The 72,089-nt window shown below is 29.9% G+C and overlaps 1 protein-coding gene across 1 annotated transcript; it reads left to right on the plus strand.

Annotated features, from left to right (window-relative positions):
* Positions 1-7,418: 7,418 nt before the first annotated feature.
* LOC132921276 (T-cell leukemia homeobox protein 2-like) lies at positions 7,419-52,349 on the plus strand. The gene is made up of 3 exons (XM_060984206.1): positions 7,419-8,609; positions 39,580-39,817; positions 49,425-52,349. Exons 1-3 carry the CDS (start codon positions 7,967-7,969, stop codon positions 49,669-49,671), a joined length of 1,128 nt encoding a protein of 375 aa, XP_060840189.1. The 5' UTR covers positions 7,419-7,966; the 3' UTR covers positions 49,672-52,349.
* Positions 52,350-72,089: the final 19,740 nt, after the last annotated feature.

The following is a 72,089-nucleotide window of genomic DNA, read 5'->3' on the forward strand; positions in this document are numbered from 1 at the left end:
TATAATTTTCACCCGTGCGTCGACAAACCTAGCTGGTTTGATTTTCCTTAAAGCTTTTTGAAAGTTGAGTTCATACAACGTTTTGATTTCACTTATTGCGCCGACGGGGTCCGCGATCCGACGCAGTCGGATTGCCTACCTGGTAGGCATAGTAGTTGCATATAAATTTATTTTCACGAGTGATTACTGATTATTCAACGCTCAAAAGACGACATTCGACTATAACATTTTTTTCCTGCTTTCGACGCCAGGAGGTCAGACAATCCGCCGTAGGCGGATTCCGCGGCCGGTTATCGATTTACACCGGTAGAGGGCTGATAGCTAGACACTCAAAAGTCTACGTCTCAATCTCGACTTTCAAAAACTTTTCACATTCGAAAGAATACCGCCAAACAATCGACGACTTATCATCATCCCGATAGAAGACTCGCAGTATTACTAATCAGTGGTACCAACACCGCGGACTTATTACCGCCAAATCTTTCTTTTTTTTGAAAACTTTCCGCTTTCAAGCTCTTCCATCCGTCCTAGGGTATTCACTTACAGCGAGTTTCACTCAAAGCGAGGCACACTCACAGCGAGGCACACTCACAGCGAGGCACACTCACAGCGATGCACACTCACAGCGAGGCACACTCACACCGAGGCACACTCACACCGAGGCACACTCACACCGAGGCACACTCACACCGAGGCACACGGGCAGCTAGTTTTATAATAAAATGTGTTTATTTTCCTGCACAATTACCTCTATAAATGTATTTATAATATGTTTTGTTATTATTTTATAAAGTTTCCAAATGTCTGAGTTATATTATTATGATTTTTAAATTTGTTTATCATATTAGGAATAAGTTAAAAAATAAATTAAACAATTTATGGTTATAGTTCGGTAAACAGTTGTGTACAGGAAATTCTCAAGAAATCAAATATATTATTAGGTATATCATTTGAGTCTTATTAAATACATTAGTATGTATTTATGTCGTATGTTCTAGTTCTTAAAGAAATATGAAGTTAAAATAATACGACTTATAGTAATGATATAATAAGTATACTTTTATTAATATAGTAGCTTGCTCATCGTTTAAAATCGTTAACTTTGATTTTAACTTAATCATTAAATAATGAGAATGTTTAAGTTTGAAATTAAATAACATAGATATTTATTCCATTATAACTATATAATATGTAATGCGAAAAATTGAACAGTAGATAGTTATCAATTGTGGTTTAAGAATATAATATGTTCACTAAATTATTACGATGGTTAATAAATGGAATTTATAGTTGTGTTTTCAAGGATAAAATAGGTTTTATTACGTTCAATTATTATTTATTATTATATTATTACACGAAATCGGTAAATGTATGATATTTATCCACATAAAGTTTGAATTTTCTTATTTAATATTTTAAAATTACCATTTAATATAATTATAGTATTAAAATGCTTTCTATATTTTATCGATATTTCCAAATGACAAAAATAAAATACATAAATTATAAGACATATTTATTTTTATCAAATGATTTGCTTAAAGATTAACATTGGTAAAAGTATTTTACTGCACACCTATTATTGTTCCATAATAATGATTATACAATCAATATGATTTCTCTATAGGAGTATAAAGTTTCTAATAAAATTTGCCTAGTATTAATTTTTCGATAACATTATATAGTTAAAGCGTAGTATATACTAATTTGCTATAACGTACTTTTAACTTGTAATATATACATATATATATATCAATATTTTCCATGTAAAAGATTAATTTAATATCTATACTTTCATACATAAAGGTATCAATTTTTTCTAAATAACTCTAAAATCAAAATTGTAAGTCTCTTTTTTATAATATGCTCATCTAAAATTGGAATAATAGCCCATTATATAATGGGTATGCATAATCAGTAATACTTAGAATCGTTTTTCGAACGCAATTTTTTCTCAATGTAGCATTATTATATTGCTATAAAATATATAAAATAATAATAGTTTTACGACCCTGGCTTACACAAAGATGAGTACTCAACATATTATATTAGGTATGGACGTCATATCCTATGATGGTAGGTATTTCATTTTACGGTGATTATGATGTATATGCACTGTACCGTATCTTGTACTCGTATTTATTTTTTTGTTAACATTATATTATTTTTTAATAAATGATACAACAATATATTTACTAGAAATTTATTTTTTATGTTTATACATTAATACGTATAAGCTGGAATGACTGCAGATGTAATTTAATACCTCCAACTAATAATCCTACTCGCGTTTCTTTAAGCATATATATATTATATTTATATAACATATAAATACATAATATACGAATATGTTAGTAGGCTAACATTTTGCTGGGTATCACTGTGCTAATCGTCTCCGCTAATTTAAGCTTTAAATACTTATAACTCTTAAACTAATTGTCCAAATTTTGATGATTATGTATCGAAGTACTCCAAGAAATATTTTGCTTTAAAATATAAAATTACATTTCTATGCTGCAATTCAAAAAGTAAGTAATTTAAATATTTATAAAGTTTTTTTATTGAGAATTATATATATCTTTTTTTAAATGTTGTTTTATTTTGACTAGAAATTATTTAAGAAAAATATTTTCAAAAATGTTAATATATTTTTATATAATGAGTAGTTCATGTGAAAAAAATCATCTGGTTTTATATTTATATACTGTACCTATCTACTATTATTAATGCTTAAACTGCGCGTTAATATTATTATTCGTATATTAGTAAAATGCCTGACTTGTGTCTATATAAATAAAATTTACTTACTATACAATATATATATAATATATGGCGATAGTCAAGTGTGTTGTGGTTTGTGCAAGGTGCTTATTTCCTTCTAATATTAAATAATTATGTGTAGTAATTATTAGTGTATATTATACTGTCTGTACTACTGCAGCAATACTGATTATAATAAAAACGCAATTTAAATACAAATCTGCTGGCTCGTTAACATTCTGTAACCAACTGTAATGTCTTTGAAATATTATATCTATATTATATACCTATTACCTATGCATAGCTTCTATATTATTCACATAATACATAACACAAAATACAATACAATATAGGAGTTCTATACTGTGGAAGTATGAACCATATATTTGATCTATTTTATGATTACTTCTATGTATAATATAATTATACATTATTATCTATAATTTAATAAATTTCATAACAATTAATAACTAGTATAATTCAAAACTTCATGGTTTTATGTCTTTGAATATAATAATGCGTTTAAAAATAATGTAATATACAAATTAAAGATACACATAAATATGTGTGTGTATAATTTAAATATATAGATCGTTTATAAAAATATATTACTAATCAAATTAAAATTAAAAAACAATACAATTTTATGATTCATATATAGGTAGGTGTAATATGAAAGATTAACAATAAACATGTTGTTAGTTTAAAATAACAACTTTTGTTTTAATTTTTATAAGTAAAATTTTAAATAATTATTTTTTTTCACATAAAAAAAATACTGGTTTATATTCAATAATAAAATAATATAGATATAATAATAAAATAATATGATAATTCATAAATATAGTTAGTAAATAACTTATAAAGTTATAACTTTAATAATAATAGTTTTGATTGTATCGTGGTGTTTAAAAGAAAAAAAATAATCTATTTTTTTATAAATATATTTAATTTTTAACTACCATTATTTTAATAAATGATTATTTTTAACGAAATAATTAGTTACAATATATTTTAATTTGTCAATATTTACTTTGGTAAATTTTGGGGTTTCCGGTTTTTCGATATTTTGACTGTCAATATTTTAATCTTTCAGCGTTTTGACCGGCTTCTGAATTAAATGCCTACCTAATACCTACATATATATTTATGTATAAAATACTTAACTATACTTAACTATTTATTATTGATGTATTGCACTATAGTTTATATCGGTTACATATTCATAGTTTTTTTTTTTTTTTTTTAGATGAGGATAAATTATTTTATTTTTAAAATTGTATGATACTATATAATAGTATGCATACCTATCTATTATTTACTTGTATAAATAATATTAAACCAAACATTCGACTACAATTTAATTATATAAAATATATAATGTATGGTCAAGAATCACGATGATGGTCTATGTATGGAAAAAACAAAAAAGAAATACATTTGAAGGTGGGTATCAGATTTTTACCCAGAAAATTACTTTTCATTTCCCATTGCATATAGGTCTACACATTCATTCAGATATTACAATCACACGATACGGTAAAAACAGAAAAAAATATTCTATCCTCTATATAATATATGTATATATATATATATATATATATATAGAGAGAGAGAGGTATATATATCAGACTATACATGGCTGTTGTAATATTATAAAAATAAATTGCTTTTATACCAACGTTAAATTATTTTTTTTTATACGATATACCTGTATACAATACATATATATAACATGTATAGCGGTGTATACTTAAAATAAATGGAAATTTCGCAGTTAAACGTTATTATATTTAAGAACAATGTTAATTCGGATTAAACCTTTTCGATTTGTACTTAATATTTTTACGGCATGCGGTACCCATAAAACCATCGTTTTACCAACCATCTGACGTACAATATATTATACATGTACCTACCTATAACATATATAATTTTATATCATTGCCTATGGGGAGTAGATGGAGATTCAATTACAGAACAAATGCGCTGTTCATAAACGGTTAAGTTAGTATAATTATTGGTAGAGTTCTCTGTTTTTGATAAAATAACAGTTGGCTTTAACCTTGGGATATAATGTGTAATATTAAACTATTATATAGATATATGATATGACAAACGTTAAAAAACCATTATTCGTCTAAGAAGTTATAATGTAGGGCCGGATACGTAATTGGTTTTTCAAATGATATGTACGAGCTCGTATACGGCAACCCTCTTAGTCTTTATATTATTATAGACGGACTGGTAATAAACATTATATAGGCACTTCTTATATTATGTATCTAGTAATAATAAAAGTTTTTTATTAACTACGTTTATCATCTTTGGGTTTATTTACAACTCGTGCGCGTAACCCACCGCTATAACTTTATATGAAATCGTAGTCTTGAGCGTATAATATTTTGACTATTATAGCAGTATTATTATTATACGCATAAAATATATCTGCAAGTTCCTTCGGAGTACCTGTGTATTTTTTTATTTTTAATAGACATGCGAGAATGTGTAAAACTGCAATATTTCCATCGGCTCGAGTATAAATTGTTTTTATTAAACACGCAGAATATTATATAATAATATATGTATACAATATATCATATACTATATATTATGTGAGTATGTGTAATGTGCATATTATGTATTTCACATAATATTCTATATTGTTTGTATTTATATAAAATGTCAGTTATTTTACATAATATAAAATAATACACGCGCCGTTTGATAAATGTATTCAACAGATTTTTGTTGATAATTAAAATTGTGTTTTGTATGAGTAATAAATATTTTTGACATATTATTTTCACTTTAAAACTTGATTTATAAAAAAAAATGTGTAATAGATTAAAATTTGGACATTTATTTAGTTTACAATAAGAAATAATAAAATATAAATCATATTATTGTATAAACCAAATACCTATACCTACTTTGATAAAGATTCTTTAAAGGAAAATATATATTCATATTTGTCAAAATCTAATCAAATGGAATAACGTAACTTTCAATAACGAATATAAATTTGGTAAACTGAAAAATATAGATTATATGTAGAGATAATAAACTGCACTTATTAAGTGCTAAATACGTACAGGCATAAGACTTAATACGTATCTAATAGTAAGATATAATATAATATATTATATATGTAAATATATCTACATGTTCTATATAATCGTGTCAACCAATCAATATACCTTCTGAAAAAAAGTTATTTTATACGGTACTGTTGTAGTGTATATACGATGTCATATTGTTTATAAAAAAAAAATAGTTTCATATAAACTAATATTAAAAGTTAAAATGTAGTCTATATAACTAAAATACAAACAATTGTTTATAATGTATATATTGTTATATACCTGCAGGTGTTCAATAAATTTGGAAACTTAATATTATTGCATATTTTAATACCTACTATTTTAATAATGAAGCAATAATAATATATATCACTGATGTGCTGTATAATATTTATAATGTAAAACATTTAATAATATCATTAATTATTTCATAATCTATATTATTGTTTATCAGTACCTATACCAATTGGGTCTATAATAATATTATCGTTACTATAAACTTATTATTGATCACTGTATAATATTCTATAGTCTGATATTGATTGCGTTAATCTCAACCTTACAGCCCAGCCACATGTATTATATTTATTTGATTTTTCTTCTAAATCTTTGAAATAATTTATTTCTTGCACTCAAGCACATCGATCGACGATCCAATGTCCATCCAATTTTTTTCATATTACCTTTCGTTTTATCTGATGCGCAATTTTCACGCAGCTATATCTTACGCTTACGCCTTGCAGTGCATATACCTATATTATATATATATATATATGTTCAACGATACACAATATAGTCTAAGAATTTGTTTAATTATATCGGATAATAGAGTTCGAAAAAATTGAAAACACTCATCCATACGCTACCTCCTCGCTACCTATATACTTTTCATTTAAATATTAGCTACACATTATACTATATTTTAAACGCGCTATAGGTATATCTACAGCTGTAATGGGTTTTGGATACATCAAAAGCGGCAATGCGATCATAATAATTACAATACTTATAAATAAGCGTAAAAATCAGTGGTGCAGGTGATGCGGTGGAAGGGTAGGCTACAAGAGTATGCGGTACCGAGCATCATCGCATATTATATTGTTATGTACCGCCATCACTATATTATGCTGCTACGCGGCTGCACCCGTGGGTGGACAGCAGTACGCGCGGCTCGTATTAATTTTTTTCGGCCGTGCCGAAGTGGCGGCGGTGGCCGCGCGCTTAAGTGTACGGACACGGCCACTCGCCATAAATGTGAGCACACGTATTACAGTGTTACGAACGGGCGGTGAAGCGAGTCTATTCGTATAAGGCCGCGGGCAAGAGTGCGGAGGAATACGCGAGGGGATCGCGCCCGACGCGTTGTTAAATGGGTTTTAATATCGTCGTCGTCGACGTCGGCCGCCCCACCGCCACCGAGTCCCCTCCGTCGCTCGCTCCATCGACGACGGGTACTGATTTCCCGCGCGCGCGGCCCGTCCACCAATCGGAACGCGGCCGAGGCGGTTCCCGGCGGACGCCCATCTCGACGGGCGGCGGTGACGGTGGTCGGCGCTACCGCCGCCGTCGACGTCGTGCGCCGCCTGCCACTCGCAGTCCGTCGCGCACTCAGTGTCCAACCGCACCGCAACGCATCGTCGCACGCACACGCAAGCGCCCTCGACGAACTATTATTTTATAATATTATTACTACTATTATTATTATTATTATTATAATTGTTATCGGTGTACGTTCGTCCGGACGCGGAACGTATAACGTAAATAAGACGCGATAATATTGTTATCGTCGACTTCGGTGTGAAGATTTCCGTCATTACTTCTGCACCTCGACTGCGGATTCGATGAGACGAAACGTAACCGCTACAGTCGTCGCCGCGGTTCCCGAAATGTACCGATCGCGTTGTTAACACCACTTGCACATTGACAACGACCAGATCGCGTAAATCGTACTGGTGGCCAAGCACCGTAGTACCTCATCTATATATATATATAATATAATCGGATTCATACGATCGCGACTATAATATCGTGAAATATTCTTCGTCGTGATTTAGTGCTGAAGTTAATTTTCTCGCGCGGCTAACGGTAGTCTAAACGAAAATCGTCGTCGCGTCGTCAATAAAATGGTCGACGAGACCAAGTGCAGTTCGGTCGAGGACGGCACGACCACAGACGAGGATCGGGACGTCCGCGTCGATTCCGGCGGATCGGACGAGGAGCTGTGCATGGACGAAGAGGACGAGGACGACGTGTCGTCGCCAACCTCGGCGGCGCCCGGTGCCCTGACGTTCGGCATATCCCGTCTGTTAGCCGGCGGCGGCGGTGGACGCGGCGCGGACGATTTGGCGTCCAAGCGTTCGGCGTCCTGTACCGGTATGGCCGCGGCCGCCGTATCCGGTCCGGCGGAGGCGCTCGCTTCGCTGTACGCGGCCGGACATCACCACGCCGCTGTGTTCGGGCTTCACCACCACCTGCACCAACAACAGCACATGGCCGCTGCCGCGGCCGCTGCTCACCAAGCGGCTGCTGCAGCCGCCGCTGTGGCCAACAAGCCAGCCGACGACAAGACGTACCTACAGTATTCGGGAGCAGCGGGCGTTATCAAAGTACCAGCACACCGGCCGCACCCGTCTAACGGTAGCAGCGGCGGTGGCGCGCCTGGCCCAATGCAGTCCCCCTGGGCCGCGGCCGCAGCCATCGACCCGGTTTCGTTTATGCAGCGTAACGCTTTCCTGTTCGCCGCTGATAAGAACCGACTGGCAGCGGGTACGTAATTTTTCTTACATATTTCTCATGTCGTATATTTATTATATAGAAACATACTAAATATTAGGTACTATTATACCTAAAGATAATAATATAATATACTGCAGTATACCAATTACCCAAATATAGTTTAATTATAATATAACATATTAATATGAAAGTGTATAGTCACGGTAGTTAGAGTAAAGTTGTTAAGTAGCTATAATAGTTTCATCATCCTATAGTACCCTTAATTTAAAATGACTACTACTATATACTAGTTTATATTAAAGCGGCTAATTTTAAACTGATAAATCACAAAATTACAACTATATAGAGTTGCGTATTATCTGTGTGATTCGTGTTAATGTTTTCGGAACGGTAGATTGATGTTAGCCTAACACAACGAATCAATAAAATAACTGATTTAAAACCATACATTTAGGTATATTATATCGTTAATGCTACAAAATTAAAGCCTAATCCTAACATACCAGAGTTTTATTAATTATATAATAATATGTTCATAAATATTATATATAATATAGGTACTATATGTATTCATATAAAGACAATAAGGTTGATATATTATTATATTAATTATTTAAATATTCTTTCTATTTTAATTTTTAACTCGAGAACTAGTGATTTTTTTCGGCAGTATGTATAGGTATTAGGTATAGGTACATCGCAGCTAGATCAATTAATACTATGTTTATTACGACAACTTTTATATAAGTATACATAGGTATAATTACACCGCTTTCACGACGCATGTACCTATGTTTTATAATAGACTATAGGATACGCTTTATATATGTATTTCAATGTTCTTTTTTTAATTTTATATGATAAATCTACTTTCTCCGACTCGCTGTATACCTAATAATAATTAATAAACGAAAAAAATCAAACGATCTTGGAGCTTTGTATACATCTATATATATAATACATAACTGCGTATTAAAGTGTTTGTATAATACTATATTATATCAGTGTACATATTTATGTAGTAGTAGAATATGTTATGCATAAATGTTTAAACATTTTTTAAATAATCCTTGTTAAAAACATTATAATTGCAACACTACAAAACTCTTTTATAAGTACATATACACAATACACATGCATAATATATTATATTATAGGTATATATGGATACCTATATACACATTATATTGCACAGTACACATTTATGCGTGCATACGCGTGCTCTCATTACTCGTTCTCAACACGTTTCTGTGTTATACACGAGAGTATAACGAGCGTAGCAAAAACATCTCGTTTTGACTTAATTAATTTACATGCTGTTAATCATTTTTTATACTTTGCGTGCGCACGATCATATTGTGGTCTGAATCTAATTAGAGCCGGCCAGTCAGCATATTATTTTTCATAATTGTTTTGTATGGGCCGACAGAGTGGAGCGTATTTTTAATATGCCTATATGTAATAAAGATGTATTATATAATGTACATAGAATATAAAATTGTACGAATATTTGTATAGAAGCATTTAAAGTATTATGATAATGACTACTGGTCGAAGATCGATTAACTTTGTATTATAACATAATATTATATATACCTACTAGATATATGTATGATATGTATCTATAGTATCTACTATAAGTAAAAAAATCTTGTTTTTTTTTTTATTTAAATCAAATAGTAATGTAATATATATTAATTCTAAATTCTATATAAATATACTGCAGTTTTTATATTTATCATGCAACGTGTTATCAATTAATAGGTATAAGTGGTATAACATATAAAACAGTAAAACGCAAGGGCGCTCACCCTGGAGTAGGTATTCATATTTATGTACGTATATAGGTTTATAGTAGGTATATATATATATATATATAATTACGATTTCCTTAGCGCAATTTATCGCTATATATTTCAAAACGATAAAAAACACAAGTTTCTTCCCATTTTCCGTTCTTTGTACATAATCCAATCAGAGTAATGGCCGTGTACTTAGTTTTGAAGCCATGACTAATTGTTCTAGACGCGAGTTCTATAAAACGCAATTTTCTTTTAATGATCGCAGTAACGGTTTAGTTAAATATTAACAACTTATTAGAACTTCATCACTGTTGTTATATTAATTTCCTTTATTCACACATATTATTTAATTAGGTAGTGTTGATTATATGAAAAAAATAGTCCACTAGCTGCCTTCGTAAAACCTGAAAGTTATTATATTAATTATTAGCGAGTTTTAATAGTTTCAAGCTTTGACTTTTTTTTTTAAATTTTTAAGTGGAGAGGGTAATGATTAAACCTTTATCCGATTATAACGTATAAGTAATTTAATTTCAGGCATATTTCCAAAACGAAATATTGTTTTATGTTTAAAAACGCTTGGCTGTTTATTTGGTATACATCATTTACATATTTTATGTACTTTTTAAACTTTGTACCGATGTATATCGTACTATTCATGTATAATTAAATCATATTTGAATATACACGTATATTTTTATCTTAATTAAATTTATACTATTTTGAGTATTTATCCTATTACTGCAGCAGTCATTCTACATCTCTTGTCATTACACTAGCTGCAGGCGCCAGTTACAGCTGCGGTGCAGTAGCGATACCAGCTTAATGTAACACAATTTTTTGTTGCCGTAACTAGCCTAAATTTAACACATAGCGTGTTTACGTCTGACACCTGTATATACAATATAATACATATTATAGTAAAAAACACAATTTCATCACATATACTTAAATATACATATTAAACATAATACATTTAAAAGTATAATTTTGGATCAAGAGTATGAGTTGAATGTTAAATGATAATATATTACATATGTATGTATATATATATATATATATATATATATATATAATATTATGTTTTCGAATATCTAGCAACAGTATACTATAGGTAAAGTAATACTTATTGAAATTATATTATTATTTAACATTAGTGTTACTTTCGTTGGCATATTATGATGTATAATATATACGTATATATGTATGTATAAAACACGTTTTAAGCATTCAGCAGTGCCGCTAAGTCATTTACGCTAAAAACCTGCCACGTATAATTATTATCATATACGACTGTAGTAATACTATCTTCTATTTGTAAATAATAATATGTAGGTTTAAAACGTTCGTTTTTAGTTGTTTATATAATTCGCTATAAGTGGTTTAGTTAATTAACGTAAATTGTGAGTTTAGAATAGCTTCGTGAACCACGCAGTGCCAATATTTTCTTTGGTGACTATCACATTGACAACTAATAGGTTATTATTTATACTTTATTATATTGGATTCATGTATTTAATTTTAAAGGAAAATCTAGAAATATATTTTTTTTATTTTGACATATTTATTTATTATTTATATAATATATATTGAAAATCATTATTAAGTATTGATTTCTGTCCAAATATGAGAATGCGAGTTACTAATAAGTATTTATAGCATAATTTTGTATCTTGGTATGTACTTTATATATAAAAAAATCGTTTTATATAACAAATATATATAATTTTTTAAAACTGGCTCAAAAAACGCTTCGAGGATGATTGCGTGTTTCACTACCGAATTACTCGACAAACGGAATTCCTTTTAACATCAGTAAATGTATAAACATATTATACATATTTTACATATATAGTCTATACATTTCAAATATAATTACAAGGTAATATCTATCACTAACAAACAGGCCAACAAATATAAAATACGATGTATAATATATAATATGTAATATGTACTAAATAGATACACTCACTACGTATAAGTATACATATAATATAGGTATAATGTATATATATTAATATATTATATTAGGTAGTGTATACTGTATATACTTAAATTTTTAACAACACTACAATATTTTATGAAAAAAAAATTATCAAATCAAACAAATATTATAGGTATACCAAACCTAACCAACTACATAATATATATAAATATGATATGTTGAAATCACATTACGTTCGTTTCAAAGAATTCAATAAATCTTATTCATTTTCATAGGTATACATAATGGCATAATATTAGGTAAATATTTATGTACATGTTATAAATTCGTAGTCTACAGGCTACAGGAAAACGATATACCATATTACCGACTATATAATATACTATAAATTCATTATTTATCGAAAAGCAGAGAGGGAAAATTAACAAAATTAACCATTCATTAACAATTTAATTAAAGTACTTAATAAAACAAACGGCAGGTATTTTTTATCGTTATTTTTAAACATTCATTATATGTGTTTTATCCATTTTGGTTTCGTGTTTATGGTAATCAGCAGTGACTCATATTTAAAAGTATGCGTTGCGTAAAATATCTTAAAACAAACTGGCCACTGAAATATTATAATATGAAATATACATCTAAATGTAGGTATAGATTTACATTTAAATGTCTATATATTATAATATTTACCGTTATTGATAATGCGCTTGCGGGCGCTGCAGTAGTTCACTATAGTTCCTATATTATAATTAAATAATATATATTATAATAAGTAATATATTATAATATTATAGCAATCATTTAAAGTCATCGATTAGTGTGAATATAAATGAGTTTAAATTTAACATTTATTGTCGCGTTGTCACGTCGACAATAATTAACACCATACATGGTTTACTATGTAATTTGGTACAGTTGTTTATTATTTTTTTTCTTCCTTTCCAACACGTATAATTTATGCCGATACGACGGCATTTATATACACATTTCATCGTATATTCTTAATTCGTATAATCGTGTATAACTTTACTAATATGTGCGTGCATCGGCTGTACCTTTTTAATGAAACAAAATGCAAATTAAAACGTATTTCGCCTGCGTCCAACGAACTGTCTATAGAATCTCGCTGTTATTATTTCACCTGTTCGACGGAGGACGACATTATAACAATCTTATGATCAAAATAAGGCGCTGCGAGTCCGCCGTTAGTTTGCACGTTTCTAAATATTCCGATTCACACACACGCACGCACGTACGTGAAAAACGCATACAATATTATATTAATCGATTATACATGCATACGTGAAGAAATATAAAAATAAAACAGCTGCGAAAATATAGAAAACCCAATTATTTTGCGCCCAAGTAAAGACTGCAAACAATAATCGTTTATACATTACCTATACTAGAAGTCCATCCGAATATATATAAAATAAAATGTAATTGTTTTGAAAAGTTACTATTTTATACTTTCCTAAACAGTTTATACACGAATACCTATACGATAAATATCAAGTATAAATACAAGATCTATTTGTACTAAAAATATTTAAATAAGTAAATTAATGTGGGATACCACCCATACAATTTGTAATGCTGCACCATTTAAAAATAAAAAGAACCCATTTAACATTTCTATAATTAATAATATATTTACATATACTTAAAAGATAAATTGCCAAATCAAAATATTTCCCCAAAGTTAAAAGAGAAAAAAACACAGGCAATATAAAATATAAAATCTGCTCTTAAAGATACCTATCTTAAATATTTCCAAAAAGAAAATTTCAATTAAAAATCAATATTTTTATGAAAATGATAGTCTTTGTTATTTTAAGAATTATTTTGTATGTTTATTTGTGTATATAATAAAAAGTGGGTATGTGTATCATATGTGATAGCTAAACATTTTCTATAAAACGTGTTAAGAATACTCAAACAGGTGCATTCGCATTGACCAACTTTGCGGTGAGCTTGGTGTATAACTTCATGTGTGTATTTGTAGTCTATAATACATATATACACACCATATGCATAATATTATAGTCTCCTTTATACTATAGGCAAAGAACCCAGCTATCTATATCTATACATACAATATACATGTACATGTACCTACAGTATAAACCTGTCCAGTTTCCCATTCGTATCGTATCCATCAACTTCGGTTCACCAAAGTATAACCGTTTATAACCGTTGTTTACGACGTTTAAAAAATAATATTTCAGTATTATGTGTGCTTTTTTATAAATATACATGAAGGGACTTGGGGTATTTTATTTTATTTTTTATTTTATCGACGTTTTATACGCACCCGCGAATCCGAGAAGTGTGACTTTGAGCGCAACCACGCGGTGCCGCAGCAGTAGCATTTATAATTTATATATATCGTCGTTTCCTCCCCATCCCTTTCTCATACAAATATATATATATATAAGTGTATAAAGTATATACATAATAAATATTTAACGTATCCAAAACACGTATAAAATCAAAAATATATACCTTTTCCGAACGGCAATTTAAACGTTGTGGTTTTAAACGATCTGCTGCAGAATGTGGAATATAATATACACTTATATACGTCATGCAGAAATCGCAATAAACGTATAGATCATAATATTATATTATTATGTATAGCAAATATATTCCGTTCGATAAATATAGACGTGGTTTATTCAACGTATTTATATGGATATAGCTATACATCTTTTGAAACCATTTTCGTATTTTATACTATAAACATAACGTCAAAGTCCGTTAATAAGTTAAGCAACCATTTTGTAATTTAGTAATCATATATAATAAATAAATACCTACTGTTTATTTCAAGATAAAAATTCAATTAGTTTTTGTAATTTTAGTGTATTTTGGGATTTTATTGCACCTATAATATTATAACAGTAGGTATAATATTCACAATCAAAAAAATCCACAGTTGAATAATTAAAAAATTATAAACGAACAAATATTTTATTAAAATACATCATATTAATTATGTAGATACAAATTTGAACTACCTATTATAATAAGTGCACAGTAAGTACAGACGAAGAGCGAACAATGACTATAAAACTATTTATAGAAGATAAAATAAATACTCATTTATGAAGGGAGCGGTTGTGGTGGAAATGAAATTGTATTAATTATAAGACAAAAACTATATTATTATGTAATGTAATGATTTTAACTTGATTTTCTGTATATTAAAATAATTAATACTAAAATGATAAATGTTATCAAAGAATATAATTTTAGTTTAAAATATCATTTTACTTTATTTAGTTGACTCTTTATTGCAGGACCTCCAATGGCGTCGCGAATGATCTCGTACCCATATTTTTCAGTTAGGTTATAGTTACTCATATATTTTATTAAGTATAATTATATCTGGATATGATATCGAAATAATATGTATAATGAAAAATACGATATTATTGCATCGTATAGTACTGTATAATAAGATGTAACTAAATATATATCGACTATATAGTATATCTGTGAACTAACTACGCGTGATCTAAATACGACTATATAACTAATATACATTATATCGCGATGCACGTATTGTTATTATAATTTATATATTTTATATTATGAAAAATATAAAAACAATTTTCTATGATAAAAATACACGCTTTCAGGCATCACTGTTGAAATAAATTTTATTTGACTTTTGATTTATCTATACCCACACGTTTTAAACATATTTCATCTGTGGTTTTCTCGGAAATCACTGCCAAGATTTCTTTTAAGTTGATGGATGGGGCATAAACTGCTGTTCGAATACTATATATTATATATATATATATACCGTACGTGAGTTTATTGATGTGAAAAAAATAAAAGCAACGTGTTATCGGCGCAAAATATTATGAACCCTGCTGCACACTCGTAGTACTCACCCGTTAATTCTCGTAGAGATGTTTTTTTCCTTTCTTTTTTTTATCGAACGTTTTTAAAATTTTTGAGAGTTAGTAAAACATACACTGTATTATACTTTTACTTATATATTATTATAATATTTCATAATAATGATTTTGGGCGTTCTGTTGTCTGTAGGTACTTATAATAATATTGGGTACAGTTTTATTTACGCAAGTCTAACCACGATATCTGTTCAATTTGAATTTATATTATAGTGAAATAACAACGATAATGATTATTTTATTCAAATTTAATTTCAATGAATGAAATTAAAAAAAAAATCAATACAAATATATTAAAGTATAATTGATTTTCCACGAGTTATAGGTAAATACCATTATGACACGAATACTTTATTGTACAACTAGTGATATTCGAAAACGTGTACAAAATATTTTGATATTTTTCATTTCAATAATTTCATAATAAAATGGCCGTGAACTACAGTATCGATGTGCCTATAATAGGTATATGTATATACCTCTAATACAATGTCTGTATACCTTGCGTTTGTCGGTATATGCATGTTACACCTTATGTGCACCTATGGAACCATATAGAATGCAAAATGTGTTATTACGTCACGAAATTATTATTATGATATCATTATAGTCGTAATATAAACTCAAAATATATACGTTTCGTAAAAATATGACGAGAAAACAACAAGCACGTTTAAAATTGTATAGAAAACGTGCCATAATAATTTTATTCAAGGATAATATTGTATATTTATAATAAATAATAATATTATACCTAGTTATATATAAGTATATTATTATAATAGGCATATACTTCATTACATCTCTCGGTATTATTATCTATAATATTTATTATATATGTATTTATATATACTTACATACCTAGATGCATTTTTTATTTTAATTTGTTAAAATTATTTTGTCTATAGATTCAAAATAACATTTAACCATGGAAAATGTTTGAATTTATACGATAATGTAAAAACATTTTAACATTTTAATTTCTGTATTAAAATTTAAAATTGAATTATAACATTCGTCAGAAAGAGTAGAGGTATAGAATATATATATTTAATATACGAAAAAATGTTTATTATAATATTATACAAAAAAAACATAATAAGAAAATACGAATGTTTCTAAATATTTTCATGGAAATATATTAAAATAATATAGGATATACCTACCTTAAAAATATTATATATATTATACTTAGTAGTGAGTATATGTAGTTATGAATTTATGATAGTATAATATACAAATTGTAATTATACTGTATAATTTAGTATAAATAGTAATATACTGTATGTTTTCAGTCCGAAGGTTGTAAAAAGGGTTAATTACTTGATCCCGGAGAATTACTTAAGCTCCTAAAAAGTATTTAATGATTTTTTCAAACGAGAGCAAAGGCTAGAAATATTTTATTAAATACGTAACCTAATTAAAACCTACCGATGTAAAATCGTTCCCGCTCACCATCCATGAAACCACCCTAATATAATCAATTTCATTCTCAACGCTAAGGAAATGCTTAATATAATTAAGAATAATGATACTATTAATCAATTTATATTAATCAATATTCATCTATTTACGTTATTTAGTTCATATTATATTCATATATTTTCAAATAACTTTTAGGGTAAGATTATTTTTTTTTTAAATCTCATTAACGTGAAAAAAATTACTAAAACCCAAGCATGGGTTAGTATAATAATAATATTTCTAATTAAATTGGTTTTTCGTTGTCATTAATGCTGTCATTTTATTTAATTTTCTCTAAGGAAGCAAAATATAATTGAATAATAAATAATATTATATTTTATAATCAAGGATTAATTGTAATGATTTATCATTGATCTCAAATTGAATGCAATGCCATACCTACCCCTAGAGAGTATATGCATAACTATAATTTCTATTTTTTTATTATTATTATTATTTTATATTTTACTTATTGACATAAGCTTTATAAATAAATTTAAAACCACTTAGTAAATTCAAAATATCGTAAACATTATGGCATTGTAAAAAAGTAATTAATAAGTGCTGTATCGAAATGATTGAAAAACTAAGTTAATTTATGTGATGTACTGATGAAATATTATTCTTATTTTTTTCTTTTTAACTGTTTTTAATCGATTTAAGATGTTTATACAACTATAGTAAAATTATTTAAAGTGCATATTATTATTGATATTTTTACATATTTACCCTTAAACATGATTACCATTGATAGGTGGCAATTATTATTTATTCTCGTACTATATAGTTATACGTACGTTTTAATGCATTAAATATTTTTAAAAATCAAAATATAACCAATTATGTACTTATATTTTACAATAATATCGTTTGAACTATTTTCAAACGTATTCGATTATCTTTTGACGAAATCATACATTTCGTAGTTTGTATATCACATTTAAAAGTTTTCTATTTCACAATATGAAAAATCGCACGAAAAAGAACTATAACATTACAAATGACAATTAACTACCTACTTATAATATGTATATTATACATTTATGTAAAACGTTGATGGTTGATGGAGAATCTTTAATTACCTATAGATACCTTTAGTTATAATGTATACATTTAATTAACGCGTTTGTGAAACAATATTAAATTATTTTTAGTAAATATCGACCATGCGGCATAACACCATATTTACACGTTCGTTGTATAGTTGTATGAGAACTTTTCCCGTGTTTTACTTTACAACATTCTCAACAAAATGTGCTGTTTCGGGTCGTGGCCTTTTAAAACCATAAGTGGGTTCAACCTAATCATCATACCTATTGTAATAAATAATTACGAAGCGATATACCTACATATCATTTATTTCAAAAGGGTAACCAAATAATACATTTTTTTATATTATGTGTATTATATATTTATTTTTTATTTTTTTTTTAACAAAATTACATAATACCCTGTATAATGGTCATTAAAATAAATTTTCATATTATATTAAATTTTGTTGAGGAGATTAACGGCAATGATGAATTTGATGGTGGTGGAGATAAAGTATGAGTTCTAATTGAATGACTCGACCTGTGATTCCGGAAGTTTAGAATTTTCTCTCTCCTGGGTATATTCCATTAAAATATTAATGTAGATGTTGATATTAACCTCTTAGAAAGTACATTTTTTTGAGGGAAGGATCTTGTTTTGCCATTAAGTAGTTGTGTAATGTTTTTGTGTGTAAAATTCTGAATCATGTATTGTAATAACAAATGTTAATACAATAATACATGTATAATATTCTATATAAATGTCACGGGAGCGTATAGTATAGCAGTGATTAACGGTCCGTGTTGGTTATTTCTTGAAATGAGATTTGAATAATATAATATTAGCTATGTAAATATGTAATAACTAAGACGGTGCATAAAAAGTATTTTAAAACCAAACAAAAACACATAGAGGAAAATTCACACTCTCGTTCTACGGAGCCATGCGACAGTACAGTGGCTGCAGGTTGTACGGGAAAGGGGAGGGTAATACATATACATATTATAATATAGTGCGGGCAACTCATTTCTACAGTTTGATGTGGTAGTAGTATGGCTGTGGCAGCAGCGGGACCTGTTATAAAATGAAAGTTTTTGGCGTTGTCGTCGTCGTTATAAATGCGAAACGCTTTATCGAATATTGTGCACGCAAAGAAGAACGTGAGCTGTTAGAGGGAGTGTTCCGTAGTCCATCACCTTGCACCGCCCGGCCCTATAATCGCGCCCGACAAACGACTACGTCGAAATATAAGCAAAGTATTAAAACTGAAAAGTGATGGCCTTCGCGTACGGGCCCTCTTCTCTGTACTGTAGTAGTTATATTACATCTGGAGCAGCGGTGCAACATCTTTCCCCTCTATACCACACGAACACCGCACCGACACTTTTCCGACATCTCGACGAGATTAAGACGGATATGTCTTCTCCTTCACCCGAACTAAATAAGCCACCGCATAGTATGTCGGTTCGGCCGTGGGTAAATTTAACCTCCATATTTTCACTTAAGGCCGGGTTAAGTGTTCTATGTGCATATACGTGTATTATATACTTACGGTTATTATATTATATTATTCACAACTGGTCTTTAATTTAAACTGTATATACATACAACATACCTATGACGGTATGTATTTATAATATATTTGAATGGCCATATAACATGCATTATATTCTCGTACAATTTTAATTTTTATGTTATGTTAAAATTACATGCAACACAAGTTATACCTTTTCGAAATTTTTAATTAAAAAATTCAGAATATTATTGTTTTTGGATCGTAATAGTATTCAGATTATTGTTTCTTCGCCGTAATCCAATCAGCTATACCTATATTAATCGTCTGTTACAATAAACCATAATACAAGTTTATATCTATCTAACTATGTTTAATAGAAATTGCATTCAATAATATAATGTATTCTCTTACAATATTATTATTTAATTCAAAGTACAGTCTTCAATAGTATAACTAGTATAATTACTAGTACAAAAATTACGCTAACCACTGTACTTTTATACAGGCACTTAATATAACACCTGTAAATTATTATATCCAATTGTCTAGATTTCCAAAATGTACTATATATCTGAGAAAATGTGCTGAAGAATAATCTCGAAGAAAATATTTGAACAACGTTTAAAAAAATGAATAAAACTTCGAGCAAACATTATATTATGTATAAAAGCTCTGACCCTGCATATATATTTACCCTGGCAAAGATGGTTGATAATGCTAAAAATAAATATGTACACCGTATATATGTTATGATGCAAATACTATAATACATATGAGTAAAAAAAATACCAGAGCTGAGAAGATCTGCCTAAATCAGCTCGCCTTCTCCACCACTCACTGCTACATACAGAGCAAATGACAAACGTATATATATATATACTGCGCCGGTAGTTTTGGATATATTAATTTTTTACGTAGATATTGCGCATCCTGCAATTTTACCACACGGAGTCGTGGACGCGTATTATTTATATTTAATAGGGCACATGCTTGTAATATTATAAAAATAAAATTATTATATATATATACTGTATATACAAAGTATATACAGGTATACGTGGGTGAGCGAAAATTGGAAGGCTGTAGTGGGGGGGGTAGGAATTCATGATTTTCACATTGTGTATAGGGGTACAGTTTTTATTCACCCCCTCACTCCTGGGAGATGATAACTATATTTATATGGATACACGGGGCATATAAGATATAGTAAGTATGCACTGGGTGTAATATCGTGGTGGTGGTGTATATAAATTATTATACATAATATACAGTTTGAATTATAATATCGTTCCGCTACCGCCGCAACAACCGCCATCACAGCCGCTGCCGCCGTCGCCGTTGTTTATCGATCCCGCGCGCACAAAACATGGCCGGAAACTTTATGTAATAATATTATTATATTATTAAACTGCACGCGGTTATACGTATATTATATTGACGACACATACAAAAATGGCTTTATAAAATATAAATTATAATATAAGAACTCATTATATTATTAAGGTACGTATATTATATTATATACACCGCCGTCTTACACGGGCACTATATAATAATATGTTGTATGGCGATATTATAATATAAACGCTCTGCGATCCCTCCCCCCTCTACACACAACATCATACCACGACGATGTTGAAATTAGACGATTTATTTTTAAATTAATGTAATATTTTACTCGTGTTTTTTATTACAATTTTTTTATCCTCCTTTCTTTAAACTCGTGTAATGGCCGTCGTTAATCTGCGCCCCCTCCCCTACGTTCGGTGATAGGGTGCACGCGCGGATATACATGTATAATAATATAACCGAGCAATTACATTAAGGAGGGCTGCGGGAAATGCGAAAAACGTTTTTATTAAAACCGGTAAAAAAATAATACGAAACGTCTTAAAAATATGAAACGGTGTAATGACCAATTAAAATTAAGTAGGCGAGGTACCTACTTATATAATATATATGCGCATTTAATACCGCGCGGCAGATTATATTTTTTTTCTCTTACCCGCACGTGAAGGGCTTTTCACAGTAAACATTAAATGCTACTGTGTATAGTATTTATAGTAGTCCACAAATTATACTATTTAGACAGTTTCACGGATCGTAAATAAAATACATAGTATATAATACCTAAAATATATCTTATACAATAATAATAATAATAATACAAAAACTCTTGTCCACAAATACTATTACTGCCGCCAAGGTATTATTCACGGTCATATGTATTTATAATAATTAATAATAATAATAATAATAATATATAACAGCGGGTCGTATCATCATTTTACCATCCATCAGCGGATTTATTATGGTCGTGACGTAAAAGCGGTTTTGACGTCAAACGCTCGCGGGAAATTAATGATTTGCGAAAACCGACCGGAACTTGATCAATGGACTGGGCGAAACCAATATACGTCGAGTCGCACTGCTGCACAGTATATAGATAACACACGCTATATACACCACTGTAAAGGTATATAGTGTCAATTATTTTATATTTGATGTAAGAAAATCGTATTACGTTACCTATAATGAATTGTTCTGTTAAACATGTACAACATTTAAAACATCGCTCCGATACTCGAGCGCAGTCGTCCAAATGTTGTGTCTCAAAACTATTAATGCGATGTATACATTATAAAATCTGCGAATGACAAAAAACAATACTTAAAATTCGAACCATACTCTGCAGTATATATGCAGGTACACACAGCTGATATCTAATACACTATGTACCTACGTATGTTAAAAAATATAGTACGGGCGTATCTGTATACACTGTACCCAATACTAAGACTCATTAAATTTTTCGAATCGTTTAACAGGTATATTTACTATATAATTTAATGATCGTTTGATGTTACCGATGCCCAGCAGTGGTGTTGCTGCGTGCGTATTTACCTTCCGTGAGGCGTCTCCTTTATAGCTGTGTGTCTCTGCGCTATACAGGTAGTACATAGTACATCATATGTATACTTTTAACCGGTAGTCTATCTTTATATAATTTATTAGGCTTAATAATAATTGCAAGACTATACACAATCTTCGTCGTCGTATACACATATGCAATGTGCAGTAGTAGTAGCAATATATATATATATATATATTAAATAGGCTGGTATTACATCATAATGATATAGGGATGAATCGCGTGCGCACGCAATCACGAAGATTTTGTAGTTATATGGTGGATATTATACCAATAATAAATAATGTAATAGTAACAAAACACGTCTAAAAAAAATAAATCCTATATTATTTTTCGTGTCACCACGTGGTTGAATTATAACGTTTCCGGCTACCGTTAAGTATTATTTACCTATTATACCTATACAGGAGTTATAACATAGGTGTATCATATATATATATGTATATATATAAAGTAATATTATTACACGTGCGCAGTGGATGTAATATAGATGAATACCCTGAGCACACACACGTCATATAAATAGGTACCTAGTTCAACGCGTATTGAGATTATTCATTTTGTGGCGCCAAACATAATTTTTTTTTACTCTTCTATCCCAAAATTATCGAAATAATTATACAGAAATTGTATATCATCATAAAACATACACACACACACACATTTATAGGGAATCAGGCTATATACAGTACCTATATGCAACCACCACATAATAATTCGAAGGTAGAATATTATATTATTCTAATTATTTATAACCGATTGTCGTCGTCGTTTTCGTTAACTATACTTATCGTTTAATTAGACAAGCGCCGTATGACTAATAATTATAATAATATCCTCTCGCAGATACATATATTATATAAGTTACAAATCGTGAGTAATGAAATTATACGTGGCATAATATGCATTTGTATTGTGTTCAAGTTTATAACTAATGGAGGTAATTTATTTTTAAACACGAACCACTTATTATCTTAATATCTGGCAGGGTCAATTAGTGTCCTTTTTTCTTTCTTTTTTTTTTTTGAAAATAAATATTTTTATTTCATAGTCCAAATAGTTTATTATAACGTTAATTTATCTTTTAGATTTTCAAGGCAATGATATAAAACCATGAGCGTATACGTATGTAATATGTATAATACATATAACTTCGATTATTAATTTACAAAGCAATTTATAAAATATGATTCCAAACATATAGGCACCAATATCGGTTTGTTGCGTGATTACACGATATGTTAAAATAATCCGTCTGCAGTAAAATATGTATGTATGTGTTGTACTGTCTTATATTTTTTACGCTATAGTTTGAAATAATAAATAAATGACAATAACTTGCACGTACTAATTGTGAGATTAAACATAAAGAACCACAAAAAACCATATAAATATTCATATGGGTAAGTTATATCTATTTCATATAAGCATTTTAATATCTGGTATACTTATAAGTACTATACTCTATAATTTATTGATCGGTGTATATTATGTACGCGTGATCGTTATCGAAGTAATGAATAATTAATTTAAAAAAGGACCATTTACGGTGTAGACATCACTCATTCTATTATGCACATAATATTTTATTAATTTGGTATAATTTTTAAGACTATATAAAAGATAAGGTTTAATCTTTTATTTTTACCACGGTATTTTAAATTCTGCATTATAGGAACATTTTTTTTTATATTATATTGATAACAATAAAATATAATATACAACATTAAACAATTTATATACTTATATTAATAATGGCCAAATGAAAGTTTGATGATTAAGAAAGGTTGGACGTCGTATGGACTCTGAAACTATATCCAGCCAGTAAAGAACAAGAATAAAATTAAAATTAAAAAGAAAAATTTGTCATCAAACTTATAAAGTCCTGTTATTAACTGTTTCTGCATATTGATTGCTACTTTAAAATATTATAAAAGCGCCTTAAATATACTATATACGTAGTATATTATATATTTATATGTATAGTTAAATTTTAGTTATTTAATTTATATTATTTATAATGAATTTTGTACTTTTTAATTACTCATAAACTGCCATGAAAACAAAACACGTTTAGCATGACTACAATAGTAATGATTATTTTAGACATTATTTAAGCTTGTGTGTATGTGTACATTGTGAGTGTATTGTGTGTATAAGTATAGTTTTGTTTTCATTCGTTTGTTTCAGTTGTAATACGCTTTTAAATTTGTTTCCTCGTTTAATATGTAAATGTGATCAAGTAAATCAAAGAGGACGCACGCATTTAGGTATGGATTTTTTTTGCGATTGAAAACGAGTAAAAGTGTAAAGCGATAAAAAATATATACTTTGATGTCTGAGAATATATAGTAATATATTTATATATCGACAAGCCGCACGCTTCTACTGGTATATGCATGTGTGTATGTGTGTGTGTTTGCATTTCAAATTTATCTTATGTGTACCTACGTTATTATCCATTTATATTCACGTCAATCTATACTGTATATTTTCAATATATATATATATATATATATATACATGCTTACATGCTTAGAAAGCTATACATTTAACAGCAGAAGATATAAAAATAAAATAAAATCGAATCCACAACGTATAGTAATTAGAAGGTATACATAAAGGTTAAAGACAACTTAAAATACAAATAGAAAGACAATACTGTATTCCAATTATTTTTATATAGCTACAAAAAGTACCTATTAAATGTTGGTGTATAATTGATTTTATTACTATACTTAGTATATCCCTATATATTAATACTATTACTATATTTAAACATTTTATATTACTTAATTGTTTTTCGAATAAATAAATCACTAATAGTAATGAATAATGTATGTATCATATAACTTGTAAGAACTTTTGTTAGAGTACTTCTTAGTTATTTATATAGTTATTAAAGTTTACCAACTATTACCTACCATAATATTACAGACATTATTTAAAAATTCACGTCAATTCAAAAGTATTAAATAATACGACATACACTATATTTATTTTTAAAATTTATAAATCATTTTTGTATTGTGTTTAATTATTCTAGATTAAATTATTTCAAACGATATTATATTCATTCGTTTTTGTATACAATAGTGTTTTTTTCCGTTAACGTTATGCAATATTTTTCACCTCAAATCAGCTCAATAATTATAAATGCTATATACATTCAGTTTGCAATAATTTATGATATCTTGTGTAGCAGATCGGTTATTCTATTATATATAATAGCTTTATACAATGTATTTATAGTACGTGAATGAGAATAGTCGAGATTTTCGATTCGCGGTTTTCAAAGCAGACGTAACAGTTATATATATTTTATACGCGTATATAAATTAAGTGTGGCGGCGGTGGCGAATCCGTCGAATAACTTGATTCCAACGGACGAGGACGAACATTTAATTTTTCAAAGCCAATTAACAACGTTTTCGCGATGTTTTATTAAGGGGCACGGTGGGGAGATGCTTTCGGAGTTGTGTGTTTGGGCGAGGGAGAGAAGATGAGTGAGAAACAGCGAGCAGTGGGTAACTTGGTGCAGCAACAGCCGGATGTGTTTAATCCGTTTAGCTTCAGAATAATTAATCACCCGGTGCCCAGCCTCAGTCCCAGGAAAAGTCCTATTTATATATAATATATATTGTATACGACGCTCACGTAAGTCTTAACGCTCCCGCGCCACCACCGCTCGGTCTCCCCGACGAGTTTTGTTGCCCCGCCGGCCGGAAGTTAATTCGTTACCGGACGAATTTCCAAAACGATTTGACGGCCGCCACCACCTCACCCCCTCACGTATCACGCTGCTGCACCTTACCACTCACCTCCGGCTGAAGATCATCGGTTTTGCGGGACGTTGCACGTCACACCGCGTTTATATATCATTATTTAAAGCGCGAGTACTTGAAACGGAGAGAGAGAGAACGCTCGTTGTTATATATTATTTAATTCGATTAAGCTCTCGTCGCCGTTGCCATCGTCGTCGTCGTCGTTTCCGCAACATCTGAACGCTATTCTACGATACGTATATTATTATATACGACTTTGAGCAAATAAATAGGATGGAGACGATGAGGCGTGGGTATACTGGGTAGTACACGACGGTGGAGGAAGCGGTGTTGATGGAAAGACTTTTCGTTGGCCGCGTCGGATAAATTAACCGAAAACTTCGTCCTCTCCTGCGTGTTAAAATATTATATAATAATAATAATAATTAGTTGGTAATTTTAATGGGTTTCACCATGGCGCGCGCATAATATACGGCCGCGGATTTCCATTATTATAACGTCCGCCCGTCTTGCTCCCACGGAAGCTCGTCCTCTGTCGTCATCGTCTTTCTCGCGTATCCCTCTTTACACCCTATATCTCACCCCTATATATTTTGTATGACTTTTACGCCCCCTCGTACCACCGCCGTATAAATATTATAATATTGTACACAAATACCTCTGACGCCCGACCCTGTTTTTCGTTTCGTTTTGCAACATCGTTGTGGATGCCGTCACGCCGAAAACAATATTATAATAATATATAGCCATGCAGTTACAAAACCCATATCTTTATTTTCTATTCAAGCATTCGACGATATGAGTTTTATTATTTCGATTATACGAATCCGTCTAGACGCATATTATGCACATGTTGGTCAGTATAACAATATTATTATTAGTAGTATAATATTTTATTTACGCACGTGTCTGTAGGTAAGTGAACTCTTGAACGTCATTTTTTATGCTAAATAATTATGCGCGACCGGCAAAAGTGAACGTGTCTGCGGTTTATATTATAATAAGTAATAATATAATATTATCTAGGTATTATATATTACACGCGCGCAGAAGTTATTATCTACTCACCAAATACGTGTTTTATGCGTATATACATATATAAATAAAAATCGATATTATAGGTATCGTATATAATATTACCGTTTATTAGTGTCTTATAATTCTTTAATATATTAGTTTTAATAACATGTATAGTGTATAGGTAACACCGAACGGGGCCAGCAAACCATTTACATTTATTAAATTAAAATAATATTATTATGGCTTAGGTTTAATAATTATTAATTAATAATAAAACCACTAATCAATGATTATATTATATAATATTATACGTTGCTTATAATATGTATATACTTAAGTATATAATATACATATGGCAGCCTCAGTGCGTAGGCACTGTATAATAATGTCTCGGGTTAGCTTATTTGGACGTTATTTTTTCAATAAAAATATTTCCTTATAATTTATTATAAATTATATTTTTAATTTTATTGACTTTATACACATTTTTAAATATAAATATTCGTGGAAATTATGATTATATCATCTCTACTGTAGAAAACAAGTACCTATAATATTATTTCATTTCGAAATGTGTTTCATCAGAATATTAGATCGTTCAATAATCGTGTAGGTACCTCTGTTCAATTTTTCTGATAGATTTCAAATTATAATTTACTTACATTATATTATAGATACACCTATTATAAATATGCAATATGCGGCCGTTTGAGGTTAAGCCACGTCAAGGATAAATTTGTTCTTATTATTTAAGTGATTATTAGTTATTACAAATTGTATTTGATCTGTTATGATTAATTTCGTTTTTGATTTCTTCACACATGAACTTAATTAAAAACCTCGTGTCTTGTCTGAAATACGAGAATAAGACAGACATTCCCAGATACACCAAGTATAATGATATATAATATTGTGCATAGTATAAACCTATTATAGTATATATTATATATGTATATACATAATAAGGATAGAGTTCAGTTGTTTGGTCGATCTTAGCAAAATACTCTACTAGTCAAGGATTTCGATTGTACCTATAAACGTTGTAAGCATTATTTTATTAACACGGTGAGCACGATACAATCGAATAAAATATAATTTAATACGAATATGTACGTAATAGTACATACCTATCTATAAGTTTTCGTAATATTATATTCAATATTCAGCGCTCGCAGGATAATTTCAAAAAAACATCTATTAAATCAATATAATCAATATTATAATCAATATTCAATCTATATAATACGTACACACGTCGATACGGTGCATATACGTAGACATAAATGATAAATTACCACATAGAAATCTATGAGTTACATTATGCAGTTTATGAGAATACCCCACATATCTTATAATATAGACACGACTATATCACATATTATAACCACGGGAATACGAATACCTAAATAGTGCAGTGATGAAAAATGTTTAGCATAAATAATACTATGATAATATGATTTGCGTCTATACTATATTATTGTAGCCAGTAATTTTTCATACATTTCTTAGAAATAAATTTTAAACGCCTGTACATAATATGATTATGTTCATTGTTTATTTGATGTAATTTTAGTCGCCATAATGTCATATATTATCTACGTATAATATAACCATTGTCCATTTAATCGTCGCACTTTGATGCTTCCTTAACCGCGCCTTTATAACGTGTTAAAATAATTATTTCTTTATTACATTTTTAAATTTAAATATTTACATCGTATACTGCAGTATATAACTCGCGTACAAGCATGCAAAATAATGCACAACATTGTGTTATATTACACATTAATTTGTGGCTGTGCAATACCATTATCATTATTATATTATTTTATTACACCAAGCTGCGGTGATTATAAATAACATTATCGTGATGTGGATCTAGAAACAATGAGAATCGTGATTGCAGTGACCCTGCTCTTTCTCATCCCAACCCAAAAAAAATATATAGTATATAAACCTCGACCCGTTCGACCTTTTCCTGCAAGAGTTCCATTTCCATATCCCACGGACGGTTATACAGAGCGAGTGTTACTCCTGCGATGTACCTATTGTACCATACCCATATTATTGTGAAAAATCCTGTTCGCTTCCGTCGTCGTCGGTGTTTATAATTTATCTGCAATCTGCATACTGTACCTGTAATATATAGTACAATATTCTTCCTATACTTTCGCCAAGTTGCATTCATCACCAATACATTATATACTTACCTTGCTATTGTCTTATTTCACCGTAATATACCTATTGAAGAATATAATATTGATTTAGTTATATAGTAATAATGATGTTACTGCGAGAGCACTTATTGGAGTTGGTGTGCGAGTAGTGAGTGGAAATGAATAGAGAGGGGAGTTCGACGCCATTGTTTTTTTTCACGAATTTTGTTCGGCTGGAAGAGAAGGGGGACACGTACTTACACAATTTCATATGTACCATTACGCGCATAATATCATTAAAACATATTGTTTTATATTCGTGTATACAACCTGCAAGCCACAACAAAAATAAAAAAAAAAAATAAAAAAGGATGTGATGCATACAACACTATCAGTACATAAATATGAAATAGTATAGATACGAAGCTAGTTTTAGCAGTGGTTGCCCATTGGGGAAGACAATATTGTCACTGCGAATTGTTTATTCGGCCGTTGTCGCGAGCATAACGCTGCAGCACTGGAATAATACCCACGCATCTTATAACGTCAAAAGTTTGAGAAATTAGTACTTTTAGAACTTTTTTCAGATTTATTAAGTCAAGAAAGAAACTGATTTCTCTCTCTCTCTCTCGTTATCTCGTAATCTTCTGCACTGTTTTTTTCTATATCGGTCTATATTGTATATATATATTATATATATTACGGAATTATCGTGATCACACGACATCTGCAGCCGTCCTAATAAAAACGATATCGAATAATTGAAACCGCACCCTGCAGCAGTACGTTATATACGGCTATAAGCTTAATAAGTTAACTTAATGACGCCAACTCTGTAATATATTATTTATATATATGCACTGGTGTAATATATAATAATAAGTAAGTACATTGGTATTATAGTAGTATAAAGTAGTGGTTTCCGGTTACACGCATGCGTATACCTATAATAATGATACTGTATACAGGTACTCGTCACTCGCACACGGGTCGTGCGCACGCAGCTCGCAATCTCCGTGCGATTTTCAGCCACAGACACATCATGTTACGTTTTATTCTTCGTGTCACTGCTTTATTGGGTATCTACTATAAATTATTAAACCATATTTTAAATTATAAATACGTGCATACAATTAACAGGCATAATAATATAATCGTATGTTCAATTTTCCTCTAATAATTATTTTATTATTATACAAAATATATTCGTTGTCCACGATATATATTATATATATATTATTATGAATTAGGATATGTATTCGGCCTTCTAAACCTATAATACGCATAGTATATATTATATGTCAAGTTTATCTTATAGTATTGTTCATATTTTAATAATTATTGTTATTATTTTTAATGTCAGTATTATCTTGCAATAATGACTACCGGAAATGCATTAATAGTTAAACAACAGGTGACTTCAGTAAACAGCAGCTGAAAATATCTAGTTAACTATTATTTTCATAATTATTTAGTGAAAACAAAAAATGCATGGGAATACAAATTTGAATTACGCAAAAATATGAAAATGATTTTTATATTGGTCGTACACTCGTGGAAGACTAATATCTGTTTCTAACGAAAAGTTTCACGTATTGTATATAATAATATAGTGTCTATATATCATACCAATATACCTTATAAGGTAGTTTTGAATCCAAAGTTACGTTTATCTACTCGAAATAAAAAGTTTTCCCCCTTTATATTATTTTTTTTTTAATATTTCTCATATTATATTAACTAAAAATATTATTTGAAATTTTGTTTTCAAAACATTAATTTATTATATTGTTAATATATTTATCATCTATATTATATGTATAACCATTACTGATAGGAGTAATTATTAGCATATTTTTAAATTTGTTTTAAAACCTATATCATTTTTTTACCGAATTTTCACTTTATTTGTATCGTGTTTTTTCTTCAGTATACTTTATTTCAAAAAACTAAAAAGACAATCTGATACTCACAATAAAATCAGCAAATGTCTGTGATTTTATTTATAGACATTCAAAGTTTGGACAATCGATATAAATTCAAACGGGTCATCCGCTACACGAATACGTATAGATAAAATAAATCCTATATTGTCAAACTGAAGTGCTTATACCGTATATTAAGTTTATAATATATGATTAGTTTTTCAAAATCAGGGTTTCTGCTTTCTTACTCTAAAAAAATCAATTTTTACTGATTCACTGCTTGGTAAAAAAGCCGGAAGGCCAAACTATAATAATTTATATTTTATATAGACAAACTTGTGTTAAAAAAAGTTTTATTTGAAAGGACAAAAGAATAACTGTAGGTAGTTATATTACATCAATATGAAAATATAACAGTATATGTCACTGTCGAGATAATTGTCTTTATAAATATAGTTATTATAATAAGCGTATTTTGTACTTATTTTTCTATTATTATGGCCATCGCCTTTCACAAAAATTATTAACCATTGCCTAAAACTGGTATGATTATTTTTGGCCGGTATGTCACTAAAAATAGGAAGTCTTATTTAGTTCATACATTTATTAAAGTAAATAATAAATCTAAATAATATCAAAGAAATATTTCTCGTAAAATTCATTTTGACTTAAAAATTGGTTTAATTTTTCTAGTATATTTTATGACATTCAACTTTATTATTTAAAAAAATCAAAAATAAAAATGTAATTTGATTATTTTCTATACGATTTGTTATTGTAATAATATTAAAAAATCCAGATACTCCTTTATAACTAGAACGAGGAAGTTTTCGACATTGGATTATAATTAATATTATAATATTATATACCTTATTATTGTATAATAATAAGATATTATAGCCACTATATAAAGTGTATCAAATATATACCTATAATACAAGTCTATAATATACGAATATAATTGCAGCCACCTCCTTTGATAAAAACTTGTCCAACCGCACCACAACCACACCATCACTATACTGGCACCAACTTACCCCTCGGCCGAGTAGTTTGTCCGCCGGCATAATAATATTATAATGATATGTATAATGTGTGTACATGATATGTGTGTCGTGAGTCGCGACCGTCGACTTCGTCCTAGGCGGGGTCGGCGGAGTCCGCCCCTTGGGCACTCGCGTGGTACGTCAAAGCCGTTCGTAGTCGTACGATCGCGTTGCTCCGCCTCGCGTACCAACCGTTCGTGCGTTCGTGCACGCGACTGATTTTTTTTTCTTTAGAACCACACAACGGCTTGCCGTACGTTAAGTATTCTTAAAACATTATTATAAGTAGGTACCTACCGTTATATCCGTACGCACGGCGATTCTTTCAAGTCATAATCGGCAGTGGCGGCGCCAGATATTTTTTATTGGTGTGTGAGAGGAGGGGGGTGGGCGATACCGAACCAAATTTTTTTTGTGATGGGTCATTTATGTATGGGCGTAAGGTTACTTGATAACTCATTAATTTGTTTATACCATATTTTCAGGAAAGTATTGCTAAAAATGTTTCGGGTATATAATAGTATGCAGGTACTACCAAGTAATTTAGGTAATCCAAAAAATATAGGTATTATCACAAATTTACTGCAATAAAACTTCAAATTTCTTCAGTTTTCTTTGATTTGTAACAATACATACATTTTTATTTTTTTAATGCATGAGATTTTAGAAAATATGCAAAAAAATAATATTTAATTTGAATATAACACTCAAACTTAAAATAATATAACTTAAGTCTATAAAAGATCTTTAAATTAATTAATACTATTTTATATGTTAATAATTTAAATATTATATATAAATAATTTATTTGCTTACATATTTTTAATATTAAATCATAGTGGGGAGGGGGGGAAATGTAGGCGCAAAATCACTTGTTTTCTTTTTTTTTGGGGGGGGGGGAGGAGGCACTGGCCAACTCTTTATTTCGTGTAGTGCAGAAAAATGTACGATATTATCTATAACCCTGTTGGTAGTAGATATATATATATATATATAAATATATAATGTATAATATATTATATCCATGTGTATAAAATATAATGCTAATGGATATATACTCGTACATTATGTAGACATATATATATATATATCGTTAAATTCCACGTATATATTTTATATTATATAAAAATTTAACTGTTCTGTATATCAGCTATTTATAGGCAAACGTCTGCAGCAAGTGCGATAGATGTTTGTAGACTTCTAGTATATTATATTACGAGTAGGTAAATCACGCGAATAAAAAAAACACCTCTTCGCGTCTTAACTATATTATATCGCCACTGGTCAAAATAGTTTGTGTTTAAATACTTTATAATATACAATGTGCTCCGATGACGATCGCGCGTGGTAATGGACAAATATTATGTAGGATTTATTATATATGTGCTCTCGGCGGAGGATAGGGTTGTACCTACCCTACCCTATATAATCTCTCTTTCTCGCCCTTTCTCTCTCTATATATATATTTGTATATACATATATACATTTTTATACATCATATTTATAGTTAGATATAAATAGTAACGCGTATATATTATGGATATTATATGTAAGGAGGTCGCGTGCATAAAAACTAAATATAGTTTACGGTCTTGCACGCGAAGAGGGACCAAACGGCGAGTTATTTAAATACGACGGGTGCTCATAAAAACCGCAACCGATTCTCCCAATCTCGCGCAAACGTCGTGTATATATAATACACACGTGTATAGTATATTTATATATAGGTATACGCACGTATCACACTGTAACAGTATATATACTCAATGTAGTCTATATTATTAGGTATACACCGCATACACCATACATATTATATAAATATATTTATGTACCAGACGATATAGCCTATATACATACCACCCATATAATATGTATACATTATATAGGCACGTCGCACATATATTATTGTTGTTACGATTATTATACTCACATATATTTTATTCGACACTATTTTCGCTAAGTGGTGGTTAAGAGGGGATGTAATCCGATGTGCATAGTCTTCCATTTATGTATATATATATTATAGATACGCCAATATACCGTATATGATATGCGAAGAGTAAACTCTTTATATATGGTTTACTCTAACATTCGTGTGGTTAATACATATATGTATATAATATATGATACTATGACGTACACGCTGTTTTATAGTAATAACGACTCCCGTGGCTAGAATTGATATATTAAATAGCGTACATGTCCCCGTATGAATATAGTTCTTCTCTAACTCCGATGGACTTGTAGAGTTGTAGTACCGTCAAAACAGAGGCAGCACTAATATATATACATACACGTATGTGCAAGTTAATTTATGTACTACACATTTATATAATATTTAAGAATTTCATAATATATTTATTGCATGACGATATTTATTTATTATTATTACTTCAATCTGTAGGGTTTGCTTCAGATTGCATATTATAGGCACCACGGTAAATCAAACATTTATATATACAGGTAGATATATGATATAGCTCATGCATATATTTTGCAACTGGGGAGAATGTTCCGGTGAGAACAGATTTTAAGTGACTTGGATTTCCTGTATGTAGAGTGTAGACCCCAGAAATGCATGTACACAATTTATAATTTTTTTTTAATATGAGTGTAGTATTATATCTATAAATATATAAGATTTTAAGAATGAAAAGAACTTTTTCGACGAAAAACATAGATTTTCAACGTTTTTTTTATCGTTTTCTGTCTTTATAGGTGATTCATCGAGTATGCTCATTGCTCACTAATCACTTCCATTTTTTCATTTAATTAATGGAATTTTTAATATTTTTAATTCTTGTATATTAAAATTCTTGAGATTACAATATACTATACTTAAGAAGTGATCGTAAAGATAAAAACTTTTATAAATTTTAAACTTACAACCCCTTTTTTTACTGTACATTTTTAAGTAAATTCATAAATTAATGTTTTTGAAAATGTTGACGGAATACCACCAATTCAAAATTCAAACGAGTGGTTTCTTAGTTATTAAATGTTTATACTAAGAATAATAGTTCTTAAAAATTGTTTCTAAGTAATTTCTAAGTTTCTATAGAAAAAGAAGGTTCTCATTTGAAAATAACCGTTTAAATCACCATAGAGCACACTTAATTAGAACGAGAATTTTGTCTTAAAGTATTTTTTAAAATTCTAAAAATAAGAATTTAGATAAATTCATTATTGAAATAGTGGGGGTGAGTATGCTTGGTGTATTACCTTTATATAATAGCATATTTTCGTATAAATTATAATCAGTGATTAGATGATATATTTTATTTTTGAAATTAATACGTAGTAAATATATTATAGTTAACTATAATTATTATTATTATTGCTTTCTATACATTATGTGTGTATACCGTATACACTAAATATTGTATAGTTCATACTTCATATTACTAGATAGGTAGGTTTAGTAATAAAATAATGGCTGCGTATTATATTCAAACTGGTTCCCAGTAGGCAGTACATTTAGCCATAGTGTATAAAGTTATTTCCGAGTTTGCATTTCCGACAGTCATATTATACATTAGGTATACTAAATCGTGACTCGTGAGAATTTATATAAGTATCTATTTTATATTCGTTATATTATCAAACTTGTTTGTTTCACATTTATTATATTGGTTATTACGTAAAGACATTTTTCATCGGGACTATTAACAATCATTATTATTTTTTGGCTAAACGTTTTTCTCGTAAAAATTTTATCGGTAATCAATAATATAAAAAAAAATTGATTGTCCAAAACATTATGAACATATTAATGTATATATATATATAATGTATTAATGACTAATAAGTTATAATCGTTTAAATTCGATTGGTATAATAATCGGTTTCTAATGCCATTGAAACTATATAATATATAAAGATAAGCACTATAAAAAAACCTGTTATACGACAACAAATAACAAAAATGTATAGATGTTTTATATATAAATATAAGTACCTACACTTATTATAATAATATAACACATAAAATATTACTGAATTTGTTTTATACTATATTATATAGCATTATCTTTCACTTATATACGTAATACTAATTAATTAAGAAAATAACCTTGGATAGCTGAACATTACATTTTATATATGAGCACATTTTTATGTTGTTGAAAAAAAATTTTATTTTATTATAGAGAATTATATATCTTAAATTAGTATATACAACATCAAAAGAGACATTGTTCAATTTAGGATCATTAATCGGTTTCTTTTTACTTTTATTATTATTATTATTATTATGGTCCATTAACTATTAAGATATTTTAAAAAAAATCAAATACAATATAAAGACGTGTATAATGGGTACATTTGAAAATAATTTTAAAAATAGTTATTTTTAAATGATCAATCAAGCATATGGAAACGGGTATAATTGATTGAACAAAAATAAATTTAATTTTTAACAGAAATAAATACATTATTTAATCGAGTGTTCTATAGCAAATTGAAATAATATTATGCAGCATAAAAATACCGTGTTTTGGTACCTATATGCTTAATAATAATGATGATGTACTCGTAAAACACGTTTGAAGTAAAACTTTTTCTCTTTTATATAATTACCAATATATTATGCGCTTACAATATTATACACCGATATATATACCTACCATATTTTTTGTTTTTCGGGACGTTTTATAAGCCGGATATACCCGGAAATCTCCACGGGATTGCAAAACCATCGTTTTAGTTTCTCCCCCATCGTGGTGTATACAAGCACGGTAAAGTTAAGTAATTTATCAAGTTTTGAACACAACTTAAATATAATGAATGAAAAAAATCGAAATTCTCGAAGAAAGAAATAAGCATTTTACGAGATTAAATGTCACACGAGCTTATAAAGTTCTACGATGACGGCGGATGTACGACGAGGATGCAGAAGGGCGTACGCGGGCAATACTAGGAAAACTAACTGCGATAATAATAATATATGCGCGTACCTCCCCTCGCAGTATCAATATATTATAGAATTATATGTGTATATTTACTGTCACATTTTAATATATTGTCTAAACGCGATTTAGACGATGGCTGTTGTTGTAATATGTGTTCGTTGGGCCGCTCAAAATATGGGCTGGTTTTGAGAGTTTGGTCGTATTTTTTTTTTATTATAGTGATAAAGTAGAACAATTATTATTGGTTGAAAATATAATTGATTCGAATTATTTAAACCGTACAGTAGCTATATATCTGTGATCAAACGTTAAAAATTCTATAACTCTGTAGATCAATATCTTGCCAATCTAGCGCTGTATTGCTGTATTATATGAATTATTATGAGTACATATAAGGTCTGTGGTTCTACAAAAATACTAATTGATATGCAGACAGATGCAAATATTATAGGTTATATATATATTATGGGTACCTAATACTATATAATTCTATTTACCGTATTATTCTCACGGCATAAAAATATTTTCTAACAAAAAATATTAATCAGTAATGCTGTCCGAACCCAATTTAATTCGTTTACGGTGGTATCGTATATCATCAGTGATCCCATTTGTGTGACAGGCACTGCAATAAGATTATATATTTTAAACATTATATTTGGGAAAGTGAAGTGATTGGTTTATGTACGTGAAACTATTCACACGGCATGAAAACATAATAGTACCTAAGTAATATTATATTATGTGAAATAATTACGGAGTTGACCTGCAATTTCATTTATAACTCATTCGTCCGTATAATCTAATTATTCAAACAATAGTTTGTATTCCATTATGCAGGTCTATTGTTGTAATGATTGCATTGCCACGTAGAGCTTTATTAGATAATATTAAATTATCCTGTAATTATTATTAATTTATTATGTTGTTAACATGTTATAGCTGGAATACTGTCTGTATATCGATTTGGATAATACATGATACACCTACACTGTTGTATAACTCTCTTTTATACTGTTTTATAAATTTTAATTATCTATGTTTCTGACAGTTAGATGTTTATATATTGTTTTATTTTTTATGAGACACCTTCTCTATGTGTTTTCCTATTATTTCAAAATTTTTGAATAATAAAGTATTAAAATGTTATTAATTGATCTCCGTTTAACATGTTCATAAATGTATGCATTTTAAAGTACAAAATACAATCATTATATACTATATTGTGGTATTGGAATGTTATTAATTCTTTTATAAATATGTAAATATGTTATTATTATATAAACGATTGAAATTTGATAAATGATTTTACTTTAAATTTAGGCTTTTAGACACTTTATCTCGTTTAATTCTCTATCTTCACAACATTTTGAAATAATGTCATTGCTTTAATAAATATTTAACACACATTATTTTGTTTATTTTTGGACATATATAGCCTCTAGTGTAATAATATAAAATAAACTAAAATAGAAACATGTTCAAATAATACGTATATAAAATGCTTATTTTATGTACTTTTGTATGTCATATAGGTTGTGCTGGCGGACTTTTGGGCACCCGACGCATAGGACATCCGTACCAGAATCGGACGCCACCCAAAAGGAAAAAGCCGCGTACGTCGTTTACTCGCAGTCAGATATCACAGCTCGAAGAGAAGTTCAACAAGCACAGATATCTGTCATCCGTCGATCGTGCGGCTCTAGCGAAAGCGCTTAAGATGACCGATGCACAGGTCAAAACTTGGTTCCAGAACAGACGCACCAAATGGAGGTAAAAAATCACATTTTATATTTTCTATGTTAATTATTGAGTAACATGCTATTATAATATCGTGATCGGTCTTAACAAACGTGTCTACTATATTTGGCTGATATTCACGTTTTACTGTGGTCACACCTATATTCACGCAGATTATTTTTGTGAATTGAAAAAAAACATATTATTTTGTATAGTTAGAACACTTAAATATTTATAATGTATTAAAATCTAAATGTCCTTATATTTTTAATATCATATAATATATTTAGAAGCAGAATATACTTTTCTATAAATATAATGTATCAATATAATATAATGGACAAATTATAAAATATAAATATATAATATAAGATGAATGATGTAGTGTATCACAACTTCAGTCTTTACGGACATAATATAATATATTAATATGCACTCTATAATACAGCTGATACTCGATATTAATATACTAACGCTTTTGGAAAACTTTTCTTCTATCAATTATAAAAATTAATATCATCCTCAATAACTATTAAGAAATTGATTTGATGGAAAATAGTAAATAATATGATTTTTTTTTCAAAACAATATGTATAATAACATTAATAACTATAATATGTTTGTAGCTTATAGTTATTATATCTATAGAGTATAAACGCATATAGTGATCAAATTAATTCAAACTACCTATCCCAAAATTTCAAAAATTATTTATACATTTTTAATAATTATTTTTTGTCATCGAAATGGAATGCTCTGTATAATATTATGTACATTGTGCATACCGTTTTTCGTACGGTTAAATGAGTATTATTAGTACAAAGCGACTCTCGTGAATTTTATTTTCCTTGTGTTAGGTAGTTTATAATGATGAAAATGAAACATAGAACGTTACCCTGTATACAAAAAATCAATATGAAATAATATATTACTATACGATATATGTATATATAGCTTACTTTGGTCAAATAATATACCTACATAAAATTAATTACTATACACTGTAACAATTTGACCAAAACAATATAACATATGTTTCAAATCGCGTGTCGTTTTTAGTATTTTTACAACAGTATACGCATGTGTAAAAAAAGAAAAAAAAATCATCAATAATAAATCGAATAATAATTCTCCGCGCCGGTTTATAATGCTAACGTATACAGCCATACAGTGCATTGACTTTGTATTACGTATAATTTTTAAATATTGGTGGGTATACATATCATAGAGTTATTCAAAACGATTCATTGAATTTCAAATGCTTATATCTTTTTAGTTTTTAGGTTTGGAGTAATTTATGATATATTAAAATATAAAAGAACAATATTTTAAACTTATGTAATGGTACCAAAAAAATGTTCTACGTGGCTCCCTTTGGTCACATGGATAATATCTAATCGAAAATTTATTCCATACATATTATAATCTGTTGTAATTGACTACGCTAATATTTTTTAGGTTGATAATAGTAGTCAATAAACAGTATTTAAAATATTGTATTTTCGAAATGTTATCCTCAAAATATTTAGTCACATAGCGTAAGATGAAGTGATCCAGGAAGCCAGTTGCAAAGCATTGGACGTTACATTTTGAATAACCCAGTATTATATTTTATGTTCGCCGGGAAAATATTTCGATGCCGTGAGATCAAAAGTAATTAAACGCCGACTATACCTATATAATACGTATAGGTATACGATATATAAAACAATAATTTGTCGTTCATTAATAACTCCATTATACACTTATAATAATAATATATAGGTCCATTACGGCTCGTAAAACGTACATATGTTATAAAATCGAGACGGCGGCGTCGAAAAGCGTACTTTTTATATTGTAATATATGTATTTATATAGATATGGACAACTTAAAAGTACACGTACGCTCTAGCGCGTATTACTCGCACTGATAAATACAAGACCAGTTTATCGTTTCCACGTCCACGCGCGTAAAATAATAATAATAATAATGACATTATGATGTGAATTCTCCCCCGTGCACTGTTTGCACTGTCAACGACCCTTTTTCGATATTATAATAAATAAATGCGTTCAATCGACAGTCCTCCTAACTATAATAGCATTATGTTACATAACACGCGTACAGTGCACGACATCATCGTATAAAAATAATAAACTATTATCGCGCCCGTCGTGTATACAATATTTTATAATATAACAACTATCGTTGCCGTGACGGTTGTGTGCACTCGGACAATGCACGATGACGGCGAAAACAAAAAAAATCGTTATTTTTTTACGCAATAAATTAGCTTTTAATTTTTTTTTTTAATGCGAGTTGAATGAGACACGATACGACAAAAAAATTTACATATGATATAATATCTATATCCTCGTTATAAAATATAGTTTTTCAATAACTAATTTAATATTATGTGCCGTTCGATTAATTTCAACGACGACAAAGAAATTAACTGTATAATAGTACCTATTACGTTCGGGTATAATATAGGAGTATAGTAATATTATGTATATATTATTATTGTGACAAATCGGTCGGCCTCGCGCCAAACAAAACGTTATAATATAATTCAGTCGGCGACAAACGCGATAAAAACGACGACGGGAGAGGTAAAACGAGAATGAAAAAAAAACAACCAAGTCCATTAGAAGCTTTTAAAATTCCTGTCACCTTTTCGGGCCACTATTAAGTGGTTTTAATATACCATTTCTACTTCTTCTTTCTTTCTTCTCTGTTTGTTTGGTGTTTTTTTTTTTTTTTAATTACACGTGTTATCCGAGCCGACGCGGTTAATGCATATTCCGTGTAATCGGTGGCGCCCCCAGTGGATAACACGGGCGAACCAGTTGCCCTGCGCTTGTGTTTATATACCTATAATATTATGCTGTATATGTACAATGTACATATTACTTATATTTTTTAGTTATATACTACCTACTAAAATAAATATATAATATACTTAGTACTTACGTACAGACGTACTCATGAACACGCGGTGTTTCAATATAACCGTAGGTATATAGGTATATAATATATACATTGGATTATATACCTATATATAAACTATATATTGTAGGACGCTGCTCGAGTAAATACTTATAATATATATGTATAATAATAGTATGGTGAATGTACATTTACCGCAGTTTTTACTACCGCCGCCGCCGCCGTACAAGAGTAAACAGACAAATGGACGTGTTTGTTTGTTTTGCCTCCCTCGAGTAAGCGCGCGCGCGCTCGCCCACCATTTCCACGATATTATACGGCAGTCGTCGTCGTTTTTTGTACTTGCAGTGTCGTAATAAAAAACTACCGCTCTGACGACGACGACGACTACAACAGTGGCGTATCGGCGCGAGGAAATCGACGAGGCCGTGTCTAACTTTTTCTTGTTTTCATTGATTGTGCGCGGATGGTGTTAAGTCTTCCACTGCTGCAGTATACGGAGAAACGGAGTTTTAAGGTTGTCGGACTAATGTAACGAAACGTGAGGTGATGTCCATTTGTCATTCGAAGAAATCGTTGATATTATAGGTACTGATGATGATCGACGATGATATTATACCATTGAAACATATTAAACTATTTAGATTTTGTTTACCTGCAAGTATTACAACTAGGCGATAGAGTAAAATTGATAGACCGTTTTACTTAATATGATTATTGTTTTCGGATAAAAATGATGAAATTATATTTAGATTACTACAAAAATATCAATTAATAACGGTTTTGTAAAAATTGTTTTCATTTTATTCTGTCTCATATAGTGGGTGAGTTGGTATGTGTGTATGGTCTTAGGGGGGTGTTTAAAGAGTTTTATCCAACGCAGAATTTAGAAAACTCTACAAACACGCCACTAATCTAAATATAATATTAATGTTATGTCATGAAAATCGTTTCGTCAGCTGCTATAGACTCCGTTGTTTGCAGATGTATCGGTTGTCGCCTATACTCGTAGATTGTAATCTTTTGCATCGTCAGCCATAAACGGATTATTTTTGGATTTCAAATCGTTGATTATTTTTTTGTCTTACGATTGATTTCGCGGGGAAAATAAATCTTATTAAATATTTGTCGCGCTCGTCTCTTTCGCCCATTCGAGCCATTCGGAACTGCACATTACAACCGCATATATTATATCATCGTCGTTATCCATTACACGACGCGACCGGTGTGCAACGGCTACAATATTATATTGTCCAGTGCCCGAGTACAAACAAACGTTATTCGTCGGAAAGGTAAACAATTATTATTAATAATTAATGATACGATGACCACCGTAATACCGTATACACAACACGCGCGTATACCTATATCATCCTACCTGTTGTACCCGTGTACACGGTGTATACTGCGATACGCGCGCAGTGGTGTCGGTCCGGGAGGAGTCGAACCTGTTTTTTTTTTCTCGGTATAAAGACGGAACTAAAAAAGGGCCGACAGTGGCGAGACGTGTGTGCGATAAGCGCGGACGGCGGCGCCACACGACGGGACGACGAAATCCAACGTAGCGCCACCGGACCTCTTCCTGCCGCGCCATCGCCGTATAGTAGTGCACTGGTGCGACGACGACGTTATTTTTTCTCGCTCACACCGTCCCATCTCGTCGCGTGGCACAGAGTGAGACCGCCGACGGATTAAAGACGCGTTGAAATTTAGGCATTCACCGCATACGCGCGTATACAGTATAATATTGTACTATGTCTAATGTAAATGTATAATAAAACGACGCGACACGACGCGTATACGCTATATATATGAGTATAATATATGTCCATATAATTTCCCGAAAACCCGACCACTGAGATTTTAACCAAATATAACACAATAATATTATAGTGTTATAAATAAAAGTGATGGATCAGTGGTCGTTTGTAATTCTAATAAATTGAGTGTGTTCAGCAATATAGATAATGATATGACGTAGGTTATTGACCTATTATAATCAGAAAACAATAATTATTGAAACATTTGAAACATTTGTAACGTATAACGTTGATTTAATTTTGGAGACGAGACTTCATTGCGCACAGACACCGTCATAATTTTTTTTTTATTTCGTAATAGTTTAAATTTAAACTTTTTTATTCATTTTAAAACAGAAATCACGACTATACGAGTACAATATTATAAGTAAGAGTAATTCGCTCAATAGTCCACTCAACCACGAAGCATATGTCGTTACAATATAGTAACCTTTGCAGAATTCTATATTGATTATTCCAATGATCACAGAATTATTCGCCAATCTTCCAAAAGACAACGTTTGATATTTGACGTGAATACATCACAAAAATATACCAATTGTATACATATACATATTACGTTTAATCATTTAAGATCTTATTGATAAACTCTATATTACGTATACGTACAATTTATACTATTATAATTGTTTACGACATATTATGTATTATATTATGTGTGCCGTTTGAAGTCCTATCTCATTATATGTAATCATACAACTAAGTGGGTACATTTCTTGTATCGTTTGGCGATTAATTTGCATTAACATATTATAATATTGATATGTACAATATAATAGACCAGTGGTTCTCAATTGGTGGTTTGCGGACCCCCAGGGGTCCTCTTATTGATGTTAGAGGATCCGTGGTTGTGTAGATATATTATCTTTAATCGTGTGTAATACTGAAGTGATATTTTTATTTTATTTTAGTAGAATTATTAAATTTGTAGTTGTTTGAAATTCCAGGTATTTTGAAAAGTTTTGAACTATCTCTATAAAAACTCGACTATTGCGAAAAAGGTTGACAATAAATTTATTATAAATGTATATAATTTTCATAATTAAACAAAATTGAAAAATAAGTATTTAAAATATTTAGAAATAAGCTAGGGGTCCCCGGCCTAATTTAAGTTTTAGGTATTGGTCCGTGAAATCATACTAAATGGGAACCACTGCAATAAACTTAACTGCGAGGTTAGAAATAATACTAATAACTAAAAATATAATAATATTTTATAAATTAAGGTATAATAGATTTCTATACAATCGTTACGATAATGACTTAATCTGACTGTAAAACGAAAGAATTCATATTAATAATTTGTTTACGCGTTTACTTATTTAATTAAATCGCTTGCACGTGTAAGAGGGATGATAGTTATTGCTGTTGCAACTACTAATAAGAATAATAATGCCTTCGGGGTTGTATTATAAAGTGTTTCTGAAAAGTACTTACCGTAATTATTACAGCCACGCGCGCTACCGCGGTATTTTAACACGTTAGACATGCTTTCATATATATATATATATATATATTATTATAATAATGATGCAGCTTTCACCGTGAAACTGCAAATTCTCTTAGACCTGAGTTAATAATAATATGTATAATCGCCGTCATCTGCAGGGCTAATAATAATATACAAAACTTGTATATATATAAAATGTATAGCATGTTAAATAATATATTAAACAATAATGCACGTATCGTTTGAAACTTTAACAGTATTTACTGAGGTAAAAGTTTATACGACAGAAAACGATCATGTGATAAAAGCGTATTTACATATAATTCACCTTTATAAACACGTGCTTACGTGATTACGACTTACAGGCAATGTATGAATTTTCGTAGGTATACAATATACAGGTATACATACATATTATGTAAATTGTACAATCCCCCATTTAAGCGATATATATATATATATATATATTATAGATGGGATTATGCCATTATGGTGTTTAATACTTTATTCATTGGGAAAATTATAAACGACTTAATCTCAATACTTTAAGTTGATGCATCATGTTAGAGATACAATGTATTATCATTCACAGAGAAATACATTTTTTTATTCGTATATTTTATAAATTTAAGATTTTCTATACATTTTAATTTCATCCTATTATTTTTAAATAAATCCCATGTCACTCGTTTTCAATCAACTTCTTGTGTACTATATTTAATTGCTATCATTTTTTTATCTATCACCATATGTATATTGTATTAGGCGCACAATAACAACCCATTATAGGTATCAATTCTTATAAATTCACAATATTGTTATTATTACAATATTATTGGTGTCTTAATTTTTATTTTATTTTTTATCATACAAACCTAATATAATTATGTTTGTTGTCCGTCAACCAGGATTTGATCATTGAGCACTTATTATCTTAAAATGTATTAACGTTTTTAAAAATATTTTTTTGCAACGAATTAATGTCACAATATTGGTACATACATATTCGGGTGCAGTATAATTATTATTGTGCAGTGGTGTTTGTATGAATGAACCCGGATTTCCGCGCGAGGTATACTTAATAACATGAAATGATCAACGTTCATTGCTACAGCGATGATAATAATATAATATATTATATTGTATACACTCAATCGTGTCATTTTGAAATGTGAGATTTGTGTATGAACGGACGTTTCCGTTCGTATACGTGTATATAATATACAAACATGCCGCCAACGCCTACGCTACGCCGGTCGTATAATATCAAAAGATATATTTTTTTTTATCTTTCCTCCGTTAAACACGGCGGTGTCTGTTGTTTAATAAAAAGAATGAGTAAATCGAATATTTACGGGATGTGCGAAAAACGTACCTACACGCAAACGTATATGGAAATGAAATCGTTCGTATTAACGTAAGAATACACCGCACGTAATATAGACGCGTATCGACTATCGAAGAGACGAGAGAGAGAGATACGAGCATGGATAGTTGTTCTTATATTTTATTACAAGTGTAGGATTTTAATTTATGTGTTTACTTATAAACTTCGTACGTTGTTCGGCTTCGATTGTATTTATAATATTATAATGGTTATAATTATAACAATATAATTTTGAATTTATTATATTTACAATTTTTCGTATTATCATTATTATATTATGCGAATTGTGCATGTTTGTCGGTATCTGATTTAATAGCTCAATATAATCACCGAATAGTCTGAAAAACAAATTCTAACCATACTTACCATATTATATACATGTATAGCGTATAGCCGTATAGGTATTAGTTACACGTTATTATTAAAAAAATAAATATAAAAAAAAAATAGCGTTGGATTACTCATACATGACTATATTACATTATAGCATACCTTAAATAATTAGCATATTTAAAATATAACATGAGTGACTGTTACACGACCAACATTTTTATTTAAATTGTTATTCGATCCGGTTAAATATATATAACGATATGTTATTGATTATTATGTATAATCATTATTGTCTTGCGGGCTTATCCCATCAGCCGTTAACGAAAATGAACTTTTAAAATTTATTAAAGCCTGATACATATTTTTGTCCATAGCTCTCCACACACCACTCCGACTTTCAATTCCATGACTTGGATAAGACTCCGTGCTTTCTAAAATATTATTATTTAATTATAAATAGCGATACTTTCTTTTAATTGTATACTTAATAAAAAAAATGTAAATAGTTACTATTTAATAGTAAGAACTATTCAAAGTTCAGAACAATTTTATAGTGGATTAAATATTATGATCTACATCAGGGACACTTACCTACACATAATTCGTGTTGTGAAAAGCTTAACAAATCGTTGACTATAAGTACTGAGCTTTATGCGTCATATATAAGACCGCGATACGATATCACTCATTCAAGAATCCAATAAACACTTAAATAAATTTAATAAAAGTATATATAAAAATAACTTCGGGTGCGGAAATCTTACACGCCGACGGGTCGCGGCCAAATGCGTTTAATATTTTATCGGACTCGAGGCGGCGGCTTGTCCTGCGCCGCGCGGACCGTTACAGAAATCCGCTTAAACTGCGTTTTAAAATCAGCTAAATTATTCAGACCGGCTTTTAAACTGTCAACTTTCGGCGCTCTCGCACACACACGATTATGCGCTCCCCTTTTTGTGCAAACACTATTATATATAATATATATATATATATGTATGTATATAGATATATAATATAATATGTACACGGCGCGTTATATGGCCAATAGTGCAGATAGCGATTTTCACGTCTGTCAGTTGTGTCATCAGTTTGTCGACGCAATGGCCAACATAGAAATATCGTACATTATGTATATAATAATATATACTCTATACAGAGTGGACCCAACCACTTTGCCATATACCGAAAATCACGATTTTCTATACATTTCGGAGCTGGTATATGGTTTTCGATTATTCATACATAGTGCACTTTACCGCAGCTTTATTATTATTTATGTAAAATAGATTTTATACCGATTTTTTATTCGTATAATAGTTACCTCTAGTTGTAAAAGTTTACTGCGTAGACAGTCTTTACTATATAATATACCGATATACCATATTTATTAATATAACTGCGTGTTTTATGTTATAATATTATTAATTGTACTTACCGGAAATCAGAATTCGTTCAATATGACGTGATAAAAATAAAAATTCTGTTCAGTAGGCGAACTTAGACATTGTCCAATTATTGAGTTGAGCCAAAATATATCTTATGTGGTATATATAGTGTAATATGGTGACTCTATAATATACATACTAATAATTTGTAATTTTTACACCGCAATTATACAAAATAATAATATAAATGTACATAGGTACAATGAGTATTTTCGATGAACGGTGTATATATTATGACGTGATTTTAATGTTGACTTTTTGTGGTTTTCGCAGACGTCACATGATGGAGGAACGGGAAGCTCAAAGGCAGATGGCCACGAAAATGATGCAGTCCATGATGGACGACCGAGACGGTGGCGTGCGTCTGGGCGCGCTGCAGGGCCTACAGGCCTGGTCTCCGGCAGCGATGTCACCCGGCGGCGGCGGACCCGGAGGCGTCGGTGGCTCCCCGGTGGCGCCCCAGCCGCCACCAGGACACTTTACCCTGTCACAGGCTCCGGTCGCTTCGCCCATGTGCTGAACGGGCCTTGGACTGCGTGCGGCGGTTTTGATTTTTCGTCGTCGTCGCGATCACGTGTACTCAGATTCCTAAGTCCTCGCGACACGCTCCGTACTAATATAATAATATATTAAATAAGATTGTCTTTTAATGAAATCTATACCTGTATATATATATATATATATATATTTATATATGGACTTTGTGGTGTGCGCTACTAATGCGCGTGTACCGATCAACGGTAGTACCGATATTGGGTTGAGTGATGAATACAAATATTTATATGTTAAATAATGTTTTACGTGCAAGCGTGTGATAGTAATTATTAGTCATTTTATCATAATATATATCTATTAATATATAATATATCGTGTACAGAGATTCGTATTTTCATGCCATTTTTTGTGATGATTATAATATATGCGTCGTATATTACACAAAAATATTATACGTGAGGTTCAGATCCGCGGGCGCAATATCTCATGAAATACAATGCATTTTTAGAAAAAAATCTGTTATGATTATCGTACAGAAATATATAAAATAGTTAGTTCTTCTGTTACGGGAAACCCAAAACAGATTTAAATAAAAAATAAATCATTCTGTTTTTAAAGATATCATAAAAAAAAGTCACTCATTAATACGTAAATTGCATACAGTCGTTGCGCGTCTAACGAAATGGTCATCTGCCCTTATACGAGTAATACATAGCTAAACCATGATGTACCTATAACTACATTTAATACACATATATACATAATAATCACAATATTATGGTTTAAGCAGAGCGCGGTGTATCCACGTGATTCAGTAAATGTATAGGTATATATTATAACATCGTGTCGATTAATTGTATTATTATTATTGTGTACTGTACGACACACACTTTATAGTCATCATTTATAGATATAATGTCGTATGATAACATGTATATATCGTTCTCTTTTCGTACGCACAATGCCCACGCCATTATACCTATTTGTGTATTTTTAATTTAAACACTATTAAAACTTTTAAAGCGTTAAATTATCATATTTTATCTCATATATATTTATTTTTTTTGACGTTTCTCACGTGTATATAAAATATACCTATTATTAGTAGTACCTATGTAGTAGTGGTAGTATTTATAACTTATGAATATACAAGTGGGTTTTGTAAGTTTAAAAATCTTCAATCAACTATATATTTTCGGCGAAATTGTTGGTGGTTGGTGTGGAAAAAAGCGTGATAGTTTACAAAATATGCACATTTCGGAAAATTAGGCACCATTATCGATTTTTCAAAAGTTTTGTATTAAAAACACGGCTCTTAAAGGAGGTTAAGCGACCAGCGCCAATCCCGAATATACATGTATCATTCAGACAGTTATTCCAAACAATTTCGAGGCACTCTGTACTACAAGAGATGAGCAAATAGTTATTTATTAATTAAGTATTCAAATCGTATGTTATTTAGTTAACATTTTATTCAAATAATGTCCTATACTCCGCCATGACAGACGCATGAGATAATAATGATAGTAAATGTAATAGTGTTATGTATGTTGGTGTACATGCGATCGAGAATTTTTCGATTCATATATTATCAAATATCGTTATAAAATAATTATTATTCTGTACAAGTAGCTGTATGAAATTAAAACATATTACACAAAAATGTACGTATCACTCATTATCACGATAATAAGGTACTTTATAATATACTATTTTGTATTTATAAATACGAAACAATATTATTATTTATATAAATTGTAAATTTTTATTTGTAATTTGTACGAGTGCAATGTTAGATATTATTATATATAGTTATATTATGTATAGCGAGTAAAAGAGGCATTACGCATATTATAAAGGTATATTACATGTTTCGTTTTATTTATTATATGAATTTCATTTTCGTTTTTAAGGCATTTCCTCACTGTAAATATAAATATAAATCATGTATATATAGATGATAAATACATACACTTGTATGTATAGATATAAGTTTAGATACGCAATAAATGGACGAAAAAAAAATCATCATTTCAATATTGTTATAACTATAATTACTCGTCATTTTCTATTGGACCAGATCATTGTATGTTTTTGTTTGAATAATAATAATAATATAAATTTAATTATATTATCGTATCATAGTAATAATAATATAGTATATATTATGTAATATCGCTTGATTATTATACATTAAGTACACAATATTATATACCTATACATACGTAGATATTAATGACTTGTAATAATAATCATCATCGATGAAACGCGAGTAAATTGTATTTTATGTATGCAGCCATATTAAAATATTATATTTGAAGTGGTGCAGTGTTTCGTTTTTCGTTTTAAAGTTATTAAGTAGGTATATATATTATAGATATTATAGCTTTAGTCATGTTTTATTATATTATTATAATTTATATACATTTAGGTATGTGCTGTATCTATACATTTCGAGCTGAATATGTCATTTTATTAGTATATTATGGTACTATTATTACATATTTATAATATTGTTGTAAATGTTACATAACTACTTTTTTTTATTTTATAAAAGACCGTCGCGCATATATATTGATTTATACATTTTTATCGTCTCGGAATACTATATATATTATATATATATCATATAACAATAATTGTGCTTAATAAACTATATATATACATATAATACATATGTATAATGTATATATTCATATATAACATTCAAAGTTTTTTTTTAGATATCACGCGGGTAAACTATATATAGTATGACAATATACAAATTAAAAGTTCAATATTACGAATACTTAAATTTCGTTTTATACTTTATTATTTACGATCATCAATATAAATTATATTAAGTGTATAACGCCAACATAAACAATCAGCAATAACTAATATGTTTGCAATTAACAAATTGATATATATCGATTAACAATCGAGGTAAAGATTATAATTTTATACATTCTACGAGATTAAAAATATTTCAATGGTCCGATTTTAAATAAATAAAGTCTCCAAACACAACTTTAGCTAAATTTTCGAACGAATTGGTGAGTTGTAGAGATAAAGTAAACAAGGCGAAGAGTGAAGTTAGTGTGTAGAGATTTTGTTTACATGCCAACTTCACTCTTCGCCTTGTCACTGACCTGAAGTCTCTTTAGCTGATATCCCTATATCCATCCTTTGATTCAGTATAGTAACTATAGGATTAACGTTTTACCGGCGTCTCACTTGAGCACCACATATAGGAAAAAAAAAGTCGACTTAAATGCATATCTCCAGTTACTTAAAAAATTAATATCTAATACACATACTAAACTTAACATCAAATTTCTCATTTACAAATGCTTGATTGAACCGATGCAGACTTATGGCCTCAAACTCTGGGGTAATTCAAACATTTTAAAAAAAAACCTACGCTCAATCACCAATACCCCTTCTTATATTTCCAATTCGCTCTTCAATAAGATCTAAAAATAAAACTATTCATGAAGGAACTAAAACTTAATATAAATTCATTTTTTAATAAACTTCTTTCTGACCACTAAAATCTTATTTAGCCACTCATGCAATACCTGCAAATCCTACACGACCTTTGAAAATAAATTGGTGTAGTGACCTTTTTAATTATAATAACCAACAGAAACGGCAGAAATAGAAAAACAAATTTAAAAAAAAATATATAAAGATATTATTCCTTCACATTTTTCATGATAATATATTTTTCCTATATCACATATTTTTATTGTGCTAGAACACAGATTGTATATTATTTTCTACTAAAAATGTAAAAAAAAAATTGAACACAGAATTAAAAATATATTTATTTTTATATTCTAACATAATAATAACCATCATATTAATGTTTTTATTGGTTTTAGAATATAAGTAAATGAAAAAAAAAAATAAAAATATTAACTACTACCTAATAATTATTGTCTATAGTATGTATAATATTACGATCCTGCCCTTATCGAAAATTGTAGCCGAACGTTAAAGTCTCTTTGATACACGACTATATTTTATTGGAATAGTTTTAAAACGAATACAATATAAAAAAAACATAACGATATAATTACTTAATATTGTAAGTTAACCCTGAACTACGTGTATTATAAGTTACAACGACATTAATTATAATCGTACAAAACGTTTATAATATAGTTTTTAATTATTGCGAGAGCCATGAGACCAGTTGCAGAACATAAAAAACAGGATGATTCTTTATAACACATTAGTATACTATAGGACAACTGAGCAGATACACTACTATACATAAATAAAATTAACAGAGTTATACCTTTTTAAAACTAGAATTGTTTTATATTATATTTATTATATTGTAAATACCCACATGACGCAACTTATTAACATATAATATTTATATATAATATAAAAGATCGAGTTAATAGCATAGTATATAAGTATAATATATACAAAAAATTCATCGAATATCAGCTCAGATATTCGTCGACGGACGAGACAAAAAATGAAAATAAAAAACGGTCCGATATCGTAGTTTAACGAATCGAATGATTTTCAGTTAGTCTTTAGGCGCAACGCTGATGGATCGATAAATCATCATCATCCGTCACGATAAATACAATATATAGTATAGGTAATACATATATTATGTAAATATATAGAAACCGTATACACGGTAGTAAGTGGGTACCTATATCGTAAATACATACTTAATATTATAATATACAATATTATATGGCGACTTAAACTTTAAAACGAGTATATTTGTTTTTACGGTTTTTTTTTTTTAAATTTTAATTCTTCGAAATTTTTTAATCCTCTGCTCGACAGGCGGGCAGCAAGGCATGGCGTCGCGATAATACGTCGTGACAACGACCACCATCGAGTGTTATTAATATTATAATATTATTTTATATTTAACACGGTATTTTCAACGACGAGGACGTTCGATTCGGTTTGAGTGAATAATAATAATACATTATCGTTGAACGATTACACGCACACGGGAGCTGAGCTGCAGCAGTCGTCTACAATACGAGTACGACGGATTTAGCCACCCGTCATATTAATATATAGTGTGCCAGAAGATTATCGTATTATAATAATATGCAGAGTGGTCGTTTACAGGGCGTTCAAATGTTTCGGACACGGATACATCGCCGTGACCAATATACGATTTACGTTTCGTGAAAACCGTTCGACGGAGAACACTCTGTATACTTGCTCGCTCCGTATCTATAATTATTCCGTATACCTATAGTCGTTCCTTATGTCAAATATTATATTATTATAAACAACGAGCAGCTATATATATATATAATAATATGGGTACGACGATGCCGCCGGTGTTACGCGCGGTTGGTGGACTCGGTTAATCACGGAGGTGGCGGAGGCTGTTATTGTTTCCTGACGATCCGACGTGCAACAGGTCTCCGGCGGAAAATAATTAATATCGAATAGTTTTATTATTCATAACTATAATGCCTATAACGAGGAGGTCCTCATGCGGAGCCGTACGCATTTGAAAATCAAACGTTTATATAACGCGTAATATACAATCATATTTTTATCGCTTAATATACCGGTGAATGACAAAAATTATTATTTATATTTATATATTATATACTTGTGACAACATTGTCTGCCATCGAAATAATAAGCGTTCACCAAAGCGTCTAGCCATTTTTAATAATATCTGAATATATTATAACCATTGACCGTAACGTATTATAATGCATAATATAATATGACCGGTCGAGACAGAAGTACTTTGGTGGTCGCGTGATGCAGTGGTGTATACCTATTGAGTATACATTTGCTGCACCAATACAATAGTATTATACTGTATCATACACACGCGCGCATAAAAGTGCCGTATGCATGTAAATATAGTGTACGATTATTATTATATACATACGACGATACAATGCCATCACATTATCACTAAATTATATTATTATTTATTATATAACAAGTGTGTTTATATAAACCGTATGTATGATATATACATTATACACTATTATAATAGAGGTAGCGGCGGCGAACAGAAAGAGATGAGAAACCAAAGAGTGGTAGCCGCGCGCGCCGACAGTTTTACGACGGCGTTGCGTGGCGTCTACGCCGTCATAAAATGATAAAATAAAAGTAGAGAAAATATAACACATACGTTTGGAGTAGGGGTGACGACGAATTAGAGATTGACCGGCAGTAAAGAAAAAAAAAAAATCATACAACCGTCTCACGGTGTGTGTGTGTGTGTGTGTGTGTATAGGTACTTACTTACGGATTACGACGTTTATATGATGGTATCAGAGTTCGAAGGGAATGAAATAAAAATAATCAGTGACCAGCGAAGTATCCGCGCGTGGTAGACGCGGTTATAACTATCCGATTCACTTAAAGTACAATTATTTACAATTTATCGTTTCGTCCAGTATTGGTTGTGTTGTTATTTGGTCGCATTATCTCGGTAGATATGTTTGGAACCGGGTTAGAGTTTAAGAAGTGTCAAAGTTTATAGATAAACGTTGAGCGAGTAAAACATTTTAAACATTTTATCAGTAGTAATAATAATTGATGACCATTTGACCGTCACTTTAACCGCACGACGACAAGTTTGACTAAATTTACAGTAACACCGTAATACCATCACATTATTATTGGAATTTTAAAAATATATCCATAGCGTTTAACCAATTAAAATACTTTAAAATTTTAACTTAACGCGTCAAATAATCGACGACAGTACGACACGAATACACGATGTGTAAAAACCTCTTTATTATTGTTAATACAACCAAATGTTGCATTAAAAATGTTGTGATGATTATATTTATTAAATAATAGATTATGATAATAATTATAACTATAAATAATTTTGTCTCTGTTTCTTTGTATCTTTGCTTCTGATAACGCTTTGTAATTTAAATGTATACCTATTTTGATTTGTTAATTATACAAAAGAACTCAGCCTGTTACGGGCTATATATATTAAAAAAAACACATAATAAATAAATAAATGCAAATACGGAATTTTTGCAGATTTGTTTATAGATTATACTGGTCTGTGTATATCCACTGTGGTATTTTCGTATATTTTACCATTCGTGATAACCAGTAAGTATGCATTTTTAAAATCTAAAACGAACTAAAATCGTTGGTACGTATGTGTGAATAAATACATAAATGTCAAATATAGTCTATTGTTAGTACACAATATTTCAAAATATGATTATGTTTAGTACCGGAGCAACAGCTGTCCATTGTTCAATAATAATATAATTGCATATAAAACACGAAAAGTCGATCACAAACCTGAGCCTTACGAAGAAAAAACAATTATATGCAAATCCTAATCCTCGTGCAGATACACAGTGTAGTATATAATGTATGTACTGCAGACGGGCCTTAATACAGATAACAATAATACGATATAGATTAGGCTATTTTTATACAAGTAATCCATAAAAACATAATTGTTGTGTTTTCTACTGCTCTAATGTGTTGTTGTTTTCGTTCATATATATATACTATACCAGCAATGCGATCAGCAGCTAAGATCGAACACGGTAGCTATTAAATCGTTCTACCACCCTATATATATATATATTTATAAATAACTGCCGCACCCGTTGTTTTCGTCTGATACGGTTTTTTACTCAAATTTAATATAATACGTTTTAATACTATAATGTATTTGTATTATTATTGTTATCTCCACGGAATTACGCCCCCGCGACAGCAACAGCAGCAGTGTACGATTAGTCGGAATACGAGACGCGTCGAACACTGATAATAATATTATATTATACGTTTATACACGGGTCACGTAAATTTATTAATATTATGGTGTCTCATATTGACCCTTTTGCGTTTATTGTACTATTCCATCGCGTGAAATATGATATAGGTACTTATTGGCTATTGATGACGATTTTCAAACTCCGAACGAATGTGCAGGTCTACATGATTTGTCACCAATCTATTTTTAGTTTTTAAAAATGTATTGACAACAACATCTACAATTTCAGATTTTTAATAACATTCCGACATTTCTGCAGTACTGCAATGGAGAATATTTATATTTTAAATCTTCGAAAATGTTTCCTATCCCAAACACCAATGCGACAGGTAGACGGTAGTTAGCATTAGAACGTAAAATAGTATGCTGGTTCGTGCTGGTGAATCCGATTTGTTCTCTTAATAATTTTTTTTTAATTTATATTTTTTGTATTATATGTTTATGGCACCGGACGCCGATCATCATTAGTACAGAAAAATATAGTACTTATTTAATAGTTATCAACACTAAAGCAGTCTTAGATCACAGTACCTATACTATCACAGTATTGCATAATATTTGACCTATTACACTGATTTATAAACAGTTTGTTAATAATTATTGTTAATGTCTAGATATAACTTATGTTTCAAAAAAAAAAAAAAATATATATATTATAAAAAATACATATTTTACAAATTTTAAACACAGTATTATATATATAAAGTAAATATATTATTCGATGTAATCCCAGATATTATTTTATTTAGGTGTATTTGGCTTTAACGAATGATGATTCAGTATTAATCACTTGACGCTTTAAAAGGACATTGGAAATGTCGCTAATTAAAAAACACAGCAAAATGATTTAAATCGTTTAACACAACCCAATAGGATCACAGCGAACAATCGAGTGACTGAAAATTCTATTAAAAACACGGTGTACATAGAATGGTTTTGCTTTGTATTTTTCAATTTTCTCACAAGACAAACGCAGAATAACAGGAAATCACTTTACAGGGAAACCCTATAATTACAATGTTATATATAATATATTTCATGTATATTATATAGTTATTCGTTCTGCTATATCTTCATTCTTTATTCGGTATTATAATAATGATTAATTATGAAATATAATTATATGATATTATATTATTATATGTACGAATAATCCCATGACCATTTTTTTACCTTTCTTAACTGTAATATCGACCATAATTGAATGAAAAATGTTTTACGATGAGTCAATGATCTAAACTATAATCGTGATTTTTAGATCAAAAACAGCTGAAAAATATATTATAAAAATTAATTATGATTACATACTCGTATTTTAGTCTTTCATCGATATTATTGCTAATCATGCTTTTCGAAATGAAATTTACCTGATAATGTTCTTTATTAATATAATCACTTTGTTTTATAATTGATAAAAACTTTTAACCATAAATGTATGCAAAAATAATTTATCCATATTATATTATAACAATTCACATTTCAAACGAAATAAATTGTTTATTCAATTACGTTAATTAACGTAATACGAGTAATCGTATACGGTAATATCGGTATAATGATATAATTTAATATGCGATTAATGATTATTATACTATTTTAATTTCGTTGAAATATCGTTTATCTTTTTATTCCAAAATTACCAAAAGTGTTAATTCATGTTTGCTCCCTAAGTGCCCTAAAATGTTTGTAAATTATTATGGGTATAGGTTCGTATTATTACAATAAAATACCATCACGTATTTCCATAATATGTTTTATCAAATGATACTTTAGTGACGTTATCTTGCCTATATATTATATCCATATTATCGTATACTTTAAAATTCATAAGGGTATATATTTTGTAATTGTATAAGAAAAAATGATAATTGTAATAATAAACGCGTGTTGAGCACGCGTAAAAAATACAGTTCATGATATAATAATGTATAATACCTATATTATAATATCATGATCATTCCAGTGGCGGCGCTTATGGGCGAACCTATTGTATAAATATGACTTTTTCACTTATAAAAGTGAGTTTTGAGGCCAGTCGCTGTTGTTGAGATATCAAATACGTTAATATTATTTAAAACGTCTATTTGTATGGATTTTAACATATTTTTCATAATTTGGTTTACTTTGCCGTTAAAACACCTATCGCTATGTATACCTACGAATGGCGATGACGACGAAGAAGACACTATAAAAAATTAAGGTTATCCAAACTTTCTGAGAGTTATTTCATAGTAATATCTGTGAAAATATAATATACAAAAGGATGTTTGAAATGTTTGAATTTAATAATGTTTACGTACTGTTAAGAAAAAATTATAAATAAATAATTGTTTAATAATTCATATAAAAACCAATGCAGCGTGCATATAATATTTTCGCTATAACAGTTATTACGATTTCTTTCTTCAATATCGCGATCACTGCGCAATGCTTAAATCGAATATAATCAAATAGTTGATTAAAATGTAATTAAACGCGCGTCTTTAATTCGATTATATATAAATATATAATAGTAATAATAATGACAGCGACGATCGCCACACGCGTTTCGTTGAAAGGAAATATCGGCAATATATTGATGTTCGGCTACATACACACACACACATACATAATATATTATATTATATACGTTTGATAATTGACTCTGTCACGATAGTTTAACACAACAGGCGTAACAGCTATATCGAGGGTGAGATGAATGTCCCACGAAACCTCGTGTACCGAGTTTATATACACTATATATATATTCCATACGATCGGGTAGAATTTGTGACGACCGATATATTATCTAACTCCGCTGTTGTATCGATTTTATACACAAAACCGAATTGTGCAAACCGACCGCAGCAGAAACTGCAATTAGAAGCATTACAGAAAACAGACCGACGACCGACGTATAATCGAATCAACGACTCGTCCAATTGCGCACATCGTATTATATATTTTAAGCTCTTCGAATTACGTCGTGGCTTTTATTTACTATTCCGACCATATTATTATATGCGTGCTATTGGAATGTCGTTTTGAATATACTCACTTTCTCTCTCTCTTTCTCTTCCTCTATTTCTCTCTGCCTATGTCTCTCTTTCTCTCTCCTTAGCAATTTTGTTTCAATATTATTTGATTGATTTGGAACATAGTTTGGAGAAAAACAAACAGTTAGATAATAATAGTAAGAACGTTTTAAAAATGTACGAGATAATACCAAGAACAAATGCCTCTCATATTATGCAGATTAAAAACGTGTTAAAAATATAAACAATACGCATAGTTGTATAAAGTTAAGCAACGATAAAGTAGGTATTTGAGATAAATATGATCAATATTCTACCTACTTTTTATTCCTTTAAATTAATAAAAAAAATAAATGTTAAATTTATTAAATTTTCAAACGCTAATTATATAATTATGAAATAATATAACTGCTGCTAAGGAAGTTATTGTATAAAATAAATAAATAATCATGTTGCGGCCAGTATATGCATGAACTATAAACCGTCATTGACTCAAATATAAGTCAAATGTTTATTTAAAAATGTGTAACTACGTAAAGAATTGTCATGTTGACACACCGATAACATCTCAATAATGCTTCAGATAGATGACCAATGACGATACACAAAATTGTACGAATTATAAAAAGATTGTAGATTATTTATTTCTACATGCAAAGCACTTATTAGTTATTACATAACAAATTACGTAAACAAATTGTATCTCTTTACTTCTTCAAAATAATAGACGGCGTAATATAATATAAGCTATTATACTGTCTGCCTTGTTAAATTTCATAATGGTTTCGATTGCTACAATGCATTCTTCTCCTTATAATATAATTAATGAAAGTTTTTTAGTTAAATATAAAAACCAGGAAAGTTAGGTTAAATACATTTTAACGTCACAGTATATTTCGAATGTCCTACAAATGAAAACAATTGTATACTATTTTAATGGCCGAAAAAGATCCATTAAAATAAGTCCCATGAAACGAAAGGCGATAAATGCCCCATCTTTAAATCTATTGCTCTTGGTTCATTAGATTGAATGACTCGATAAATACTCGTTAAAATTCGTAATTACGAATAAGATTCAATACAATTTTCGCATAACAATAATTTTCAATAAATTATCAAAAAATATAATACTTGAAATATATTTTTTATAACTGATATACCTTTCTAGTACTTACCTACCTATCTAAAAAAAGTAAAACTTTGAATCAATTAATAAACAAAGGATAAAATATAGGGTGACCATCACACACTTGGCGAATATTATATATAATAACGCTGTAATTAACAATAATAAAACTAAAATCGAACTATACTCGTCTCTCGAGTGTCGAGAGCAGCTTCCGACCCGGGTAAAGCAGGTAGCCCTTTCTCGACATTATAAGACCTTTTCCGAAACGGTTTCGAATAACTTCATTTTTTCAATTCGTATAGCTATATTTTTGTTATCAGGTTTTGAGAGTTTATAACACACGTAAGTTTCCGCAGATGTGCGTTGCCGAAAATCTCGCGTTGGAGCGTGGAAACTATTATATTACACACAGTACATACACACAGCCTACGAAAACAACACGACAATAATGGTTCAACGGCAGCGTAATACGGCAGTCGTAAACGTGTATGGGCTGTGGGGGATCGCGAATACCCTCCTGGCAATTATTCCATTATGTATGTATATATATTTGTAATATTACGCACAAACAATGTGACCCATATCGTCCGTCATATCTGCTGTTGCAGTATTCGAATATAATGCCAATAATAACGACAGCAGTAACAGTAATAATAAGTAATAACACGCGGTCCCATCGCCCCGTGTGTCCACCGGTGGTGGTGTGCAGTGAACAATCAAAACAACACATATTATATTATCGGTGCACGGACTTTTGAAACCCAATAGCCGTGCGAGTGTGCGACCCTTTCGACGACCAATATAAAAACATGACGCGAATGACGCGTTAAACTGTAATATACGCGCTTGTTGTTTTTATTATTATTATTATTATTTATATAACATCGTTGTCATGTGTTCCTGCGCTGCATAATGCATGACAATGGATCGGAAGTAATTGCATTTCCGTGTCGTTTGCAGCTCGACTGTGCATATAATAATTATTGTCGAGTTGATCAAAGTTTCATCTTTCCGTTTCCCGCGGCCATCCGTTGGTACCGTATTCTGTTGGTGCGCGCTTTTTAGTAGGCACACCAGATATCTGTTCGATTTCCGGCAAAATCGAAACGGCGTTAAAGTGTGATGATAATAACATCCGTACGTATATACTGTATAAGTATACGTATGGGGTACCGCTTAAATGCAATGTACGCATGTGATGGGAAACGAAAAGGTTTTCGGTGTCTTTTGAAAATATCAATTTAAAAAATAATAATAACACCGCCCACGTAATATCGAGTACTACCGAATTATATAATCCACTTTATACACTACACTCATTCATTGTGTACGCGCTGAATCGATTCGATTTCAGATCGGCGAGATTATACGATTTCGGTGTCGTTATATATATATATTTTTTAATACCACGCACTATATGTCCGTTCATGATCGTTATAAACGATAATTGGTATTGCGGGACCCGGTCGTTACAATTTATATTATATAGGTACATACACCGACTACCGGTATTTTGCCAAAAAAATATACCGCGTGCTACAGTCACCTTGTTCTGAAGTGGATCTCGTGTATACCTATGTAATAATAATTATTGTCACGATAGGACAGGAAGTCAATATAATATCGACAGACACAACATTTTATTGGGTAAATAGGTAGGTACTGCTATACATCCTTTAATCTTTGGAATTATTTTTTTTTATCTCTCCGTAATTATTGACACATATTATTTCTCGCCGAATTGGCAAGTGTAAAATAAAATATAACACGATATCCCGAGAATAACACAATGCACCGCGTATATTAAATGTGTTACATAAGATACAATTACACTATATAGGTACGTATACATTACATACATATACATACATATAAATAAATACGATGATGATATCTGCTATTGTTCGTCATGACGGGTTGTTATATAATAATATGTGATTTGATTACACTTTCGATTTCAGTCATCCGTTGCTGACATGTTCAGTATAAAATATGTTCTAACTATACACGGAATGATCCATTAAAATGAGGTAATTTAAGCAATTTAAAAAAACCTAAGCTATTAAAGTACTTTTTAAAACTTTCGGCAAAAATTCTTTAAAAAGCTCAAAATTAATAAAAAAAAAAAAAGATTTTTTTTCGGAATCTGTTGAAGATATATGAATTAATATGTTATTTTAATTTTTTCTATGAAAATTAAAAGTATTTAACATTAAAACTTTTAAAATTATAATATATAAGCCAAAGTATACGGTTTTTGTGGAAAACGCTAACGCATTACATGGAAACATAAAAAATCAAAAAAATCATCTTTCTTTAATAGAATCCTAAACTATTTCTTTTCAACAAAAAATAAAGGTGAGCAGGATTTAATCACTCATTCTACCCAAAAATAACTAAAACATGAAAATTAGTGTATAGGTAGCGATTAAAAGTTTTATAAAATCATTAAAATTTATATTATATTCGCAATAGCTGTTATTATCTGTATAATATATTTAAAGTGGTGGATGAATAACATTTATGTCGTCTAATCAGAAAATCAAAAAAATGTCATACTTATATATATATATACTGTCTATCATACAACTAGTGATATCCAAAACTTTTAGTGGTCGAAGAACAAATAAACAATACATGCTTACCATTCAAGTGGTCTTCACCGACATCGAAATGTTATGTTCTGCTGTCAGAGAAACAAGGAAAAAAACAAATTAAATACGCATACAAACATAGTATTAAACTATCAATGTTAATTATAAATAAAATATAATACATGAATGGAATAAAATATATATCTTTATTTATCATAGATATAATCTTTTGAATGGAATAAGTCAATTATTTTTATAAAGTATAATTTACTTTGCCTATGTATAGATAGAAGATATTACGTTACAAAGGTATAATAAAGACATTTTACAATTGTGGGTGGCCACTATTATAATAACTGTAACGGTGACTAGCTATACTTTAAAGCATATTTTAATGCATTTAAGTTTAAACGGTATTTTAATAGTCTTATTGAGAACCTGATGAGTTTTATAAAAAAAACCAAGTTATTTTACGTTATAGTTACATTCTAATTGAATATTTTATTTTCTGCTGTTTGCGGGTGGGTACAACATAATATAATATTATTAACATAATATTAATAATCTATACCGAATATGAAAAAACAACATGACGTTTAAAAATGAATAAAAATTTAAACTGCGTCACACTCATACATATTTATGTTATATTGTAGTTAAATTAATTATATATATTTCTTTCAATACGGTCCGCGTCACTAATAAACAATTACATTTTGCGTGAAAATAAGTCTGTAGCTTCTGAAAATGTTAAGATCCCTATGGGCGCGAACCGGCGAACATACGCAGCGGAGGGATAAACGGATCACTCTGTATATATAAATGTAAGTATAACTATACGACATTATACATATTATTATTATGTACCGGTTCCGAAACCACTTACCGGCCGCCGCTGCCGCCGCCGCTAATGTGTGGTGTAAGACAATAAAATTGATCATCAACGTAATGGCCGGCGTGCGCATTGTAAATATACACGTATATATATATATATAAATGTATACATAGTATAATATAACATGTATGCGATATATACCTGTAGTAGACGTTTAAACGATTTTACCGCGGCGTCAGCGTCGTGGGCAACAAAGTTTTATCGAATTTACCGAGGCGTTTGATTTTTTTTTATAATATATACATATTATAGATATATAATATATGTACAGAGTGATATTTTAACTTGGGACATCGTTTATTCAATAAATGCGCGTGTGCGTGCGTGCGTGCGTATATGTGTTTTTTGTATATCGGATAGATAAATATATATATATTAAACGGGTAGTTTAGTCGTACGTATATATTCTTTAATTTAGAGTGCTCACAAAAGTACATTTTTTTTTTTTTTTGTCAGACAACAAGAAAAAAAGGATTCCGAGTCAAGTTTAGGTTATTTCGTATAATATTTTGTATGAACGTATAGTATGTAACGTCGATACTCCTAACAGGTAAGGTAGTTTTAAGCATAATATTATATGATAGATGTCGATGTCGATCCGTAATGAATAAACTGTAGTAAAGTATTAAATTAAAAGTCAAAACTCGTTTTGATTTCGTCTACGCACCCTTGATGCCGAGACTCATCGCTATAGACACGCAACAATATAATAACATTATATCATAGCACGGACGTGTACGCGCATCATACGGTTAATATAGTATCAAATGTGTGCCGATCGTGTAATTATTTTATACATACAAATAAATGTATATATATATATACGTTTTGTGGCTTTCCATAACACTGTGTAGTCGGTACTTACTTAATATAATACTACAACGCAACAACGCAGGTAATATTACTATTATTATTATTACTATTACGTACTGTGGTATCGAGACGCACCGGGTATAATAAGGCGTGTTTGTTTATAATACATACCTGTATATATATTATTTATTTATACCGCACGCACGTTTTGAATAGGTTGTGGATTTCGCGTCTTGTGAGGTTGTTTTTTACACATCAAGTCGGAGATTTTGGCCTTTAATCAATGAATGGGGATGACGACTGCACACACGCAGTATACCTTAATACGATAGGTGGGAAAGGAACTACCCGTCGTACGACGTTCGGTTTCATTCATGTGCGATTGTTACGCCGATGTTGTAGTAACCGCGGTTTACTATATTATACGTTTTAATAATATATACCTACGTCACTATCGCACGGCACGTTTTAAGTATATAAAAAAATTGCATTATTGTTGTTTATTTTGCGCAGACCTATAATATTACTACGTTCTTACTACGATACGCGCTTTCTACAGGGTACTCTATTTGACCGTCTTCGTTGATTTCCAAAGTCAATTTTCGTATTTTTAAAATTTATTCTTATAGTTAGATAAATTAATATCAGCATAACTTCACTACTAGAGTAATAGATATACTATACTTTTATTTACATGATAAAGTATTATTTTTACTACATTGATATTTATTGTTTAACGTTCTTTTAAATTTCTTAAATGCGATTCTCACTTTGTACTAGTTTGTACTCAAAAATAAAATATTTGTGTATAGGTACATAATATTGAATAAATAGTTTTGTTTTAATTTGTATTAATATTTGTTTAAAGTTTGTATTGTGTGAGAAATTTTTAAAAAAGTTCCCCGTAAAATTTTTAACTAACGAAACAAACTATTTATGCAGTGTTCTATATTTTACATAAACATTTATACAAACAAGTATTGAGCTTCTATAGGATATGAAATAAAAATAATCTAAAAACCATTACTTATATTATTGTATGTTTAGAACCGATAAAAAATAAAAAAATGTCTTATTTTTTAAAGGAATATTATAAAAACATATAAACTATCTTAACCCTTTCGCTTCCATTGTCCCAGTACAAGGACGTATTATTCTAAGTGCTGTTGATAATCATATTTACGTTTATTTGTATCACTTGCAATTAAAAAAAAAAATTTTTTTTTATACACGTTTACAAATTTAATTTGGAACTAATGTAACAAATTCAGTAGATCACCCTGTACATAAATATAATACATAAAAATGTGTTTACGAAGCGCAAAGACCTGACGAGGGCCACACCTGACGACGTCATTGACTAAGCCGGCCGGACCATACTATTAATAGTAATTACCTTACCTTTTTTGCTATTTTGATGGACGATATATAAATTAAATGCCTCCAACTACGAATAACTCGTATATAAAGTGAACATCGTCCGCTCTATATGCCACTCGCGAGTAAATTTTTAATATTCACTTATGAGTTATAATTCATATGAGTATAAATGAATTATATATATAAATTAATACATAGCCAAATAGATAGTATATGAATATTAGGATACATAACAACTAAATAAAAATGTTTTCATTTATAATGCTAATATATATATTATGCATATACCTATACATATATTTAATATCCTTTAGAATATAAATAATTCTCTTATAATTTATGACAAAATTAAAAATGTATACCATGTAACGTATTTTATTTCAATTTATTATCATAATATAATCCAAGATATTTAATACTTTCAAATTTTTCCAATATATAACAGTTACAGTTGGTACTATCACAAGGCAATGAATGTACAATGTATATGTTGTTTATAATCGTGAATATTGTAATTATTATTTTATATTCTGAGGGGGTCTGTATTTAGTTTTATTTAGGTTTAATGTACTTACTTGTTTATCCAAAGGAAGTAACTGCGAGATCAAAAATAAAATGAAAACTTAATTTAATTCACCGCCAAAGAAAATAATTTAAAAATATAAACATATTGTCTTCGGCCAGTCAGATAAAATTCGTATACACGGACTGCCATCATTTGATGACTCCTGATTATATAGCTCGTGGTATACGGAATACGCCCTCAATAATATTACAAGTTGGTTATAATCGTTTGTTTTCCAATTTCTTCCCGCCATATATAATATTATATCATCGCGCTTTTAGCGGCTCTCGAACTGCAGGATAATGTTTTATATATGTATATATATATATGTGTGTGTGTGTGTGTGTGTGTGTGTGTGTGTAATGTGTGTATAAAAAGCAGGAGTCAGTGGCGTCGGTGATCGTCCTGGGAATAAGTTTTAGTTAATGAAAATATAAGTGGATAAAGATTTAATCGAGGCACATGTCCCCCGTCGTTTCGTCTCTCCATATCACTCTCTCTCACTCTCCGATCGGTCCATCCGCGTGTCTCTGCAGTCTGTCTCTTTATATAGCCGTTTATAATGGGATTACCCACCCTCACCCACTCGGCAGTTGATTGTCACGACTGTCGTCCGAGGGGTTTAAAACACACACACACACTGTTTCTCGGGAGTGCGCGTCTCTAGGGCGGTCCGGAGCGCGTGCTGCACTGCTGTTGCTACTGCGACCGCGGCCAATTTACGTTCTCGTTTTGTTCGTAGTTAACCCTTCTATTTTTTCCCTCGATCGGCTTATTGTACGCGCACACTTACTCGGGCGTGAACACTGCGCCAATAAATAATGTTATTGTAATAATATATGATGTATCATTTGACACAGCAGTGTAGGTAGGTATAGGTGCAGTGCAGTTATATAATATACTTGTGTCCCGAATCGATGAGATCGGGTAACTCCTCGCAGCGTCCGAACTCGTCAGTTTCGGACGCATTGTTGTTGAATCTGCGATCTCTATCACTTTACACGTATTCTATGTGTGCAACTTGACCTTCAATTATTTACTCAGCCAAATTACGCCAAACGATTTTTGTTTTTGTTTTCAACATTATAATTTACAGTAAGACAGGATATTAAATTGAGTTAATAGATAGATGTATACATTTATTACACTTATACTCTATTTCGTTTTGTTTTTTTTTTAGTAAATAATAATAATAATAATAATAAATCTAAATAAAAAAAAATAATGGTAAAATGAAACAAAAAGTAATTTAAAATAATTGTTGAAAAAAGTAACTTTGTAAATTATGAATATAATCTGTTTTTTTTTATAACAATAATAATGTTTATTATAATACACTATAATGAATCAGACAAAATTATATTAATTTTTATAAGTGTTTAGCTGAGATTATAACAATAATTAATTAAAAACTATTTATTGTTAATTAATAGAAGAAGTATTCGTTTAATATGAATTATATTTTCTATTTTATTTTCATTAATAAACTGATTTATAATTGTATATTATGTAACATAAAAATGTAATCTAGTACAATATATTAATATGTTATTTTAATATCAATGTTAATATTATTTACACCAATTTATGTTATTGTTAATTTAAATAATACAACGCTTTATGCTCTAATAATATAATACGTACATAAAACGTTGTTTTAATGACACACTGTATATTAAAGCATAAGAAGCTGTCATTTTGTTGGTACAGCATAAAAAAAACACGGCGTTATGATGACAACAATAATATCATTATAATATACGTATAGTCGTTTAAGTCTATGTATTTTATTATATACTATAGATCAGACTAGGATCGAGTCGTCATTAGGTATTGTATTATTATTGTATATTATGATATTATGAAAACGAAAGACAATTTACTCTGTGCGTAACCATTAGAATAATATATACCTGCCTATTATAGCTGTATAATATTATAACATAGGTACCTTATACGTGCGTAGAACACGGGCGTACATCCAATTTCCTCGTTTCCGGTCCCCGTGTGTAATAGGTATAAACCGCAATGATATTATACACCTATATAATATAAAATAATGATAATACGAGAAATGAACATCCCAAATTGGCGGTTTTCCCTCCTCGAGCCTGTTATTTCGTGTTAATGACTGGCGACAAAGATCGGTCATATTATATTATTATATGTCTTTACGCGTCTTTTTCCTTTATCGGAATGACTATATTATACGGAGTAATCCGTTTAAATTCGTTCGCATTCATTTTAAATTTCCGTATTTTTAAATGAAAAAAGGGGAAAGTAGATGGCCGCTTTGCTAATAGTAGGAGTCAAGTGTATCTCATCAATAAATAGGCGGTAGGCACTGTAATACATTACATCAAATAGGTGTGTTAAATTTGGATTCAATGATAAATAATTGTTAATAATGAAAAAAGATTCGTAGCAAAGACGGTCCCAATTTTTAGTAACCAAAATTTCTCAAAATTTATTTTTTTAATATAATATTTAGATTTTAAGAAATATTAGAAATTTTTCGTTTTCATATTTCCCGATCATTTTAAAAAGAACAAATAATTAAAACTACAATTATAAAACTCAATGCACGTTCTCGCTCTCTAAAAATACTAATATCAAAAAATAAATTCACTACCCGAAATAATAACAAATTAATAATATATAAAACATCCTTAAATCTATTACGGATGTATGGGATTCAACTCTGAAGCTCGGCTAAATAACGTCCTGAAACAATAATACAATCATTCCAAAATATCACACTTCCGCAGATTATAAATTCTCAACCCTGTGTCTTCACCATGACCTAAGGATTAAAACAATTGAGGAAAAAACAGTGGTTTTCTAGAAACATTTTTTTTCTAGATTAAAAAACCAAGTTAATCCATTAATAAAAGGATTATACATTCCTGCACTCCCAGAAAATCTTCACTACAGACTTAAACGGAAGTGGTGTAAAGATCTTCTTTCCTAATTAATTAAATTAAATTAACTCAAAGCTAAGTGTCCTCTAATGGGTAATTTCTTAACCATGCAAACAAATTGTTTATTGTTCTCATCTCACATATACTGGTTGTGCTAAATTATATAGATTCTGTAATCCTGCCAGTATTACAATACATAATAATATATGTCCTGCTAAATATATTAACCGTGACGCATCGCCATTGATAATTATACTAATACGCCTGTGGTCGAATATACTATATTCAATGTAGGTATACATAATATGTAATATATATAATATAATATAAATGTATATACGGTTATAACATATATAGATTCCTGAGAGACATTCACGCAGGAAGGTGTGCGGGCCAGTTGAAAAAGTACGACACTTTTTAACTGAAAATTCGATTAGCAGCTTAATTTTTAAGTATACCTATACTATACATTGTATAGCAAACATTATTATATCTGTACAATATAACTGTTAAATTTACAATGCCACCGCGTCTGGTCGTATATTACCCGCCGAAGAAATAAGCAGGCCTTGTTTCGGGGTGATTCGTAATGTTCTGCGCGATCGTGTCGTGGAGGAGCCGGTAGGGAGATTATATCGAAATAAACCACGTTTCGAAAGTCTTAATAGTTAATATATAATAGGTATACTAAATTATGATACTCGTTATTATATATAATAATATTATTTGTACACCAGGTGTGGCAGAAATGCAGAATGCTTCTTTTTAAAATCATTTTTGTGGAATCAAATTTGCGGTATATTATATTATATAATGGACTAGCAAATCGGGAAACAATAATGGTACCCGTTACGGTTTTAAACGGAAGCCAAGTAAACCATGTTCATAAAAGGTATTCGTACATAGGGAATTCTACATTTTATAGCACATATGTGTAAGTCAAATGCATAAGTAAAATAAAACAAATTATTTTTATGACAAGTATTGAAATTTAAAATATCAAATCTTGTAGAAAATAATTTAAGTACAAACAATAGTTAGTATGATTGAGAATAGATAACTAGTAATTATCAAATTTCCGATAAAAGTTTTAAAGTTTAATTTCAGATAAATACAGCTCCGATCAAAGTCGTTTCTATTACTTACTGTAGGTACCCTATATGGTTCATATGATGATATGACCGTTTCCACAAAATTGTACCTTTCCCTTGTCCACCAATATCCGTTTCAACAAAATATGATAATGACCACATTTTCACCAAAACAATTGTATACTACGCTTAAATTAAAAATTATAACACAGCAATAATTTTATTTAACATACTAATGCTGGGTCGCATGCAAAATGTGGGGCCATTAAC

The sequence above is a fragment of the Rhopalosiphum padi genome, chromosome 2 (assembly GCF_020882245.1).
Source record: "Rhopalosiphum padi isolate XX-2018 chromosome 2, ASM2088224v1, whole genome shotgun sequence".
Taxonomy (NCBI): Eukaryota; Metazoa; Arthropoda; class Insecta; order Hemiptera; family Aphididae; genus Rhopalosiphum; species Rhopalosiphum padi.

Excerpts from the sequence above, each read along its gene's own strand:
- LOC132921276 (XM_060984206.1), top strand. The coding sequence starts at position 7,967 with ATGGTCGACGAGACCAAGTGCAGTTCGGTCGAGGACGGCACGACCACA. Across the intron at positions 8,610-39,579 it reads TAAGAACCGACTGGCAGCGG|GTTGTGCTGGCGGACTTTTG; the intron begins GTACGTAATTTT and ends TATGTCATATAG. Across the intron at positions 39,818-49,424 it reads AACAGACGCACCAAATGGAG|ACGTCACATGATGGAGGAAC; the intron begins GTAAAAAATCAC and ends TGGTTTTCGCAG.